Below are 72,089 nucleotides of genomic sequence, written 5' to 3'. Positions count from 1 at the left end.
CCGCTTTAACATCAAAACGCAAGGTTGCCCATAGAGGATGTCACACACCAAAGGATTCCGCACAAAACATCGCAGGCGGCTTCATGGGAGAGAATGCAGCACGCGATTCAGGGCCATACGCGTTTCGGGCTTCCTCGAGCCCTTGATCACTGGCAGGTAATGAGGCAAAAAAGCGGTACTTGAAGAACATAGCTTTATTGAATGTAGAGTCCCGCCCCAGTGGGCGTTACCTGGGGCATCATGGTCCTGGTAGTCCGTTATCCTGTCCCCAAAGACTCAATAGTTCTCTTAACCAAGTGGCATACTCGCTTATGTCTCTGTAAAGCTCATCAAAGTGAAGGGCATGCCAACACCCCTCTCATGTTGCCCAATCTTTCCTGCGACGAAGGCACCTTTGGTCCACACGAGCGTTTCAATTCAAAAGCGCCCCGGAACACCTGAGCAGCGTCGGGGCATCCTCGCGGCCGGACGAGCCGCTTTAACATCAAAACGCAAGGTTGCCCATAGAGGATGTCACACACCAAAGGATTCCGCACAAAACATCGCAGGCGGCTTCATGGGAGAGAATGCAGCACGCGATTCAGGGCCATACGCGTTTCGGGCTTCCTCGAGCCCTTGATCACTGGCAGGTAATGAGGCAAAAAAGCGGTACTTGAAGAACATAGCTTTATTGAATGTAGAGTCCCGCCCCAGTGGGCGTTACCTGGGGCATCATGGTCCTGGTAGTCCGTTATCCTGTCCCCAAAGACTCAATAGTTCTCTTAACCAAGTGGCATACTCGCTTATGTCTCTGTAAAGCTCATCAAAGTGAAGGGCATGCCAACACCCCTCTCATGTTGCCCAATCTTTCCTGCGACGAAGGCACCTTTGGTCCACACAAGCGTTTCAATTCAAAAGCGCCCCGGAACGCCTGAGCAGCGTCGGGGCATCCTCGCGGCCGGACGAGCCGCTTTAACATCAAAACGCAAGGTTGCCCATAGAGGATGTCACACACCAAAGGATTCCGCACAAAACATCGCAGGCGGCTTCATGGGAGAGAATGCAGCACGCGATTCAGGGCCATACGCGTTTCGGGCTTCCTCGAGCCCTTGATCACTGGCAGGTAATGAGGCAAAAAAGCGGTACTTGAAGAACATAGCTTTATTGAATGTAGAGTCCCGCCCCAGTGGGCGTTACCTGGGGCATCATGGTCCTGGTAGTCCGTTATCCTGTCCCCAAAGACTCAATAGTTCTCTTAACCAAGTGGCATACTCGCTTATGTCTCTGTAAAGCTCATCAAAGTGAAGGGCATGCCAACACCCCTCTCATGTTGCCCAATCTTTCCTGCGACGAAGGCACCTTTGGTCCACACGAGCGTTTCAATTCAAAAGCGCCCCGGAACGCCTGAGCAGCGTCGGGGCATCCTCGCGGCCGGACGAGCCGCTTTAACATCAAAACGCAAGGTTGCCCATAGAGGATGTCACACACCAAAGGATTCCGCACAAAACATCGCAGGCGGCTTCATGGGAGAGAATGCAGCACGCGATTCAGGGCCATACGCGTTTCGGGCTTCCTCGAGCCCTTGATCACTGGCAGGTAATGAGGCAAAAAAGCGGTACTTGAAGAACATAGATTTATTGAATGTAGAGTCCCGCCCCAGTGGGCGTTACCTGGGGCATCATGGTCCTGGTAGTCCGTTATCCTGTCCCCAAAGACTCAATAGTTCTCTTAACCAAGTAGCATACTCGCTTATGTCTCTGTAAAGCTCATCAAAGTGAAGGGCATGCCAACACCCCTCTCATGTTGCCCAATCTTTCCTGCGACGAAGGCACCTTTGGTCCACACGAGCGTTTCAATTCAAAAGCGCCCAGGAACGCCTGAGCAGCGTCGGGACATCCTCGCGGCCGGACGAGCCGCTTTAACATCAAAACGCAAGGTTGCCCATAGAGGATGTCACACACCACAGGATTCCGCACAAAACATCGCAGGCGGCTTCATGGGAGAGAATGCAGCACGCCATTCAGGGCCATACGCGTTTCGGGCTTCCTCGAGCCCTTGATCACTGGCAGGTAATGAGGCAAAAAAGCGGTACTTGAAGAACATAGCTTTATTGAATGTAGAGTCCCGCCCCAGTGGGCGTTACCTGGGGCATCATGGTCCTGGTAGTCCGTTATCCTGTCCCCAAAGACTCAATAGTTCTCTTAACCAAGTGGCATACTCGCTTATGTCTCTGTAAAGCTCATCAAAGTGAAGGGCATGCCAACACCCCTCTCATGTTGCCCAATCTTTCCTGCGACGAAGGCACCTTTGGTCCACACGAGCGTTTCAATTCAAAAGCGCCCCGGAACGCCTGAGCAGCGTGCGGAATCCTGTGGTGTGTGACATCCTCTATGGGCAACCTTGCGTTTTGATGTTAAAGCGGCTCGTCCGGCCGCGAGGATGTCCCGACGCCTGCGATGTTTTGTGCGGAATCCTGTGGTGTGTGACATCCTCTATGGGCAACCTTGCGTTTTGATATATATATATATATATATATATATATATATATATATATTAAGAAACAATATTTTTGAATGTTTTTAATATTAGTGTGAAAAGAAAATTCTTGTTATTTTTTAACTTACCATTATAAAAATAGGGAAACAACAGTTTTTGCCACAATATTTGTGTCACACAATATAGTTGTTTCGATATTGTGTCAGTGATCCCATTGTGGCATAGCTACCAGGGGTTGAGCTCAATATAATGTATCTCGGCCTTTATTCAATACCACGGAGAAGTATGCTTAGAACTCATTTTTTATGGGTGCACCTACAAATATGTATATATTCTACAGCTTTTAGTAAAATAATAGCATGATCTAGTCTGGTTTTCAGAATACCCGCAACAAATATGTATGAAGAATTTGTACAAATAATACATTTCAAAGTCGATTATTTGTTTATTTTAGTGTCATTCAGAAAATTTAACTGGGTTGTAGCATTTAGTGGGTGATCAGGGCTAACAGAAAAATTGGTCCAACAGGAATGTTGTGCGTCACAAGCCATGCCTATGTACAGCATATTAGAATTTATTTATAGCGCAGTCTGTAAATGGGTAACATGTTGACGTTCACAGCACTTGTCCTAAAATAGATTTTAGGTAAATAATAGGAAATTAATCAACTGCGGGCACGATTTGGCCTCCTACTTAAACCGCCCTTTGATGCAAAGCTAGGTGCGACCTTTGTGTGTGAATTATGAAATGCCTAGTAGCTGTGTTGATGCAAGAACTACATGGTGCAAGCTGATAAGGACCTCCTTAGCAGTGTACTCTGCCCTGTGCCCTGCCTACTCCTGCCATTCAAGCCCTACCTGCTATCCCACTTTACTCTGGCCTTGTCAATAATATTGTTCTTTTTTTAGTTTCTTCTGTCCCTTACTTTTTGTATACATCAAGGCCTCAGTACAAGTGCTGAGGAAATCCAGATTCCACCATTAATGCTGGATCCAAATGAAAGGAAATGTGGTAATTGTCATGACCTGGGATTTGCTGGTGGCATAAGAAGTGTTCTTGTCCCTTATGCAGTAGGGTCAGCATGTAATGATTATCTATGTCTCCAAATTTGGCAAACATTTAGGGACAAGAGCAGCGTAACACTTCCTCTTCTCATTGTCACTTTACCTTGTACGTTCCACCTACTCAGGATGGGTAGTATTCGGGTAGAGGATGAGGTATAAATTCATATAATTCCCACAATTGGTAATTAGGGTGCCTGGGGTAATCTTAGCACACTGGGTGCTCTAAGAGCCAGATGCACTCGCCACAAGGGAGAACATCAAGAGATCTCTCTTGCATCCTACCATGGAAGAAAGTTTGACTTACAGAACACAGTCTAGTGTTTGCTGCACGAGAAACACACTTTATTCTGCTTCCGCTTTTGTAACTTTTCCTCTGTTTCTTGTTGACAAGAGGAATTTGGAAGCTGATGAGCAGCCTGGTCCATGCCAGTCTCATGCCCAGGGCCTGGAGTGATTAAGGCTTGCTTTGAGAACTCTGCAGAGACCCTTGTTGCTGGCACTCAGTAGCCCACATTGTTAGGTTTCCCAGATGAAATCAGTGCGCAGAGGACTGATTCTTTAGACAAATGGGACGGGCGCAGGCTGAGGAGTTAGAATTTTCAAATCATTCCTTTGCTGCAATTAGATTATTTAATACCTGGTGTAAATAATAAGTGCAAAATTAATATAAAATATTTGCTATTGGGTGTGCTTTTCTGCCCACACTTGGAAAACAATGTGAAGTGATGTGTTTTTGTGACTTTTGTGCATGTATTAATACTTTGTTTTTAACTTTTTGTGCATACTGTTGCCACCAGAAAATATACTGATCGCAGCTTCATTTACAAGGGCACGTTTTGCTTCGCTTGTGAGAGGGAGCAAACATCTATCACTTTTGATCTAAATTACCCATCAGAAAGGCTAAGCATCTGCCAGGAACACTTCCATTTTTAATAGAAGCAATTGTTCATTTGATTCTGGGGCAAGTGTCTACATTTCTCTTATTGTACTATTGCCTTTGTCCTTTAACACAACTGTATTTGAATCTGTCTAGTATTACAGTTTCTTCTATCATGAATTTGCCTATTATCTACAAAGCTCTGAACTGCCAGGCACATATGGACTTATGTGGTCGTCATTATGGTTTTTTTGTTTTCCTTTCCAGGATGGACTAGACCAATCTTGGAGTGGCAAATAAAATAAATTAAATGTGCACAAAAGTGCATTTTGAAAAAGAGACATCAATCCTTAAGTTAAAAAAGGAAGAAACATATAATAAAGATAGCTCAACCAAAAAATGGGATAGGGTGGGGGAGTAGCAATTTACGAGCTTCGATATTGGGGGGTGAAAGGGTGGGAATGTTAAAGGGAAAGCAGCCCCTGGGAGAGAGAGTAACAAAGCAAATGCAATCCCATGGAATGCTATAGGCAAAATAAAAAAAGAGTCCCCTGAATGAGAGCTGGGAAGGATACAAGTCATCCAATCGAAAGTATGGTAAAGCAGCTATGCTAAAGGTGAGGGACAAATTTAAGAATAGGAATAAAACCCATTGAAGTAGAAGCATTAGGGTGAAAAGAAAACCAACCAGTGGGCAGCAACGAGCTGACCCAAAGCCCACTGTAAGTATTGGTTTGCTCCACAATAACTCATAGGCAAGACCTAAAACTACTACTGTGTGGATTCAAACACCAGGCTTTTCATTAGCTCTATATGAGAACTGCAGCGGAATTGGTTGTTTACCTTTGCAAACTCAAATCCGGCAAGTTGTTTCTTTCGAATGCATCCAAATGGTAAAGCCATATTGTCTAATGCATAGTCTGCAAAGATTGCTAAGGTGGGCAAAAATTTGAAAATGATTATTTTTCCCATATTTTTTCAAGTTATGAAAAGTGTGCAGATACCTGTAGTTTGAAAAATGAGCACTAACATCAGTCACCTTTGTGGCAGGAAAACTCTGTTCATGCGCCAATGAGCTACAGCGATATAAAGATCTTTGCCAAGGATCATACACTATTCCCTGAAATAGACATTGGGATTTCAGCACAAATTTTCTAGTCAAGTAATCTGTAATTCAGGCACAGGAAACACCTCTTACCTTTTGTTGCTTTATAGTAAAGAACAATACTTTGTGAATAGTTGTGCTCTGAGACCTAAGATAGTTGACTATTAAATATTTTCAGAACAGCTGATGTGCAATAAATACCAATGGAATCCTAAGTCTACCTGGCACTAAATTAAAAAATCATGGTTCACCAAATGTAATTCAAACACCAAAGATTATCTGTAAAATAGTATACAGCCCTCCTCATAACTACATGATTTAAATAATGCATATGTGTGGATCTCCATAATGTAAAGTTCTTTGTAAGGAATCAGAGCACTATATTCACATGATAATGTCATTAGCTTAGAATGCAAAACTAGAGGATCACACCATATTAAAGGCATTATAATAAATAAACAATACATTAGAAGGTCACAGAGGGGTATGGAGTTAGTAACGGATCATAGGCTGGAAATGCAATGTTAAACTAGTTGCAGGGTACTATGCGTATTTCAACAACATTATTCTGTACTTTAAATGGCTATTCAGCTGAGCATTTTGCTCATGACTGTTGCTTTGTGGCAGCATTTCTCATTTATTTTGGAGGATGAGATACTAAGATTGGCAGTATAGTCCTGGCTTGTCCTTAAATTGGCCTCAGAGCCGGGCCTGAGTCAGCTCTTTGGCTAGAGACAAATGAGAAGGCTTTGGTTCACCCAACTGTAGAATGAACCCCCGACACGGTCCTCACTTTGTGACCTTCCACGGCAAGTAGTGATAATTCCCCACTGTTAGACCTGTCCGCCCTAGGGTGATCTTTCCTGGTTTTTTTTCGCCCTTGCCTCATTTTTTCCACCCTCTTTTTGGTTGGCTCTAGGTCTCCGGGCACCTTACCATTGCTAGTCAATGCTAAGGTGCAGGTGCTCTCTACCACCAACATGGCTGCCACAGACCCCTGCTACTGCGGAGCGGTCTTTCAAGTAGCGCCCTAGTTGTCAGGAGCTGTCTAGAACCCTTAGGTATTGTGACATCACTAGCCTGGTTCCCCTGACCATCCCTAGAATGTAGAAGCCCCTGGAACCTTCCGGAATAGAGAGAGGTCACCTGACCTGGGGGTATAAATAGAAAGGGCGGGAAACTTTCTAGTCAGTTGTTGAGGTACCACTGACCTGGGGGGGACCCTGTGCTGGAGTTTAGGCGGAAGGGGGAGGGGGTACCTATACCACTAGGGGTGACTAGGTCTAGGCCTTGCCCGCTAAGCTGTGTGAGGAATCCTGACCAAACCCACTGACCTGGCCCAGTGTGAGGGAATCCCCAAGGGACCATCAGGAGAGGCCTCCAACTCAAAACCCCCCCTCCCCCGAACTGTCTAACCAACCCCTTGTCAGGAGGAAGGGCCGCGTACCTTCAGCGCCACAAGGGATCACCATCTGAGTGAAGAACTGCTGAAGACTCAGTCGAGTATCCTCCCCAGAGCCCCCACTGGTTCTGTCAGCACTAATCTGGTAGTGCGCTATCCTGGCCCTGAAGCGCTGTGGTGGTGAAGCGCTATTTGATCTTAAACACACCGCCGCTGCCCGAGTCCTGAAGCGCTGTGGTGGTGAAGCGCTATTTAATCTTAAACTCACCGCCGCTGCCCGAGTCCTGAAGCGCTGTGGTGGCGAAGCGCTATTTGAGCCCAAACTCACCGCCGCTGCCCGAGTCCAGAAGCGCTAGGCTAGAAGCGCTAGCAATTATCCCCAATCTCCACCGCTGCCTGAGTTCTTGTCAGCGCGATATTGGGGAGGCCTAATCTGTCTACCTTCCCCGCCACCACACCGAGTTCCTGTCAGCATAGTAGCGGAAAAGTAATGATTGGCCCCTAACTCACCGCCGCTGTCCAAAGACGCTGTAACTGACTGGGGAACCGGCCGGCCCTGACGCGACTCCCGCATCAGCTGAGGAGAGCCCTCTACGTGGAGGCCCCGGCGGTCACAGACGATTTCAGGAAACACCCCCCTCATCACGTGACGGGGGCGCCGGCCGTGTCATAGGCCTCGCCCCCGCCCTCGTCCATCCTCCTGAGCCCGTCGTCACGTCGCCACTCCTCGCGAGCTGTGCTGCTCCAGCTGGAGTAAGACGGCGTCGGAACTTCCCAGATATCGCCGAGACCGGCGCAAGGACCCCGGAGGGCCGAAGAGAACAGGTAACATCCCCGGGGAGGGGGGCGGAGATTCCATCAGCGCGGGAGGGCTGCCGAGAACTCTCCAGTCTCCCCGGAGGCAGCCCCGCATCTGTATCCGCCCCTCCCCGGGAAAAGACTGGGACTGGGCCGCATGTGCCTGAAGAGACGCCGGGAGGAGGGGGACAGTCCGAGCCTTATTACATCGAGCGTGTGAGGTGGGGGGGAGAACCCTAAGGCTAGTGCCAAAGCCCTGTAAGGAATCCCCTTTGATCGTAGGGGCTGGAAACCATACGAACTTGCTCTCACTACCAGGGGTAAAGATCCCTAGATCCCGTGACACCATTAGAGCGGGTGGGAGTACGGGTAGATTGAGGAGTACATGCTAAAATACTGCTTATGTTATACAGTTTAAGGAGTACATGCTATGATACTGCTGATGTCATACAGTCATTGATGAGTATATGCTTTTACACTGCTTATGTCATACAGTCATTGATGAGTATAGGCTTTTACACTGCTTATGTCATACAGTCATTGATGAGTATATGCTATTATGCTGCTTATGTCATACAGTCATTGATGAGTAGAAGCTCTTATACTGTGTAAGTCATACAGTCGTTGATGAATCTACGCTAAAGTACTGCCAAGATTATTCAGTTGTTAATGAATACATACTAATGCACTGCATATGTTATTCCCAGTTATTAATGAACACGACATAAAAAGTCCTGTTTTTAAACACACGTGGTGTGGCGTCATATTATTGTGTGCGTTACTCTGCTAAGTTGGATGCGTGTGCTGCACGGCTACTTTATACAGAATGCCTTTGGGAGCCTTCCTGCCACGAGCCAGGCTACCCTTGTGAATTGGCAACTCCAGTTCCAACATAATTTGGTGCTCAGCGGTGGGATCCGATCCTGTAGTTGTGCAGCACCCTTCAGTGAAGCAGAGTACGCCGCAATTGGACACCTGTTGTTTAAGCAAGCATAGCCAGGTGGCCCCTACTGTCTAACGGTGTACCCAGAGGATTGCCCTAAGTTGTTACCTACGTCCTGATATTCACTCATATTGTCTGGGTCCCCACCTGTCGAAATGGAGTTCCAGCTAGCCAACATAGAGGAATACTCGGTGGTCCAGCTGAGGAGTTTCTGTCAGGGGATGGGGGTGGCAGTGGGGAAGAGAGCCAAAGGAGAAGAGCTCCGTAAAGCCCTACAAGCCTGGATATTATCCCACCCAGAGAGGAAAGGGGACGAGGAACTGGAGGGGCCGGGGGCACTAGGGGAGGCGGGCACGTCCGGAGAACTAGACCTGCTGCACGTTGATGCCAGTGAAAACCTGTCGCCAGGGAGACGTTCTGGGGCAGGCAGTAGTGTATCTAGGAGGAGTGCCTCGCCGGAGGAGTATGAGGACAGGAGGGAGGAGAGGTTACTAAGGTGGGAGCTTGCAAAGTTGGAAAAAGAAAAGGAAGATAAGAGGCTAGCAATGGAAGAAAGGAAGCTTGCGCATGAGCTCCAGCTCAAAGAATTGGAGTTGAGAGCATTGCAGATCAGTGCGCAAGGGAATGTAAATGTTGGCAGCGTACCAGAGGTTCCACGGGAGCCTAAATTCTACCTCCCAAAAGATGTGATTGCTAGTTACGGGGTGGGGGATGACATCAACCGGTGGTTGGAGGCGTACGAAGTATCCCTGAAGGTCCATGGGGTGCCCACAAGCTACTGGGGGGGTGGCCTGTACCGATATATACCTCCTGTAGTGAGGGACACCCTCCTGTATTTAGAGAAGGTAGACCAAACCAACTATCCGGTGATGAAGGAGGCCCTGCTTAAAAAGTTTGGCCTCACCCCTGAGAGATACCGTCAGAGATTCCGTAGCAGTCACAAGTTAACCACGCAGAACTGGGTGGATTTCTATGATTATGCCCGGAAGGCTTTAGATGGATGGGTGCGTGGCAGCGAGGTGCAGGATTTTGAGGGTCTGTACAACCTATTTCTGAGAGAGCACCTCTTGGATAAGTGTTTTCCGGAGCTGCGCCAATACCTGGTGGACCGCAAGGTGACCGACCCCCGGACACTTGCGGAAGAGGCGGACACTTGGGTTAGCACCCGAGTGACCTTTAAGGGTCCCGGGGGAGATGGCCCGAAGGGTGGACAGAGCACCCCCCAGAAGAAAGAGGGGGGAGATAAGAAGAAGGAGCTCTTCCGAGGCCCACCAAACAGGCAGTTTGGGAAAGGTGTAGGGACTCCCTCTCAGTCCAGTTTCCCAAAGTCCCCTCACCCTGACAAGGGTCAACCGCCAAGAACAGTCAAGTGTTATGAATGTGGGGAGGTGGGACACTATAAAGGGGATGTCCAGTGTCGCAAAAGAACTCCAGCCCCCGCAGGAGGTAAGCCCCCCGGGGTGGCTAGTATAGCGCTTGGGGTGGAGTTGCCCCTAGATCGGGAGGGGGAGTGGACAGGCCTGACCCTCGTCTCACTGGGAGATAGGGAAGAGGTTCCAGTGATTTCCTTACCATCGAATACTGCCAAATACCGGCAGAGGGTGCAGGTGAATGGACAGGAGGTAGAAGCTCTGAGGGACACAGGAGCCAGTATGACCACCGTAGTAAGGCGGCTGGTGTCCCCCGAGCAGTTGATCCCTGACGTGTTCCATCCCGCCGTATTGGCCGATGGCAGCCTGAGTCATTACCCGGTGGCTCAGGTTCCATTTGAGTGGGAAGGAGTCAAAGGCCCCTTAAAAGTTGCCGTGAGCCCTGCCCTGCCAGTGGACTGTCTGCTCGGGAACGACTTGGAGACCAACATCTGGAAGGAAGTGGAGCTACGAGCCCACACAGAAATGCTGGGGTTACCAGGATGGGCCTGTGTGGTCACAAGGTCCATAGCTGCCCGGCAGAGAACTCACACCGGGTTGGAGCCGGAAGTAATAGCCCAACCCGAGGTTGGACAAAAAGAGGAGATGGATACCCCCCGTGTGATGGAAGGGGAGCCGGCGGTTGTGGCTCCAGAGTCCGTGGAGGTGGATGTTATTCCTGTGGGGGACCTACCTATACCGGCCGATTGGTGCGTGGAAGGAGGGCCTACCCGGGAGGAATTTCGCCGGGGCCAGAGAGAGTGCCCCACGCTTGAAGGCATGCGGCGACAGGCCACAGCCCAAGCGACCAATATGGAGACCGGTAATTACCACGTTTACTGGGAGGATGGCCTCCTTTATAGCGAGCCGAAGGTTCCGGTGCATGGATCTTCAAGGGCCTTAGTAGTACCCCAATGATACCGGACCTTTTTGCTGGAGTTAGCCCATGAGATACCTCTAGCTGGACACCTGGGCCAGGACAAGACTTTCGCGCGGTTAGTCCCGCATTTTTATTGGCCCAGGATGAGAGTTGCCTCTGACACCTATTGCAAGACCTGCAAGAGTTGCCAGGCAAGTGGCAAGACAGGAACCAAGGTGAAGGTCCCCTTGGAACCGCTTCCGGTGGTCGGGACCCCTTTTGAGCGGGTCGGGATCGACATTGTGGGACCATTGGACCCTCCGACCTCTTCGGGACACCGGTTCATCCTGGTGTTAGTGGACCACGCCACCCGGTACCCTGAGGCCATTCCTCTGAGGACCATCACTGCACCCGTGGTGGCGCGGGCCCTAATGGGGATTTTTACCCGAGTGGGATTCCCCAAGGTCGTGGTGTCGGATAGGGGCACGAATTTTATGTCAGCCTATATGCAGGCCATGTGGAAGGAGTGTGGGGTGACCTATCGGTTCTCCACTCCTTATCACCCCCAGACTAACGGGCTCGTAGAGCGCTTTAACAAGACCTTAAAGGGGATGATCCGGAGCCTGCCAGAGGACTTGAGGCGGAAATGGGACATCCTCCTCCCTTGCTTGCTATTTTCATACCGCAAGGTGCCGCAGAAGGGAGTCGGGTTCAGCCCCTTTGAGCTGCTCTACGGCCATCCCGTTAGGGGGCCCCTCAGCCTTGTCAAAGAGGGATGGGAGAAGACTTCGATGAAGCTTCCCCGGGATGTTGTCAGCTATATGCTGGCATTCCGCAGCCAGATGGCCAAGCTGTGGAAGGAGGCCTCAACCAATCTAGAGGCCAGTCAAGCCGTCATGAAGGAGTGGTATGACCGCAACGCTCGGACGGTGGAGTTGGATGCTGGACAGAAGGTGTGGGTCATGGAGCCTGGGGAGCTTAGCGCCCTCCAGGACCGGTGGACTGGTCCGTTCGAGATTGTGGAGTGACGAGGCCAGACCACCTACGTAGTAGACTTGAAGACCCCCCGGCAGCCCCATCGGGTGTTCCACGCCAACCGCCTGAAGCCGCACCATGAGAGATCGGGGATGACCCTCCTCATGGTGACGGATGGAAGCGAGGAGGAAGAGAGCGAACCTCTTTCTGACCTTCTGGCGGCCCACGAAAAGGATGGTACGGTAGAGGGAGTGGTCCTCTCCCCATCCTTGACCCCGGAACAACAGAGGGACTGCCGCCAGGTGCTGGAGCAGTTTGCCTCGTTGTTCTCCCTCACGCCTGGACTCACGCATCTGTGTACCCATGATGTGGACACAGGGGACAGCCCACCGGTTAAAGCCAAGTCCTATCGGCTGTCCGACAAAGTGAAGAATAGTATCCAGGGTGAGGTGACCAAGATGCTGGAGCTAGGAGTTATTGAGCCCTCCAGCAGCCCTTGGGCAAGTCCGGTAGTGTTGGTGCCGAAAGCGGCCCCACCGGGCACCACACCAGAACTTCGGTTCTGTGTGGATTATCGGGGTTTGAATTCCGTCACCAAGACGGACGCTCATCCGATCCCTCGGGCGGATGAGCTGATTGACCGGCTGGGAGCAGCCCGGTACCTTAGTACCATTGACTTGACGTCAGGGTACTGGCAGATTGCCATGGCAGACGGAGCACGGGAGAAAACGGCGTTCTCCACCCCCGAGGGCCACTTTCAATTTAAAGTGATGCCCTTTGGGCTCAAGAATGCTCCGGCCACGTTCCAGCGGTTGGTGAACCAGGTGCTATCTGGCATGGAGTCCTTCTCAGCGGCCTACCTGGACCACATAGCTGTCTTCAGTAGCGGCTGGGAGGACCATCTGCAGCATCTCCAGGAGGTGCTGCGGGCTCTGCAACGGGCTGGTCTAACCATTAAGGCCAGCAAGTGCCAGATCGGACAGGGATCTGTCGTTTACCTGGGACACCTGGTGGGCGGGGGTAAGGTGCAGCCCCTCCAGGCCAAGATTGAGGCCATATTGGCCTGGGAGCCCCCCAAGACTCAGACTGAGGTCCGAGCTTTACTCGGCCTCACTGGATATTACCGCCGGTTTGTCAGGGGGTATGGAACCATCGTTGCCCCCCTGACTGAATTGACATCTAAAAAGCAACCACGGAAAGTCAACTGGACAGCTGCTTGCCAGGAGGCATTTGACACCTTGAAGCATGCGATGTGCACCGCCCCGGTGCTTAGGACTCCTGATTATACCAAGGAATTCATCGTGCAGACAGACGCCTCTGAGCATGGCATAGGCGCTGTGCTCTCGCAACTGAACCAGGATGGCCAAGACCAACCGGTGGCCTTTATATCCAGAAGGCTCCTTCCCAGGGAACAACGGTGGAGCACCATTGAACGTGAAGCCTTTGCGGTGGTCTGGGCTCTGAAAAAGTTGAGACCATATCTCTTTGGTTCTCACTTCCTCATACAGACCGACCACCGCCCCCTTCGCTGGCTCATGCAAATGAGAGGCGAGAACCCAAAGTTACAAAGGTGGTCCATTTCCCTACAGGGGATGGACTTTCGGGTGGAACATCGGCCCAGGGTTGACCACGCCAACGCGGACGGTCTCTCCCGGTTTTTCCGCCTTAGCGAGGAGAGCTCCCTAGAGGTTGGGTAGGTCTCCCCACTTTCGGCTGGGGGAGACGCCTGTTAGACCTGTCCGCCCTAGGGTGATCTTTCCTGGTTTTTTTTCGCCCTTGCCTCATTTTTTCCACCCTCTTTTTGGTTGGCTCTAGGTCTCCGGGCACCTTACCATTGCTAGTCAATGCTAAGGTGCAGGTGCTCTCTACCACCAACATGGCTGCCACAGACCCCTGCTACTGCGGAGCGGTCTTTCAAGTAGCGCCCTAGTTGTCAGGAGCTGTCTAGAACCCTTAGGTATTGTGACATCACTAGCCTGGTTCCCCTGACCATCCCTAGAATGTAGAAGCCCCTGGAACCTTCCGGAATAGAGAGAGGTCACCTGACCTGGGGGTATAAATAGAAAGGGCGGGAAACTTTCTAGTCAGTTGTTGAGGTACCACTGACCTGGGGGGGACCCTGTGCTGGAGTTTAGGCGGAAGGGGGAGGGGGTACCTATACCACTAGGGGTGACTAGGTCTAGGCCTTGCCCGCTAAGCTGTGTGAGGAATCCTGACCAAACCCACTGACCTGGCCCAGTGTGAGGGAATCCCCAAGGGACCATCAGGAGAGGCCTCCAACTCAAAACCCCCCCTCCCCCGAACTGTCTAACCAACCCCTTGTCAGGAGGAAGGGCCGCGTACCTTCAGCGCCACAAGGGATCACCATCTGAGTGAAGAACTGCTGAAGACTCAGTCGAGTATCCTCCCCAGAGCCCCCACTGGTTCTGTCAGCACTAATCTGGTAGTGCGCTGTCCTGGCCCTGAAGCGCTGTGGTGGTGAAGCGCTATTTGATCTTAAACACACCGCCGCTGCCCGAGTCCTGAAGCGCTGTGGTGGTGAAGCGCTATTTAATCTTAAACTCACCGCCGCTGCCCGAGTCCTGAAGCGCTGTGGTGGCGAAGCGCTATTTGAGCCCAAACTCACCGCCGCTGCCCGAGTCCAGAAGCGCTAGGCTAGAAGCGCTAGCAATTATCCCCAATCTCCACCGCTGCCTGAGTTCTTGTCAGCGCGATATTGGGGAGGCCTAATCTGTCTACCTTCACCGCCACCACACCGAGTTCCTGTCAGCATAGTAGCGGAAAAGTAATGATTGGCCCCTAACTCACCGCCGCTGTCCAAAGACGCTGTAACTGACTGGGGAACCAACCGGCCCTGACGCGACTCCCGCATCAGCTGAGGAGAGCCCTCTACGTGGAGGCCCCGGCGGTCACAGCCGATTTCAGGAAACACCCCCCTCATTACGTGACGGGGGCGCCGGCCGTGTCATAGGCCTCGCCCCCGCCCTCGTCCATCCTCCTGAGCCCGTCGTCACGTCGCCGCTCCTCGCGAGCTGTGCTGCTCCAGCGGGAGTAAGACGGCGTCGGAACTTCCCAGATATCGCCGAGACCGGCGCAAGGGCCCCGGAGGGCCGAAGAGAACAGGTAACATCCCCGGGGAGGGGGGCGGAGATTCCATCAGCGCGGGAGGGCTGCCGAGAACTCTCCAGTCTCCCCGGAGGCAGCCCCGCATCTGTATCCGCCCCTCCCCGGGAAAAGACTGGGACTGGGCCGCATGTGCCTGAAGAGACGCCGGGAGGAGGGGGACAGTCCGAGCCTTATTACATCGAGCGTGTGAGGTGGGGGGGAAAACCCTAAGGCTAGTGCCAAAGCCCTGTAAGGAATCCCCTTTGATCGTAGGGGCTGGAAACCATACGAACTTGCTCTCACTACCAGGGGTAAAGATCCCTAGATCCCGTGACACCATTAGAGCGGGTGGGAGTACGGGTAGATTGAGGAGTACATGCTAAAATACTGCTTATGTTATACAGTTTAAGGAGTACATGCTATGATACTGCTGATGTCATACAGTCATTGATGAGTATATGCTTTTACACTGCTTATGTCATACAGTCCTTGATGAGTATAGGCTTTTACACTGCTTATGTCATACAGTCATTGATGAGTATATGCTATTATGCTGCTTATGTCATACAGTCATTGATGAGTATAAGCTCTTATACTGTGTAAGTCATACAGTCGTTGATGAATCTACGCTAAAGTACTGCCAAGATTATTCAGTTGTTAATGAATACATACTAATGCACTGCATATGTTATTCCCAGTTATTAATGAACACGACATAAAAAGTCCTGTTTTTAAACACACGTGGTGTGGCGTCATATTATTGTGTGCGTTACTCTGCTAAGTTGGATGCGTGTGCTGCACGGCTACTTTATACAGAATGCCTTTGGGAGCCTTCCTGCCACGAGCCAGGCTACCCTTGTGAATTGGCAACTCCAGTTCCAACACCCACCGACTAGCGGCAGGGTGCAGCCTTCTCAGCCATCATTTCATGTTTAATGATGTCGCAACATGGGCATCCTGGACCAATAAATGTGTTATGGCCTATGTTTCTGTAAGTGCTGTCCTCTGCATAGAATGTAATCATGGAATAAGTTTGGGTTCTCTATGGGTTGTCAGTCATGCTCTTGGGGTCCTGAGTAGCAGATGCTACATCAGATCTTTAGAAACAAAAACAGTCCATCTGTTCATTCGTGCTTTCGAGCTGCAAATTCTTTTCAAACTTGATGTGGGGACATAAAGGTTCTAATTTTTGACAGGGTCTCATAGTCATGTGAAATTGGAAGATGTCAGCCTATTGCCCGTTGGGCAATATGTTCCCATTTTGCCAGATTACAAGGATATAACATAATATAAACGGTGCACACTCTGGGCCTGATTATGAGTTTGGTGGATGGGTTACTCCATCACAAACGTGATGGATATCCAGTCCGCCATATCACGAGGTCCATCATTTTCCATTGGATATAATGGAACTCATAACCAAACTCGTAATCACGCCCTTTGTGTTATGAACTTGGTTTGAGGAATCCACCCGCCTTCATACCTGCCTCGATGTATATGGAGGAGTTAGAATAAAGGCCCCAGAAGGTTGGATTGCTGGGCATATGCCATCCATGCTTCAGCTTGAAATATGTATTTCTCACATACACGCACACAAGCTTCAGAACACACTTGTGAGAACAGCCCAAATAGTCAATGCAAGGAATGAAACTCGAAGGCATGGAGCACCACCTCACCCCTAACAACCAGTGCTCATAAGAATATCACCCCTTGTTAGACATAACAGAGCAGATTATTATACAGAACTTGTCAATACGTTTTTTAATTAATTATATTACACAACACTGGAATGTTTGGAGCTCCATTGAAGACAATTATGTGGCAGACAATTATGTGGCAGAGGGCCAGTAATGACTAGTACAGACAATTGGATCCAGCAATCCAGTGCTTAATTTGTAAAAAAGTAAACGCCAGGGCCCTCGTCTAGAGGCCACTGCAGCTTGCACCACCCACTCCCTGTGCCAGTTGTGCCAATGGTAGTACCTGTGTGTAAGTTTGAAAATTCAGACTGCTTGAGGCCCTCAAGCTATGAAAATGGCTTGAACTGCAGATATAAGTTGCTTTTATTGTATAAGAAAATAATAAATAACTGTTGTTCTGCTCATCTCTAAATAACACAAACAGCGCCCCCATGTGGCAGCTGTCACAAAAGCCGATATTGACAATTAAGTGCTAAGCACCGGAAACTACTGGCTCAAATTAAGCGCTGCAGCAATCCAGTGCTTCTCTTTCCGATGCTATCTGTTTAATTGAGGACACCCTACCCTCACTGGGTTGAATATTCTAATAGCATTTAAGCCATTCTGCCTCTGGCAGGCCACCTAAAATGCAATTCATGGCAGAAAGTTGTGGTGAGAAGGGAGATGTTTCTCTTAAGAAATACGATAGTGTTATTGACCCTCTGGGTGGAACAGGTTGCTAGTCCACAATTTTTAGAATTCATGTTTGAGTTTCTGTGTGGAAACTATCCAAGAGCACGCTTGAGTGATTTACAAACACGTGAAGCAGCAATCTTACACTCTGAAGGATACCAGAAAAGGTCACAACAATATAATAAGCATATTTACAATAAACCTGTGCATTGCAAGATGAAACATTAGTAAAGATAGACATTTCTCAAATATACAGTCACAATGAAATATTTGAAAATGAGAAGATGCTTAAGGGGTATTGAATTGAGTCAGGGACAAGTGAGGTATCCACTTTGAGGAAGGATGATGTCAGTAAGCCCTAACCTTGTAGTCTGGATCCAGCTAGAGCAATGTATTATTCCGTCTTTCTCCACCTTCACCAGCCGCCACTTACACAAGAACATGAGAGCCACTGGAAGAAATGAGAACAGGGACATGGAATAAGAAACATTACAAAGACACTGGACTACATCACTCTGACTTGTCACTTCTGTTGGGCACTCATGTCTGGAAGGCATGGGAGGTGTATAAAGGCAATAGCAGCTATTTTAGTAACCTCCCACTGAATTCCTACATCTAAACACAACAGTGAATGGCAATATCATGTGTAATCAATTCTGTGTCTTGATGTGGCACATGTTATTCCTGAAGCTAAACTCACAAGACATGTGTATCTTGAATATACAAAGCAAACACAAGAAGATGATGGACGGAGCACTGAAACTTTTTAGACATACACCCTCCAGTCACAGATCTGGGTTGAATCCATCATCGTTCTTTAGCTCACTTCGCCACCCCAGTTCAGGCCCAGCTAAATGCAAATCAGTCTTGACCGTGTGCCTCATGAGAACAGTCCAACCCAAACTGCCAGGCCAGGTCCAGACGTGGGTACCCTGCTCACTTTGCCACTGGATTCAAGCTAGCCTGGGTGATGAGGGGTGATACCCCCAAACCGGTTCCTGGATGCTTGTTTCCAGTCCAGGGAAGACCTGGCTTGGCAGTTCGGGCTGTATTGTTCCCATGAGGGGCAGGGTCAAGACTGATTTGCATATGGCTGGGTCTGAACTGGGGTGGCGAAGTGAGCTAAAGAATGATGGATTAAACCCAGATCTGTGACTGGGGGTCAGTGCCTGAAAAGGTTCAGCACTCCGTCCATCATCTCCTTGTGTTTGCTTTATAATGAATATACATTCATCGACAGCCCTCTCTATAAGCAAGATAAATCATAGATCTTCATGGAAAGGTCCCGGTTGTAGCAGCATTGTACCACAATTGCCTAGCAAGGATGCTGTGAAACACAAGAGAATGTATTAAACCTTAATCAAAGATAGTGTAATCATGTTGAGTTGGTGGGAACAATATTTATGGTTCTGAGGCTACTTCCCAAGCCTCCACACCAAGAGAGACATGTGACCATGAGCGGGGCAATGAACTTGGAAGCTTGTGCACTGTTTTTGGAGAAAAAGAGGGAAGGGATTGCGAGAGAGAAATAACCTGACAATTTCTCCCTGAGAACATAATTGTGTCTTAAGTAGATACATCTCGTCGGGGAAAGTTCACCGAGCATACACATTCCCTAAATTATACATTCAGCCTTAAGTAAAGGGCAGACAAGATGTAATAGTAAAGGTAAACAATCATGGCCTCTCATACAGAATGACCCCAGTCTGGGACCTACCAAGTCTCACCAGAGGAATTCTGGTATGGGTTTGGAATTCCTCCCATAGCTTGAAGACCCTGGAGACTGGAGGAGATGGCCCTTAGATGCTGAAGCTCATTGAGACGAGAGCGTGCTAGAACTGGACTGCACCAGAACAGGAGGGTGTCAAAGGAGGACAGAGGTAAGTTCAGAAGGCCATGTAGGATATCCAAGTCCAATCAGCGCAAAGCCCACAATGGAAACTAAAGAAAGGGAGGAAATGGAAGGAATGGGGGAAACAGTGCCACTGCAGGAAAGGGCGAATGGTGGTCCAACTACCATTGAGGAGCAATATTACCTAGAAGATGTGAGAAAACCGGAAACCTCCACTTCCTCTTCTTAAATTCCCCTGGAGGTGCAAGCCTTCCCAAGGGACCTTGATAGGATTGGTTCTGTTGTTAATCTGACCTGGATCTCTTGCCTAATGCCTCTGTGCCCCAACCGACCAGCCCTCCAGAGCCTCCATCCCATTTGTTTCCTTTACGGTTTTTTCTTGATGTGTCGTAAATCCTAGGAGATTATGTGATTGTTTTCAAGGGTCTATTCTTGACAGTTGGCTTCTGCTATCTGCAAAATATGTGAGTTCATAGCCTGCTGGGAAATGTAGTGCACCATTGAGACACCGCTGTGTAGTGTGTTTTCCATAAAAGCAAATCCTCACATCAAACAGTGTCACCTTGCTCTTGGAAGACAAATAAGGAATGACATCTAATTTTAAGGTAAATCTCATTCTACAACATTGACAGTTGGCTTCTGCTGTCTGCAAAATATGTGAGTTCATAGCCTGCTGGGAAATGTAGTGCATCATTGATATACCGCTGTGTAATGTGTTTTCCATAAAAGCAAATTTTCACGTCAAACAGTGCCATCCTGCTCTTAGCAGACAAATAAGGAATGACATCTAATTTTAAGGTAAATCTCATTCTACAACATTGACAGTTGGCTTCTGCTGTCTGCAAAATATGTGAGTTCATAGCCTGCTGGGAAATGTAGTGCATCATTGATATACCGCTGTGTAATGTGTTTTCCATAAAAGCAAATTTTCACGTCAAACAGTGCCATCCTGCTCTTAGCAGACAAATAAGGAATGACATCTAATTTTAAGGTAAATCTCATTCTACAACTTTCAAACATAACTAGAGAAGGACTGGGAAGCTGTAGCCGTTTTATTGCATCGTATTGAGTCAAGGAGGATCATTAGTGCTGTGAAGATCCCTGCAGTTTCCTGATAAGATAGGTGTTTGCAGCAGGTAGCAATGGGTGTTTAGCTTCAGTGCCTTACAAATGATGGCTGATGAGGTGAACATGCAGTGGCCATGAAGAGGCAGCCATTTCAGTTTAATAAGAACCGGTGTGATGTTCAGTGATTAGTCTTGCGGCAGTGTGAGGAAAGCTCAAAATGCAACCAGGCCTATATTAAGATGCGAATTAAAGAGACAATTAAAAACAAAGCTACCTACATGACTTTGATTTGCAACAAGAAATTTAATACTGGTGGATTATGAAAATAATTTAAAAATAAGCACCAACAAAAGATTTAAACTCATTACTGAAGGAGTACAGGACACAGCAAACATACAGCCTACCAGTTTGATCAACATTGTTTAATTTGTCTTTATCCAGTGAGCATATGCATGTTGAGTGCTTTACTTATTTGGTCACATTCACATTTGTATTTATTTTGAGCCCTTTGACTTTTTGAATCCTGCAAGAAACTTAAGACCTGTTTTTTTAGTAGTCCCACTAGGCCCTAGGAGGGCCTAGGCTCACACCTGCTCAGCACTAGGTTACCCTCCGGGGGGGTAATGTGCTCTACAAATCTACATAACATAAAATATATGAAAATCATAGTACCATACAGTCTAGTTTTCAGAGTACCTTCAATGAAAATGTATGGTTTACAGCTTTTTATTGTCACTGAATACGTTCAATGAATACCTATGAGGACAATGCACATATCCTGGATTTCAATGATGTTCATTTCCAAATTTTTGGGTTGTTCGGAAAATGTGACTCGATTTTAGTTTTTCCACTGGATGAATAAGTCCAGCCCTCAAATATTTAAGGCTCTCTTACTTGGGAAGTTAAAGGACCTTTCACTACCCTCTGCAGTGCAGAAAAGAGCAAAGGCATAAGAATAAAAAAATAGCTCCAAACATATCGGTATAGAGTTGGCAAAGGTCAAAAAACTGTTCGACGCGAATGTCGTGCATCACAAGCCATGCCTATTCCACAGCACCATAGGATTTATTTATAGCACAGTCTGTACATGCTTTAACCTAAAATAGATTTTAGATAAATAATATAAGATTAATCAACTGCTTGGCGTCACTGCGAGAAGCAAGGTGGGACCTTTGTGGGTGAATTATGAAATATCCAATAGATTACTTGATGCATAAACAACAACGTGACTGCTGATAAGGACCTCCTTTCCGGTGAACTCTGTCCTTTGCGCTGCCTACTCCTGCCATTCAAGCCCTACCTGCTATCCAACTTTACTCTGGCCTTATCAATACTATTGTTCTTTGTTCCAATTCCAGCTTATTTCATTTCATTTATTTGTTTATTTTTTCTAATGCAAAATGTATTTACAACCAGTATCTTCAGAATATACAGCAGCTCAAAGTATTGCCATATTATGATGGGAGAAATTTGAGCATTTCTGTCTTTAGCATCTAGAAGTGGATGATTGGGTTAACCTCTTGCCAATACGCCTTGATGGTAGACTTTGTGACTTTGCCAGGCGTGTCAGCCTTCTTGTTGACCCTTTTGATGAGCATCGTCTGCCTCGACCCGGACAGCAAAATATCCAAGAGGGGGGTACTGGGCAAGCTCTCCACACACATGGATTTGCCTGGAATCATCACAATGGTGGCATCTCCTGCTTTGAGTGCTTTCGGTGCATCTTCAAGCTTCTTGCCAGATCTTCTGTCAGTGTTCTCCTTTAGCTCAGTAAATTTGCAGTCAATGTGAGTGGTGTGGCAATCCAACACAGGAGCGTACCCCTGGCCAGTGTGGCCTGGGTTGTTCAGAATAATGAATGTGAAACTTCCAGCCTCCATCGGGGTATCGTTTTTGCTGTCACCAGCTACATTCCTATATTAATCAAAGATGCCTCGAATACTGCATACTGTAAGATGGTTTATTGAACAGAGGTAAAACCCACAATGCAGTCCTGCCAGGCACAACTGGTTGCCCAACTGCCAGATCACCCCATAGAATGATCCTATGTCATAATGGAATACAGAGGTGTCATAATTAACTGCAGCCCCAGCCTAGCTGAGACTGTCTAAGTACATTACAACAATTTCCTCTTCGGATATCATTCACAGGCGCGTTCTTCACCACCATGCCAGCCTTAATGATTCCGGTTCCCACACAGCCCACTGGGACTGTACCAATACCTCCTATCTTGTAGACATCCTGAAGGGGCTGTTGTGTGCAGTTTTAGATTCCATATATAGTTTCCCGATTCATGCCCTTATATAGGTACAATTCACATTTGCCTTATTTGGACATAGAAATCCGGCCCTTATTTACACATTGTCCGTTCAAACCAAATACAGGCATGGCCACCTCCATCCGTCCATTCACGTCACAACGAATTCTTGGAAAACCAGACCCTTAAGCCTTATTGATTTCTCCAAGAACTCATTAAGTATGCATGAACATCTATTCTTTAGGGGTTCATACATGACGTTCCTCTGCATTCCTAGACACCTTCATGTAAATATACCAGCACTTGCCCTGGCAAATTGCGGTTTCCAGAGGATTCGATCCAACCCAGACTACGTGGTTCGCCACGGCAAGTTCGGAAGGAGATCGAGTTCCAGCCTGATGCGCTGCCATCCTCCTTGCAGAGAATCCGGCTCCAGTGCTCTCTGACATCCCTTGTGGGGGGTTAGACTATCGAGTCCAGAAAAGAGATTCCAACCTCTCTCATTCTAAGGTATGGAGCTGATTAGAACTTAGAGAAACTTTTGGCAACTCTTGGCTAAACTAAAATATAGCTAGCTATACTTTAGAAACGGCACCTACTTCAAACCTCATACTGCACTTAGGTTAGGTACACTGGGGTAGAACAATTTAGAAGCATCAGATGAGTATCACATTTTAGCTTATGTTATTTATGTATGTATTTTGATTAATATATGTCATAGCTACAAACCATGCTATTGCAATATTATTTTATCTTACTGCTAACCTCATACATATTGTACTTCGCAGTCTGTCTTACGATTGTAGCAATTCATATCTCTTACATGAGAAATAAGACTGTTCAATAAACCCTTTTATTGAAATGCCCGTCTATTTCTGTGCAACTCTGTAGAAACGAAGCATGCACGATTGACTTAGTGAAACTGTTATCTATTGTTTCCACAATTCTGAGACTGTTCCGATTCTAAAGGGAAACAAAGTTGTCATGTTTATGCGGTTGTTAGAGACTAATCCCTTCTTGTATCTTCGAGAAGTTTCTAGTGACCTTTGAGTTAGCTGGCACACACAAGTAATTAAGTTTAATATACTCGATAGAGACATACTGACCTTAGTCCTATGTCAAATCTATAGTGTATGTTATTCCAATGTGCAGAGCCTATCAGGGATATAGGAATTACACTACATGACGCCCAACTGTTTGGTAAGGCACTAATTTATTGCTAGATACTGAAGTAACTCAGTCGTGCTTTTCTCAGAGACCCCGACTCATAAAACTCCATAAGACGTCTGGAGTGGGTAGGGATAATATCCGCCATAGCTGAGTAGGACAAAAGTCCTATGTATTAGCTGTTTGGTTTTGTCCAACGTTGAAGGATACAGTGTTCCAAAATATTGTGCACCATATCTTTCTTTCCTTGAAACTTGCTCTGCAATTTTTCATTAAACAATGTCCGACCACGGAGATGTTGTCGTCGACAATGGTACAGCTACGGCTGACCTTACAGGTCTCAATGAAGACGAGGCGGGTGTTATACACATGCCACCAAATTTAAGGAGAGCCATCACTCTAAAACTTATAAAACATGGTCTGACACCAAGAGGTGGTAGAACAGTTTTTGAGATAGAGGCACATGAATCTCACCAGACAGAGGTATTCTATTCATGGATAGTATTCCCAGAATCAAATCCGGTTCCACTACAAATTTATCCTGCCACCTGCACGGTTCACCGGCAGCAGTGATCAATCCAATATTTGGCCAACTTTCAAATGGGAGTTACATTATGTTGAACGATCACAGCTGCTGTGGCATGCTGCCAGGTATCCCATATCTAGTAACGGTTACATCCAGGGTCACTTGCTGTATGCAAGTCTTGTTTCCCCAAATAGACATAGTCAGGGAGTCACCTTTATGGCCTTCACTGAATATCTCTTCTATACGAATTGACACTCTAAGCAGAATGAAAGCCGTTCTTTTACAAAAAACTGTGCCTTTGACCTCTGCCAAAGAAACCTATGATCTCCAAGTCGCAAGGACTTCTGCAGAGATACATACCCTTTTGTGTACAAACTGCCCTGCGCATTTCTCAGAAATGTTAGGTCGTATCTTAAACATGTCTGATACGAGCCGAGCGGTATTATACATGTATTTAAGAATGTTTGTGCAGGACTGTTAGCACCTTTTCAAGCAGTCCTCGGAATTTTTCCAAACTTTGTGCACTCTATGTTTGGCGGACTGCTGCTCCTTTTTGCACTCGTTGCAGGGACACTATTTTTGCTCCTATTGCTACGATATGGCAAGCCAAATCACCAGCGACAACCAGTTCACCATGGAAAGAACTCTATTGGAGATGAAGTGTCGTGAGCACATCGTCCAAATTCTGGGTTCACCTTGTCTACGAGAATTAAACACCACTTGGTTTCTGTCATTCAGACCAATTTGGCAAGATTGCATCTTACCTGTTCTATGCTGCCTGCTATGCGGTGAAGAATGCGTGCTGGACATTTGTCTGACACTCCCATCAGTCATGCCTACGGATATCGATACTCTGCTGGACCCGATAACGGCCCATGCTATGACTTGTCCCCAGCAGCTACCAATCCTGATGGCGGCATTCATTGAGATCTCACAGATGCAACATGCCACTTCTGAGGTACGAGAGGATACACCAGGCGCGCAGGTAACATCCAATCCGGACATTGCTGATGCTTCCCATGCTGAAGGCGATAGTTCGCATCTATGTGCTGTTGATCTTCTGCACAAGGTATTCCAACTCTCACCCACAACGGTAGACGACTTGTTGTCTACAGGATTGGAAAATGTTATGTTTTCTCCATCCCCACACACTGACCGTTGATTCAAGCACACAGTGTTCCGGAGAGACTCTGAATTTGGCCTTCATTCTTTTTTCAAACGTGATAATGATTTTGGAACTTCTTCTATGATTTTTTCTCTTTCCCCGTCCCAAAATTTTATTTTTCATTTTTTGGCACAGTAATCTGCTTATAGTAGAACTATTCATAGAGAACAGAATTCTTTGATAACACTTCCAGGGACAGTATGCCTCCTTGTCATGAATAACAATTTGACTTGTGTAACCTGATATAAAATGGTTTCGGCCCTTTTTCTTCTGTATTTACGAGCCATTTCATCACATGTATATATTTTGGTTAATTCATTTAGCATTTCAATGTGATCATATGCTTAGAATGTAACATTGCCTTTAATATGTAAACTACTTTATGCATAGCAATGGTTTTGTAATGTATTGTTAGAACATATGTTTTAGATATGTTTTTAGCTTATTTTAGCAAACCCATGCGATACTCTGTTTTCAGATATGTTTAGAACGTTTAGGATTTAGTAATGTCGTTCATACAAAACTGGAGTGGGTGCTGTGTGCAGTTTTAGATTCCTTATATAGGTTTCCCGATTTATGCCCTTATATAGGTACAATTCACATTGCCCTTATTTGGACATAGAAATCCGGCCCTTATTTAGACATTGTCCGTACAAACCAAATACAGGCATGGCGACCTACATCCGTCCATTCATGTCACAACGAATTCTTGGAAAACCAGACCCTTAAGCCTTTAGGAATTTCCCTCAGCTTGAATATTGATTTCTCCAAGAACTCATTAAGAATGCATGAACATCTATTCCTTAGGGGTTCATACATGATGTTCCTCTGCCCGACTTTTACGTCAATACTGGCATTCCTAAACACCTTCAAGGTATCAATATACCAGCACTTGCCCAGGCAAATTGCGGTTCCCGGAGGATTCGATCGAACCCAGACTACACGGTTCACCACGGCAAGTTCGGAAGGAGATCAAGTTCCAGCCTGATGCACTGACCTGGCCCTGCCATCCTCCTTGCAGAGAATGCAGCTCCAGTGCTCTCTGACTTCCCTTGTGGGGGGTTAGACTATCTAATCAAGAAAATAGATTCCAACCTCTCTCATTCTAAGGTATGGAGATGACTAGAACTTAGAGAAACTTTTGGCAACTCTTGGCTAAACTAAAATATAGCTAGCTATACTTTAGAAACGGCACCTACTTCAAACCTCGTACTGCACTTAGGTTAGGTATACAGGGGTAGAACAATTTAGAAGCATCAGATGAGTATCACATTTTAGCTTATGTCATTTATGTATGTATTTTGATTAATATATGTCATAGCTACAAACCATGCTATTGCAGTATTATTTTATCTTACTGCTAACCTCGTGCATACTGTACTTCACAGCCTGTCTTACGATTGTAGCAATTCATATCTCTTGCATGAGAAATAAGACTGTTCAATAAACCCTTTTATTGAAACGCACGTCTCTCTATTTCTGTGCAACTCTGTAGAAACGAAGCATGCACGATTGACTGAGTGAAACTGTTATCTATTGTTTCCACGATTCTGAGACTGTTCCGATTCTAAAGGGAAACAAAGTTGTCATGTTTATGCGGTTGTCAGAGACTAATCCCTAAGTAATTAAGTTTAATATATTCGATAGAGACATACTGACCTTAGTCCTATGTCAAATCTATAGTGTATGTTATTCCAATGCGCAGAGTCTATCAGGGATATAGGAACTACACTACAGGGCAGACGCAGGGGCTTGTTGGTGGGGCAGCCCGTTGTGATGATGGAGTCCAAAGCTTTGAGCCGAGTAACCCTACTGGCTTTTCCCTCCTTACGATCAACTTTCCAGCCCTTAAACCAGGCCATGTTGCTGTTGGGGTCCAGCATGTTGTCCCCATGCCAGCTGGAGATTGACACAAATGTCGCTGTGCCTCAGTACAACTGCTGATGTAATTCCAGTGTGGCTGATAACTTGAGTTACCTGCTGAATTGGGATTAAAAGAAATGCTGAAATTCTTTTTCTCTAAAATTACCCTGGACATATTTCTCCCAGTAAAACATGGCAGGAAATCTCAGAAGGAAATTGGTCAGAGTGTTAGGAAAGAATACATAAATCAGTCATTTCCTTAGTAATTCCCCATTCCTAAGGGTCTAACTCGTAATGCTGTGGCAATTAATTAAAATACTACATCCAATGGTATCTGGATTTCTATGCTCAGTAATATCCCATTGATGTCCCAGCAATATATGTACCCATGTAATGAGGGCCTTCCTTTTTAATCTAAGTCACTTATGATGAGAGAGTACTTGTTACACCACTGGCCTGTATGTGAAGGTTGTAATTGTAATTAGATTCATATAGTGCTTACTACCCATGACGAGGTGTTGAAGTGCTTTACAGGAAGTAGCACGCTACTCCGGAACCCAAGGTTAGTGGTTATCCTTGTGGTTATTGTGGGTTATTGGAATTAGTTATGTGCCTTACAGAAATATAATTCCTTGCATTTTTTCCAGTTACTTTCTCATTATACAATACTAGTTAGGTGTGTTCATTAGCGGGGATTATGTGGTTTCAGGTGAAGGTTGGTGAGATCCATAGGCAGGTGGAGATTAGTTAATTTTATATTACAAGAATAGGTTGTGATCAATGAAATGAGGTATCAGCCATTTGCAGAATTACAATAAAAAGAAATGACACAGACATGACAGATGAGTTTGAGAGGAGCCTGTACTCTAAAAAAGAAGGCATGTAGAGGATAAAAGGTAAGGAGAGGGTCACGCTCAAGAAAGAAACTCAAGCAGGAGCAAGTCAAGGTCAATTTTTCATGCAAGGTTTTAGGAGTATTCTGGGAGAAGGCTTTTTGAGTCAGCAAGCAATCGGAGAATGTAAGCTGTAGAAAGAAACAACATCATACATAGTACTATACATCCAGGGACGAAAGGTTAAGCGTGCGATTCTGAGTGTACACATCATTTAAACATTAAAAGCCCTAGCCTGTTGATTTAGCAAGCGTAGGACAACCCTTTTAAACATAGTTTGGAGTATCCCAACCTTGGTATAGGTTCTTTATGCTGCACTTGGGGAGTTGGCACTGAAAAAAAGGTCTCATTTACGATTTTCTGTAACTTAAAGGTTTTTCACTCATTCTCTAAACAATGAGTTATTTGGCAATGGCTGAGAGTGTCTCTCCAATGCACGGAGGAAACTGACAACCTCCACTTCCTCTTCTTAAGTTCCCCTGGAGGTGCAAGCCTTCCCAAGGGACCTTGATAGGATTGGTCCTGTTGTTAATCTGACCTGGATCTCTTGCCTAATGCCTCTGTGCCCGAACTGACCAGCCCTCCGGAGCCTCCATTCCATTTGTTTCCTATACTGTTCTTCCTTGATGTGTCGTGAATCTTTGGAGATCATTTGATTTTTGACAGTTGGCTTCTGCTGTTTGCGCCCTATGTGAGAGTTCATAGCCTGCTGGGAAATGTAGTTTGTCATAGAGAGACCGTTGTGTATTGTGTTCTCCGCAAAAGCAAACCCTCACACCAAACAGCGCCATCCTGCTGTTGACAGACAAATGAGGGATTACATCTAATTTTAGGGTAAACCTTGTTCCACACCTTTCGAGAGAAGAAGCGGGAAGGTGTAACAGTCTTATTGCATCGTATTGTGTCAAGGAGGATCATTAGTGCAGCCAAGAGGCCTGCAGTCTCCTGATGAGATAAGTGTTTTCAGTTGGTAGCAATGGGTGTGTAGCATCAGTGCCTTAAAAATTGTGGATGATGAAGTGAACATACAGTGGCCTTGAAGAGGCAGCCATTACAAGTTAATAAGGATCGATGTGATGTGTCACGGGTCAGTCTTGCAGCAGAGTTAGGAAATCTCAACATGCCCTGAGGCCTTTAATCAGATGCGAATTTAAGAGACAATTAAAAACCAAGCTACCTACATGACTTTGATCTGGAATAGAAAAGTTAATACTGTTGGATTATGAAAATAAATTAAAAATAAGCAACAACAAAATATGTAAACTCATTACTTAAGCTGTACAGGAAACAGCAAACACACAGTCTACCAGCTTGATCAACACTGTTTAATTTGTCTTTATCCAGTGAGCATATGCATGTTGAGTGCTTTACTTATGTGGTTACAGTCACATATGTGTTTATTTTGTGGCATACACACAGGAGCCCCCTCACATGTTGAATTCTGCAAGAAGCTAAAGACATGGCTTCTTGAGTAGTCCCAGTAGGCCCTTGTTGTGCCTAGGCTCACACCTACTCCGGGCTAGGATAAGGATACTGTTGGACTCGGCCCTTTTTAGCTGAAGTTCCCGAAACTTTTTGTCTTCCCCTTAGACCTTTTGTCTGACATGGTGTTGCCAACTTAGATGCTTTGGGCACTTTGCCACTGCTGATCAGTGTCAAAGTGCAAGTGCTCCCTGTGTAAAGTGTAATGATAATTGGTTGCACATGATTGGTATGTTTGTCTTACTAGTAAAGTGCACTATATGTGCCAGGGCTGGTAATGCAAATGCTACTAGTGGGCCTACAGCACTAATTGTGCCACCCACCCAAGTAGCCCTAAAGAGAGAACTCAGGCCTGCCACTGTAGTGCCTGTGCACAGTTTGTTAAACTGCCTTGTTGTCCTGACAAGTGCACCCACTTGCCAATCCTTACCTTACCCTTTCTATGCACATCAGACACCTCTATGGTAGGCCCAAGGTGCCCCCTGAGCAGGGTGTAGTGTCTGTGAAAGGTAGGACATGTACTGAGGTGTGTACCATGTCCCAACAGTGAAATACTATCTTCCTATAGGCTTTAAGATGGAGAGGTGAGGTTTAGTGTGTCTGAACTCACAATTTAATAACACATCTTTTTGTGAAGGTGGTTTTGCATTGTGTGTTTAAAAACCACTGTTTTAGAAGTGGCTTTGTTCTAACATTTGTGTGTGTCTCTGCCTGGTTGTGGATTGACTGTCTGGATCTGAAAGTGATAGGCTCTGGGGAATGTCTTGACCAAGGGGAGGAGGTGAGACAGCAACAGGCTGACCGGCATCTGGAGTGTAGAGGGGAGGAGTAGCCCCTGAAGGTGAAGAGGCCTGGGCTGCTGCCATAAAACATTGTCTCCATCTCTTGCTGAGTGATTAAGGATCCAGAACCCCACTATCAAAGGAAGAAGGTGTCACTGGCAGGGAGATACCCAGAATTGGTTTGGACAGGGGTCAGTGCCCCTGTAATAATGAAGATATCAAATATAGCAGAGAATGTAAAGGATATTTATTTTAAGTTTCAATACACGTAGACCTCATCCACAGGACCACTCCACGAAGCAGCTGCTGAGATCGCAGTCTTCAGTCCAGTCTGCCTCAACCACCCCAATCTCCTAGGAATACAGAACAACCTCCAAGAAATGGTTCTATAACCTAGGATACCACATCACCTCCTTACTTATAATAAACAAACAACAAAATTAAAAGGAAAACAAAAATACTAAACATAATCTTTAAAGCAAATAGGTTTACATTTTTCACGTTTAGGTCTGACCAGCACTCTATCAGACACACATTTTTTAGTCTTCAAAGTAACAGGACTGGAAGCTGGTCTAATATTGGAAAACGAAGGAACAGTTTTAGGCTCATAAGAACATTTAGAAATTCTGTTCAAATTCCAAATTCTATTGTCATCAGTCTTGACAGCATTTTTAAATAATCTCTTAACCTGAAAAGGCGTGCTAAATTTTGAACACTTTACACCTTTTCTTGGAGATTTGATTCTCACCCAATCTCCTATTTCAACCTTAGTTTCTTTAACAGCATTTCTCATATCATACACTATCTTGGACTTCAAATTTTCTCTTCCTCTTTGGCTTCCCAACCTGTAGGAACACAAATTTCTTTATCAATTTTTAACCTTTTCCCAATGAGCCAACCAGGACTTACCTCGCAACAAGGTAACCTCCCCTTAAACAAACAGAAAGGTGAGATCCCTGTGCTAGAATGAGGAGTCAACCTGTATTCTCTCACTTTCTTTCTCAATCTTTCCACCCAGTTAGATTCACAAACTAAAGACAACTGAAGACTTTCCTTTAAAACCTTAATAAAGCGTTCAACAACACCAGTAGACGCCGGATGATAGAGTGAAGCCCTTTTGTGCTTTACACCTCTCTCCTTAAGAAACTCTTCAAATTGCCTAGATGTAAATTGCACCCCATTAACTGTAAGGAGACTGGACGGAAAACCTTCTCTCTCAAACAATTCTTCTAAAAATGTTATCACATCACTAGACTCAATTGAATTCACGACTTTTATTTCTGGCCACCGTGAAAACATGTCCAAACAAACAATCACATATCTGTCCTCTGAACTGACTCTTACAGGACCCAGAATATCCATTGAAATGTCAACCCACGGACCAGCCGCCCTCTCTCTAACAACCATAGGTTGCATTCTACACTTTAACACCTTGTCACTTTTAGCACAATCCAAACACTCTCTAACCTCTCTTTCACTCATTAAATCCATCGAAGGCCACCAGAAATGTTCCCTGACCCTTTCTTTGGTTTTAGAAATGCCCATATGACTGGAATGAGCCTTCTTTACCAAAAGTAATCTCAGATCTTCTGGAGGAACAAGTTTACTCCCTCTCATGAGTAAAACATCAACAATAGAGAGTTCATTCTGAACTTCCCAAAAACTCATTAAAACAGCCTCACACTTATTTTTTACCGTCCAACCCTCTAAGACCATTTTCATGACCTTCTGCAAACAAGCATCCTTCTCCAAGGAAACTTTCCACTCTTTCTCCTGTATTTTCTCTTCAGTAACAAAACACACCTTAAAATCTTCTTCAAACTCTTCGCCAGCAAAACTTTCCTCCAAGGAGTCTATGTCACATACGGATTCATCAACCAATCTTGAAAGCCAATCTGCCTGTAAATTACTAGCACCAGGAATATAGTTTATCTGAAAATCAAACTCTTGCAAAGCAATAACCCACCTACGTATGCGACCTGATATCTGATCCACACCCTTCTTTGAAAAGACCTTCTTAAGTGGCTTATGATCCGTTTTTATTTCAAAACTGCGCCCCCCAAAGACATTTTTTTAGTTTTCTTACCGCCCAAAAATCAGCTAAGGCTTCTTTTTCGATTAGTGAATAACTAATTTCAGCACCACGCAAACTTCTAGAAATAAAAGCAATCGTTCTATACACACCACCTGATCTTTGCAACAATACACCACCTAAACCTCTAGAACTAGCATCAGTCATCTCAATCACATCATCACAAACATCAAAACTCCCAAGGTCAGACGCATTCTTCAAACTGGATTTGATATCCAAGAATTCTTTTTCACATGAATTTGACCAGACAAATTCTGTGTTCTTCTTTAACAAAGATTTTAAAGATAACGACCTCTCAGCAAACTTGGGAATACATTTGTTGTAAAATTCAGCAATTCCCAAGAATTTAACCAATTCCTCTCTATTCTTCGGAGAAGGTAAATTCTCTATTGTGTCAACCAACAATTTTTTAGGTTGGATTCCTTTGCTTGTGACAAGATGTCCCAAGTACTCAATCTCTTGAACTCCAAACTTGCACTTAGCCCTTTTTAGAGTCAAACCAGATTTCAATAAGATATCTAAAACCTCACAAAGTCTTGTGATGTGTTCTAATTCAGTTGAACCAAAGACCAAGATATCATCCTGATAGATTTTCACCCCACCACACCCTTTAATATTCTTTCCATGGCTCGCTGAAAAACTGAAGCTGCCGAAATGAGCCCAAATGGCATCCTTAAAAATTTAAATGTACCAAAGGGTGTGGTGAAAGTCGTCAATTCTTGGGATTTTGCAGTAAGTTTAATTTGGTGGTAGGCTGAACTGAGATCAAGGGAAGAAAAATATTTGGCACCATTTAACATGCTCAGCATCTCACTAATATTGGGCAAGGGATAGTGGTCAACAACCACTGCTTTATTTAGCTCCCTCAAATCTATACAAAGACGAGCCTCCCCATTGGCCTTACGGGCCATCACGACTGGGGAGACCCATAGAGAAGCCTCAACTTCTTCGATTATCCCACTGGCAACAAGCTTGTCTAATTCTATTTTCATGCTATCTCTAACAGCCATGGGGATATTTCTTACTTTGGCAGCTTCGGGAATGGCATGTTCTTTCAACCTAATTTCATGAACATAATCCTTTAAGCACCCAAGCTCATTCTTAAAGACTTCAGAAAACTTGTCTAGTAGGTTGTTACAATCAATTCCAACTGAATTGACATAGGGTCTATCTCTTAAACAGACCATAGGTTTAGCATTAGGATCCAGAAAAACAAAAAGGTCTCGTTGATGTGACCTGCTTATCAACAAGTCTCCTTTGATTGAAACATAATTTTTCCCACAGATGATCCTGTCCTTAAATTCTATAGAACCCCAAAAATATCCAGCTAGTTTTATTGGTTCACCACCATACCCTCTAGGTTTTATATCTGGTTTTAGTAACTTTACACAATTCTTAAGTTCTTTTTCATAAAATGTAAATGGTATCAAAGTAATATTTGCCCCAGAGTCAAAAAGAATAAGAACTTCTTTGTCATTCACTAATACTTTTTCGAGTGGACCATCAAGTTTCTCAACACAGTTTTGTAGAATAATAATTTCTTCCACATAATCTTCATCATCACATTCAACTTCTCTAACCTTGCTCTTGCTTGATGAACTCAATCTACAACATTTAGAAGCATGTCCTTTCCTCCCACAAACCTTACACATAGCTTTCCATCCAGGACATAATTTGTTATTGGCCAAGTGTCCCGCACCTCCACACCGAAAACACTTTCCTACAAAGTATTTATTTGCAGACTTGTTTTGTGAACTATACTTTGTGTTGGATGAATTAGGTTTCTGAAACTTGTCCTTGTCCTTTTCTACTACCAATGTTACACTTGCATCAGCATCTTTATTTGTGGCTAAGGCATCTTTCTTTATCACTTCTACACAAGCCTTTGAATGTTCAGAAGTTTTTGCCACAGTTAACACCTCATGTAAAGATGGATCATTCTTCTCCCACATAGATTCTTTGGCTTTTTCCAAGTTACACCCTAACATGAATTGATCTCGAAGACGTTCTTCACAGGAGGCTCCAAAATTGCATGTAGAAGCCAATTTACGAAGAATAGTAATATATTGTTCAACAGTCTCACCTTCATGTTGCATCCTTCTTCCAAAGTTATATCTTTCCAAAACCATGCTTAATTTGGGCAGATAATGAATATCAAGTTTTTTTTATAGCAATTTCATATTCATTTAAATCAGCCACAATATCTTCTGTGAGTTCTGGGAGATGCGCATACACCTCTTGACCCTCAGAACCAAGGCAATGTAGCAAAAGTAATGTTTTTCTCTCCGCACTTAAATTGGCACCACACAATTTTGCATAATGAGCGAACACCTTCTTCCATTTAGACCATTTTAAGGGTGGATCCCCCGGTGAACTTAGGAAAAATGAAGGTGTAGGAACATTTTGCATAGCCATAGTGATAATAGAAATGAGAAAACACAAAATTAATAAAGGAATAAAACTCTTAAAATGGTGTGCACATCACCGTGCCATAAACAGAGAGTATTTAAATGGTGTGTGAGACCACAGAGAAATAAAGGTGGTGCATGCTAGATAAAAACAAACTTCAAAGAGAATGATTGTCACTTTGTTTGCATCACAGCCTTAAATTTGTGCATACTAAATATTAAACAGGTGTGCGTGTCACCGAAAACTGGAAAGTGTATGACCTTTATTTGGTGTGCGCGTCACCGCGCTGTTACCTTTGTCATATAAAAGTGGAAAGACGTGTGATAACAAAGGTTTAAATGGTGTGGACATCACCGCGTTTAAAAAAAAATTAATTTGTAGTTAACTGCCCTTTTGTTATTTCGGTGTGCGCGTCACCGCGCTGGCGCTCTCCTTCAATTTATTTGTTTGTCACTGCTCTCTCTTTGGTGTGCGCATCATCGCATGCCCATTGTAGATTTCACCTTTTTTTTTTAATCCGAGAAGATTTCCTTTACTAAGATGGCCGCCAACGTGGTCACGCAACGTGAAACATTGCGTTTCATAGACCACAAACAAGAAACCAATCCAGTGAGGCAAACGGGACTAAGACGTCATAGAGGAATAGGTGGAGTCGGAGTAGCTGTGCGCGAGGAACCGGAGCGCGACTCTGACATGAGCAAGGGGAGCGCGAGCTTAGGAGAAAGTGAGTAAGAGTTTAACTCACAGAGAGATTAATACTTTCAAATAAAACAAAGTACTTGCTGTGAGAGTGACTGCGGTATCCGTGTTGAGGTCTGGTGTCCTTTTGTTGTTGAAGCTCTCCGTCTTGATCCTCTTTTCACATATAATATCCAATCACCGGTAAGGCGCCAGTGTAATAATGAAGATATCAAATATAGCAGAGAATGTAAAGGATATTTATTTTAAGTTTCAATACACGTAGACCTCATCCACAGGACCACTCCACGAAGCAGCTGCTGAGATCGCAGTCTTCAGTCCAGTCTGCCTCAACTGTCCCAATCTCCTAGGTTACAGAACCACCTCCAAGACATGGTTCTATAACCTAGGATACCACAGCCACCCTGAACACAAAGACTTCAAAGACATTTAGGGGTATTACTACGAGAGCTGAAACCCCTGAACGTTGGAATGGAACTGTTCAAGACTGTAAAGGATTGAAACTACTTTGTGGTCAAGAGAAACCTCTGCCAAGGAACAAACAGCTGAAGAGACTGAAGGAAATGACTCTGCCCTTGCTGTGTGTTCTGGGGCTGGCCTGCAGTTTGCTCATTTAACCAAGGAGAGGCTAAAGGGACTTTGCTGTGTGCTGTGTCCCCCTGCTTGAAAGGACTTTGCTGTGTGCTGTGTCCTGAAGTAACTTATCCCCAAGGGCCCGAGGATAGCTGGCTCCCTGTTCTGGAAACTCAGGAACACAAACGTTTCCAGGTGTGCTTCAGCGACGCTGTGTGTGTGTGCTTTTTGCAGCCTGAGACCCTTGTAAGAATTGCCCTGTGATCGTGGTCACCTGGAGTCCAAATGAGTCTCAGCGATGCTGTGTGTATGTGCTTTGTGCAGCCTGAGACCTTTGTGAGGATTGTCCTGTCATCGTGTGCACCCGGAGTCCAAGTGAGTCTCAGCGATGCTGTGTGCGTGTGCTTTGTGCAGCCTGAGACCTTCGTGAGGATTGTCCTGTGATCGTGTGCACCCGGAGTCCAAGTGAGTCTCAGCAACGCTGTATGCGTGTGCTTTGTGCAGCCTGAGACCTTCGTGAAATTTGCCCAGTGATCATGCGCACCCGGAGTCCAAGTGAGTCTCAGTGATGCTGTGTGCATGTGCTTCGTGCAGCCTGAGACCTTCGCGAGGATTGTCCTGTGATCGTGTGCATCCGGAGTCCAAGTGGGTCTCAGCAAAGCTGTATGCGTGCGCTTTGTGCAGCCTGAGACCTTCGTGAGGATTGCCCTGTGACCGTGCACACCCGGAGCTCAAGTGAGTCTCAGCGACGCTGTGTGCGTGTGCCCTATTGCAGCCTGAGACCTTTGTCATTGCCATCGGACCGGACCGGCATCAGCAGAGGAGCTGTGCCGCCAGCCCGAGCCTGCTGTTGCCAAGGAGGAACCTCAAACTATCTCCGTTGGTTGGGGCCCGAGTTCCACTGCCCAAATCAACAAAGTTTTATCGGAGGCCCAAGTCGCGAGGACAGGAGAGGAGAGTGAGGTCACACCCCCAGGTAATGCTTAGAGGACGTGCGTGTGTCGCCACCTGGGGCGGGGTGCGAGCTCAGAGAGAAACGCTCTCGGCCTTTCCCATTCTCGTAGCGCGAGCCTCCGCTTAAGATCGTATCGCGGCCCGTACTTGCCGAGGAGTGGTAGTACCCTGGCTGGAGTGTGGAGCTGCACTTTGTTTTCTACCATACCCGTGTTGGGGGCACATTTTGGCAATAGCTGACCGCGAAACAGTAAGAGTGGCATAGAGACCGTCTAGAGCACCATGATCGGCGCCGAAGTACAATATTGTTGGCATTACAAACTGCCTGATTGTTGCATTACGCATTGCATTATTTGTGCGTTACGAACTACCTGATTGTTGCATACACATTGCATTATTTTTGCATTACGAAATGCCTGATTGTTGCATTACGCATTGTATTATTTTTGCATTATGAACTGCCTGATTGTTGCATTACGCATTGCATTATTTTTGCATAACAAACTGCCTGATTGTTGCATAACGAACTGCATTATTTTTACATTACAAAGTGCCTGATTCTTGCATTACAAACTGCATAGCATTGCATTAGGTCTGCATTGGATCATCTAGAATTGCTCATTAATACTGCAAGAACCTACAAGGGCTTGCTGGCCTAATAACCGACCAGGTGAAATATTACGAATACCATATGTTGGATGTTTGTCTTGTGGTCTCATCGTATATCTTTTTTATAAACATATACTTGTTTTTTATGAACCTTGAGTGCAGTCCATTTGTGGTGTCATCATTGGGTTACTGAGAGCGTGGTTGCAAATACTTTACACAATTGCCTTAGAGATAAGCCTGGCTGCTCGTGCCAAGCTACCGAGGGGGTGAGCAGGGGCTATCTGAGAAGGTGTCCTTCCTTTCCCTGACTTAGAAGCAAGGGTCCCTATTTGGACCAAGGTACTTACCTCAGCCAACTAGAGACCCCCAGTTCTAACAGATACCCTTCGGGTGATAATGTGCTCTACAAATCTACATGACATAAAATAAAATATGTGAAAATATAGTCTGGTTTTCAGAATACCTTCCATGAATATGTAAGATTTACAGCCTTTTATTGTTACTGAATACCCTCAATGAATACCTATGAGGACAATGCACATATCCTGGATTTTGATGGCGATTAATTTCCACATTTTTGGGTTGTTCAGAAAATGTGACTATATTTTATTTGTTCCGCTGGATTAACATGCCGAGGGCTCTAATATTTGAAACTCTCTTGATTGGGAAGTTGAAGAACCTTTCACTGTCCTCTGACGCATAGAAAAGAACAAAGGTATAAAAATAAAAATATCACTCCAAACATATTGGTATAGAGTTGGCAAATGTAATAAAATGGTTCAACATGAGTGTTGTACGTCACAAGACATGCGTATGCCACAGCGTATTAGGATTTATTTATAGCGCAGTCTGTAAATGCTTTACATGATGCTGTTCACATAATTTAACCTAAAATAGATCTTAGATAAATAATATGAAATTAAGCAACTGCGGGCACGATTTGACGTCACCGCGGAAGGTGGGACCATTGTGTGTGAATTCTGAAATATCCAATAGATATCTTAATGCATAAACAACAATGTGCCTGCTGATAAGGACCTCCTGTACGGTGTACTCTGCCCTTTGCGCTGCCTAATCCTTCCTTTCAAGCCCTACCCAGTATTCAATTCTGCCCGGGCCTTGTCAATAATATCGTTCTTTGTTCCCATTCCAGCCTAATGATTTTTTATTTATTTAAGTTTTTTGTGGCTTCAGAATATACAGCAGCTCAAAGTATTACCATATTATGATGGAAGAGATTTGAGCATTTCTGCCTTTAGGATCTAGAAGTGGATGATCGGGTTTACTTTTTGCCAGACGCCTTGCTGGCAGACTTTGTGACTTAAATCAATCAGAGAAGCACTCCTCTTTTTTTGTACTCAAACTTAATAATTTTTTCCTATTTAGAAACAGCGTGCTACAGTAGGTGGCACGTGTTGTCTATACTGTGCCTGAACTTAGACCGACATACCATGAGTCACTGAGACTCAACCTCTGTGCACTGTTGCTGTGGTGAAATTACCATCTTCAAGATATTTTCAACACTTACTTATTAATTTGTGACCAATCCTATAACTCACCATGTTGTTCTGTTTTCGCTTTAATTAAACATTTTGCTATTGAACATCACGTTGAAAACACTTTTGTGCTTATCATCTATTTTGATTTCTATAGAATTTCAGGAACTGGTAATTGGATCATGTGATCCCCAAGTTTGGAGGTTATCTCTCATTTTATTAATTTTAATTAGTATTTCTCATATTTTAAAATATAAACACAAATGAAAATATCCACATGGTCACCTAGAAATGTGGTTTTGCTTAAGCATACAGCAATGTACATATCGCCTGCATATTCTGGGTGTTCTGCTCAGAGTGTAGAATCAGGATTAAGTGGTCTTCCTGGTACTCTGCTCTCTTCTTTTTCTTCCCGCTTTAGGTACATCAGGCCATTCCATAGTAGTTAGACTCTTCCAGTCCAAAGAAGTTCAAGGCAACACTAAGAACTTTCCAATATCATGTACTTCATTGTACTCTGCAAGACTACAGACTTTTTAAGGTGTTAGTGGGAGAATGTGGATCATTAGTTGGGGTGTTTGGGAGATCTCACCAAGTAATAATGTCACTATTCGGTATCAAGTCAAGTTGGATTTCTTTGAATGAAACTTTAGCTCAGTCCTGGGTAGCTGTGGCACAGATCACTCAGGCTCAACTCAAAGGAAAACAGATGTAAAGCATTTAATAATAGCAGAACAGTCACTAAGTAAGTAAAATTCAACAAGACAAATACACTCCAGTTAAAAACAAGCATTTGCAATGCAATCGGTCTCGCCTTTAGGACCTTATATGGATTTAGCTATGCAGCACAGCACTGTAGCACGCTATTTTCCTATTTAGAAACAGCGTGCTACAGTAGGTGGCACGTGTTGTCTATACTGTGCCTGAACTTAGACCGACATACCATGAGTCACTGAGACTCAACCTCTGTGCACTGTTGCTGTGGTGAAATTACCATCTTCAAGATATTTTCAACACTTACTTATTAATTTGTGACCAATCCTATAACTCACCATGTTGTTCTGTTTTCGCTTTAATTAAACATTTTGCTATTGAACATCACGTTGAAAACACTTTTGTGCTTAAACAAAACATTTATCAAATAAAGCAATTCAATACATTCCATAAACAAAGACTATTTTTGTACAATGAAATCCAGGGTTTCATTCCAATCAATTTCAAAGTGCCCAATGCATTTCGGGCCTGAATTGACACTTCTTCAGGGGCTTTGATTCTATAAAGATAAACAGAAATTTTTATGAATGTTACTATACATAGAAATTCCAAATTAAATGAGAAAGCATCATATTATACAGAGAAAGACATAAAACTCTCTTGTTCTACAACATCATAATGATCATAATGGCTTTCCGTGACACATGGTTAGCAAAAACCTGGAAAAGGTAAGTTCAAACGTGATGAAGAAGGTACCCTCCACCTTCGTGAGAACTACTCGCTCATATACTCACAATAGTCCTTCGTATTCTTGTATCTGCAATCAGATAACAACATAATACCTTGAACGTTCTGCTATAAAGCAAACTTAACGTGCTAACGAAAATAATCAATGCTTCATACCTATCAAGAGTCCAATTGTATTGAATCACCAATATACGAAACTCGTGTCGCCTACAAAAAAAAAACACCTGTAAATGATATGACACGCCATGAATGACAACCGACCATGTTCACCCACAAGTTGCTCGCGTTCTCACCTGTGTTATGTGGACTTCACTATGAGAAAAACTCTCAAATGCGGCTACCACACGCTTAACTAACTTCTCCGATAGCCTGCGTTTAACGACATTAAGACAGGAAACATCCGGAAACGGGAACCGCGCATAGCGTGAACAAAATCAACAACGGACTACATACTTCCTCAAAAAATACTACCGCCATCTTGGGAGTATATCGAAATTCTGGTAATGTAGTGCTTGGATAAACCAGTCTAAAGAACCGAAATAACAAGATACCCTAAGCTAACCCAATGACGGCGAAGTCAGCTTCGCCGTCATTGGGTTAGCTTAAGGTATCTTGTTATTTCGGTTTTTTAGACCAGGAATAGGTTGTGTTACATAAAATGAGGTATCAGCCAATTGCAGAATTACAATAAGGAGAAATGATACAGACATGCATGACTTTGAGAGCAGCTTGTACTCTGAAATAGAAGACATGCAGAGGATGAAAGGTAAGGAGAGGGTCACGCTGAAGAAAGAAATTGTAGGACTCATGCAGTCTGTCTGAGACAGCAAGCAATCCGAGAATGTAAGCTGTAGAAAGAAACAACATTATACATAGTGCTCCATATCCAGGGCAGATAGACTAAAAATGTTAATGTACACATCTTTAAACATTAAAAGCCCTATCCTTGTGGTGTACCAAGTGTAGGACAGCCCTTTTAAACATAGTCTGGAGTATCCCAACCTTGGTACAGGGTCTACTCGCTGCACGAGGAGAGGTGGCACATAAAATACAAAAGGTCTCATTTAACAATCTTCTGTAACTTAAAGGTTTTCCACTCACTCTCTAAAAAAAAGATTTATTTGGCACTGGCTGAGAGTGTCTCTCCAGTGCAGAGTCAGATTTATACCCTGTTTGTCACCTAGTCCAATCCAAGTGTACATTGTGTGTGTGTGTTTGTGTGTGTAGATATTGTAGTATATGCACTGTGGGGCAGATTTCCAAGCCCCTTGCGACACTTTTGCGCCGTCGACAGTGCGTCACTTTATGTGACGCAGCGACGGCATAAACAATGCGCCACGTTGCGGACAATTTACAACATGACGCATCTAGGGAGATGCGCCATCTTGTAAAGCCCTGCGTCACATCATACCTGTGTCAGGTACAATGTGTGTAGGGTGGGCGTTCCCACTCAGGAAAGCCTCGTAGAAGTGATGCAGGTAAATCTACAAGATTTAATTGTGCCATCTCAAGGACACCACTGTTTCAAAGCCCTACACCTGCTTGGAGCAGGCTTGAGAAGTGACGCAGTGTATTGGACATAGGCCACTCCCTGCATTGCTGGAGTTGCATTGTGCTTGCGACATGACTCCAGCAATGCCTGACTTTTGCGCCAACAGATACGTCAGAATTTCTGACACATCTGTCAATCCATGGTGTACCATATTGTAAAGACAGCGTATCCATGGTGGCGCAAGGGTTTCTCATGGAGGCACGGGGAGACTGATGCATCTGTACAGCTGAGTCAGATTCTTGTAAATCTACCCCTGTATGTTTAAGTGAAGCAGAGTGATGAAGGCCTGTGGGTTCCATTTTGAAAATTCAAAGCCTGTTTCTGCGCATAAGCTGGGGGTGATGTTGTTTTCCCCGACAGTGAAAGTGTATCGGTATGCACGAGGGAATAGACCTAGACAGTGAAAGTGAGGACAACGGAAACAGGGCTCCTGTTGAAATTCAATTAGATCCTTCCTGTGATATATGATGGAAGTGAAAGGGCTGTAGTCTGTTGTTCACAGTAAGAAGGGTATTTTAGGGGAAAAACACCCTTTTGTCTCTTTCTTGAACAATGTCTTTGAGGTTGTTCATAGCCAGGTGCAGATAATTCAAACCGCTTTGTGCCACTATTGTAGGTTCTCCAGACTGGATACTACCCTGCTCTGAGGGGCATCACCCCACACTAAGGCTGTCTAGAACGTGGAGGAAAAGTGGTGGTGACCATTACTTGGTCTCCAAGTGCTGAAAGAAATGCAGCCTCAGGTGGGGGCCCAAAAGGGACACCCTAAAGTCTATTTGTAAAAAAAGAAATGTTGTTGTCTTTGCTGACCCTGAGACAGACCTAAATACAAACCATAAAGGCAGACCTAAATACAAACCATAAAGTGGACACCAAATGCAGTGTTTGTGATCTCTCAGTACCAATAAGTACTAACATCTATAAGCACAATGTAATTAAATAGCACATATGCAAGTCAAACAAAACTACATTCATAGTCATCTCTTTCATAGGTGATAAGGGTGATATTGCAAGCGAACTCATTTGTAATATCCTTTATGGCATTTGTAATTGCACCTGTCACATTAAGGGTGAGGTCATGAGCACTGCTTTTGGTATTTATTCCTCATGAGTCATACAAATGACCAAGCAGCTCTCCAGATAATAGCAAGTAAGAATCTCAACATGCTCTCACCAGATGGGCTTTTTCTCAGGCAGCAGCCCTCTGGTTTTTAGTTCTAAGCTTCTGTAATATGCATCATCTATTTTGATTTCTATAGAATTTCAGGAACTGGTAATTGGATCATGTGATCCCCAAGTTTGGAGGTTATCTCTCATTTTATTAATTTTAATTAGTATTTTTCATATTTTAAAATATAACCACAAATGAAAATATCCACATGGTCACCTAGAAATTTGGTTTTGCTTAAGAATACAGCAATGTAAATATCACCTGCATATTCTGGGTGTTCTGCTCAGAGTGTAGAATCAGGATTAAGTGGTCTTCCTGGTATTCTGCTCTCTTCTTTTTCTTCCCGCTTTAGGTACATCAGGCCATTCCACAGTAGTAAGACTCTTCCAGTCCAAAGAAGTTCAAGGCAACACTAAGAACTTTCCAATATCATGTACTTCATTGTACTCTGCAAGACTACAGACTTTTTAAGGTGTTAGTGGGAGAATGTGAATCATTAGTTGGGGTGTTTGGGAGATCTCACCAAGTAATAATGTCACTATTCGGTATCAAGTCAAGTTGGATTTCTTTGAATGAAACTTTAGCTCAGTCCTGGGTAGCTGTGGCACAGATCACTCAGGCTCAACTCAAAGGAAAACAGATGTAAAGCATTCAATAATACCAGAACAGTCAATAAGTAAGTAAAATTCAACAAGACAAATCCACTCCAGTTAAAAACAAGCATTTGCAATGCAATCGGTCTCGCCTTTGGGACCTTATATGTATTTAGCTATGCAGCACATTAGCCTGGGTCCTAAAACATCTTCTTTTGTGTACGTTTACAAGTTTGCAATTCTGCACTATCCACAAAATCATTTACGCGAAGCATCTTTACCAGTGCGGTCTCTCCGCACATAAAAATACCTATCTTTTTATGTGGCGAGACTCTTCATTCATAAAGATATGACTGAGAAATCCCTTTGTGGATAGCAAACAATCATTAACTTACACAAAAGTTTGTGACCTTTCTGTCATTTGGGATAGGGTTCACAGTGGGAGGTATTTTATCTCCCTGGGTAACCCCTTGCTGAACAGAACATGCTGGCATGACCCAATCATGCGGGGGTGGGCTGGTTTGAACATTTTGGTTTCCATTCCGGCCCAGGGCACTCATGCTGGGCTCCTGGAATCCTTGAAGACGTAGCTGTTTTCTAAAATGCATGACTGAAAATGATATTTCTTGGCTTTTTTTGCCTTTTCATGTGCCGTGAAGACAGCAGTCACCAAGATTTTGCTAGGCGCTAAGTGACAACATTTACACACTGATTCACAATTCTCTGAAAATGTGAGACTTTCTCCAGTGTATTCGAGGGCTGAGGTAGAATAGTGGATTAGCCTTCCGGACTATTTAATCAATTTTTCTCATTGCAGTCCCTACAAGATGGTGACTAGTATTAGTGTTAGGGCACCTGTGTAGTTCTTCAGGCAGGACCTTGACAAGGGGGCGAGTGTTATTAGGCACCAGGCTCTTCTCTATCCTGAACCCACAGATGCCACCTAGAGTTAGTGCCCTGAAACGTTAACTTCTGAAATTCATCACAGCTGTCGGTGACCTGCTGCTTCAAATGTACTGTATGAAGACGGTGACACTAGGATTGTTAAGTAAAGTGCAAATCCAAAAATATCATATAAGCTTTCAAACCAAACAAGCACAATTATAAATTATAATTGTGCTTGTTTAGTTTGAAAGCTTATATGATATGAATGCATTTTTAACGTATTATAATTTATAATACGTTAAATATGCGTTAATATTAAATAACAATTTTATTGGAGCAATTTTCAAAATTATCTGTTAGACAAGATAAAGAATTGTTTCGGTTATCAAATGTTGCTCTCCATCATTGTAGGTATTTGCTATAGTCCACAAGCCTCATAGAAACCCAGCGTCATGCGACTGCTGTGAGTCAAAGGAGTTGCAACAGTGTAGTGGTCTGCAAACTTTCAATCTGTTATGCTTCACATCAGGGACTGGATGAACCACAATCACCTTAAACTCAACCCCGACAAAACCGAGTTGGTGTTGACGGGTGGTTCATCCAGCCCCTGGTCCCCTCTTTTCTGGCCCCCTTCTCTTGGCCCCCCTCCTACCCCCGCTTCCTCAGTCAAAACACTTGGTATAAAACTTAATTCTCAACTCACTCTTCACTCCCAGGTTAGCTCTGTGGTGTCTTCTTCTTTTCTTTCACTGCGCACTATACGCAGGGTGTCCCGTTTCTTCACTTTCTCTGCTCTAAAGCTCATCATCTTGGCCATGGTGGTATCCCGCCTGGATTATGGCAACGCCCTGTATGCCGGCATCCCCGCCTACAGTTTGCGTCGCCTACAACAGATCCAAAACCAGGCGGCCCGCCTGGTTTTCAAACTCCCCAAATTTCACCACTCTACCCCGCTCCTAAAATCACTTCACTGGCTCCCTGTGCGAGCCAGAATTCAATTCAAGCTTGCTTCCATCACTTTCCGGGCCCGACACGGACTCGCACCTGCGTTCATCTCCTCCGAGATTGTTTCCTATGTTCCCACCAGGGAACTTCGTTCATCCTCCCAGTCCCTCCTCACCATCCCACGCTTCCGGAGAAAGAAGTGGGGAGGCTCCAAATTTGCTATTCTCGCCCCTATCCTCTGGAACTCCCTTCCCCTCGAACTCCGTACCATTGCTCTCTACCCACAATTCCGTAACCAACTTAAAACCTACCTGTTCACAAAATATTTCGAATAATAACTTTCCTGTCCCCCCAGCTTTTTAATTTAGGATCCGGTTAGTAACAGCGCCAAGAAACCGCAGGTATACGTGCGCTTTATAAGAAATTTTAAATTCAAATTCAAAGAGACAACTGGTCTCCTCAGACCACCACAAACACAAAGTGAGCGATCAAAAGCACGTCTTGCTGCGTTTACATTGAAAACGGCCATAAATAAAAGCTGTGGTTAATGATTGTTATCATAAAATAAAACCGAACTATTGTCACCTCGAAGGTTACATGGCGTATACTATATTTATTGTATTGATAGTGTTTTTATCAAACAGTCTATACCGGGAAGAAGCGACTTCGAAGCGCCGAGTATACAACGTGTGTGTCCAATCATATATTACTTGAAATGAAATGAAATGAAATGAAATGAAAAAAGTATTTGATTAAGCGCACTGCGGCCAAGCGGCTTCCTGGCGCTGGTAGCAAGAGCAGCAGTCACAGAGGCAGCCCGAAGGGATTAGCAGGAGTACGCCTGAGAGAAAAGAAAAGTTTTCAAAGCTTTACGAAAATGGGAATAAATGGGAATGGATCGCATGGAAAGGGGAAGACTATTCCAGAAACGGGGGGCCAAAACAGAAAAGCGTGTGCCTCCAGTTCTGGATTTGCGGAAGCGGGGGACATTAAGAAGGGCCAAAGAAGAAGACCGGAGAGTGCGAGCAGGGGTGTGAGAAGAGATAAGGGAACATATGAATACAGGGGCAGATCGGGCAAGAGCCAAGAAAACCAGACAACCCATTTTGAAAAGAGATCGCTGAAGAACAGGGAGCCAATGAAGAGACCTGAGGACGGGAGTGATATGATGAGTTTTGGGAAGGTGGAAAATGAGACGGGCGGCCTGGTTCTGAATAGCTTGCAAGCGGCGAGATTCGTAAGCTGGAATGCCCACATACAAGCTGTTCCCGTAATCAAGACGGGAGGTAATCAGAGCCGTAATGATGATTTTGAGTGCATCTGAAGAAAAGAAGCGGGAGATCTTTCGAATAAGCCGAAGGGATAGAAAACAAGAGGAAACAACCGAACTAATTTGTGCATGCATGGAGAGATCATGGCTGACCTGAATACCCAGGGTTCTGACTGAAGAAACAGGAGTGGGGAGAGGGCCGAAAGAGGGGGGCCAAAAAGCAGAAGACCAAGGACTGGATGAGCCGCCCGTCAAGACCAACTCGGTCTTTTCCGGGTTAAGCTTGAGATGGTTAGAGCTCATCCAATCCGAGATAAAGACCAAAGTAGAGCGAAATTTAGAGAAAGACAGAGGTGAAGAAGAAAGATCAAAGACAAGCTGGAGGTCGTCGGCGTAGTTGTACACGGAGACCCCCTGAGCAAGAAGAGCAGAGATAAGAGGGTAAATGTAAAGATTAAATAGCAGAGGAGAAAGAGAGGAGCCTTGGGGAACACCACAGGAAACCAAGCGGGTGGGAGCAGAGAAACCAGACAAGTGAACAGCCTGAGAGCGGCCAGAAAGAAAGGAGGCAAGCCAAGAGAGAGCAAGGCCCCGAATGCCCGCCGCGCTGACACGGTCAAGAAGGATGGAATGGTCGACCGTGTCAAACGCAGCGGATAAATCAAGGAGAACCAGGGCTTGAGGAAGAGAAGAATCAACCTTAGATTTCAGCTCGTCGAGGACAGCCAAAACCACTGATTCAGTGGAGTGGCCTCGACGGAAGCCTGCCTGATGAGAGGCCAGGACTTGGTTCTCCTCAATGTGAGCAGAGAGGCAAGAGGTGACATAGCTCTCTAAGACCTTGCCAAGATAGGGAAGAAGGGAAATAGGCCTGAAATTAGAGGGAAGTGAAGGGTCAAGGCCAGATTTTTTTAAAATGGGCAGAACAATAGCGGATTTAAAGAAAGAAGGGACTGAGCCCAAGGCAAGAGAAGCATTGAGAAAAGAAAGAGGGGGAGAAGGACAATTAGTAAATAGAGCTCTTAAAATCCGGGCCGGTGCACAGTCGGCTGGAGAGCCAGACTTGATCTTAGCGAGCAAAGTAAGAAATGTGTCTAAAGAAATAGGGGGAAAAGAATCAAAAGAAGAAGAAAGAACCGAAAAAGAGGAAGTGGGGGTAGGGGGAGGGAGCAGGGGGATGTTAGCTTTCATCTTGATAATCTTCTCGATGAAGAAATCATTGAGCGAAGAGCAGAGGTCTTGAGAAGGGATAAGAGTGGAATTGGTACGATTCGAGAACGCCAGATCTTTGACCAAGGAGAAAATCTCCTTGGAGTTATTGGCAGAGAGGGCCACTTTCTCAGAAAAGTAATTTGTTTTGGCCAGGAGGACGGCACGCTTGTATTGCAGGAGGAGATGTTTATATTGGGCCCGAAGAGCGGGGCAGTAATTTCGTCTCCAATGACGCTCAGAGCGTCTCAGATCTAATTTCAACGCTTTGAGCTTGGTATTAAACCACTTATGAGCGTCATAGGGACGAACGGCCTTGGTTTTCCTAAGCGGAGCGACCTGGTCGCAAGAGGAAGACAGCCAGGTGTTAAGCGCTTCAGCTTGAGAGTCCAGAGGGAGTGCAGAAAGATCAGGAGTGGAAGAAGCAAGAGAGAGAGAAAGAGAGTCTAAGTCAACCCGATTCCAATTTCGAGCAACAAGGTTTTTGGGTAGGGAGAGCCTATCAGGAGCACCAAGAGTGATGGAAAAGGAAATAAGAGAGTGATCAGACCAGGTGCAGGGAGAAATGCTAGGGGGAGAAAGCGTACAACTTAAAGACCAAATCTGGTCAAGTGTATGACCCTGGACATGGGTGGGGCCAGTGACATGGGCATGAAAATTAAGGCACTGAAGAGTAGCCGAAAAATCCTTGGAGGACAAATCCTCCTTTGCGTCACCTGGCCAGAAATTAAAATCCCCCAACAGGAGAACCGAAGAATTGTTAACCACAAGTGTTGCGAGGAGTTCCTGAAGGGTGGCAACGAACAAGGGCATGTGCTGGGGAGGGCGGTACATAAGGACAACCGTGAGAGGGACAGGGAGATTGAGTGAACGGGCAACCAGAAAGTCCACATTGGATATAGGTGAGTGAGGGAGAAGCTGAAACTGTAAGCTGGAACGAGCTATCATGGCCACGCCGCCACCCATCTTGCCGTCAGGGCGATCCGACCGGAGGGCGTAATAGGTGGAGGGAAGGATGGCCAGGACGTCAGGAAGAGAGTCAGACGAAAACCAAGTTTCAGTGAGAAACAGAAAATCAGGAGACTCAGTGTGCAAAAGGTTAAATAATTCCAGTTGATGTTTCACAGCAGACCGAGTGTTAAATAAGAAAGCAGAAGCGGAATTGGGAGTAATAGAAACAGGCGAAACAGAAGGATCACGCAAGGGGGGAGGGTCTGAAACTAGGATGCCAAGCGTGTCCAAGTGTAGCAGTAGTGAGGGTGCAAGAGGCTGAGCACGTTTGTAGGAGTGCAGTTGAGCGGAGGTGTACACCTGCAAAGAGGCAGAGTCCATGGCCCATGGTCCCGGCCCGTCGCGGACGGGCGCAGACGGGCTTCAAGGGTGATTCATATTACCAAACTTTTATTCCAAATGGGGATAAGAAAATGCTTACGTGTAAGTGAGTAGCATTTTTTTTAAGTTGTTTAGAGCCTTCGTTGGGCTTTAACAATTCAATGCCTCACCTACATAGCATTTACAAATAACATTTAAGCTGCTTTTTATAAAAACCTTAGATTGTCTCGTATAAATCTACTGAGATGAAAAGAGCAGGTTACCATGAACAAGAACCCGGTATTGTCTTTCGTGCGGTGCAGTGAAGAATCCCCATTCTATTTGGCTGCTGTCAAAGCCACTCTAACAGCTGGAGTCAAACTGCACTATTGCAAGAGCCTGTCGAGTTAACCATAAGTATTCGAACCATACACTATTCAAATGGCACTCTGCCACACAAACCACTGATTTGATGAATACCCTGCCTCGATGACTAAGGCAAGGATAAAATGTTCATTTTCCAAGAGGTTTTATATTTAGACGTTTAAGTAGGGTTGCTTTGAAGAACTATTAACCATATATTTCTTACTGGCACGCGCTCTACTATCACCGCGCTACAATGGTAGCGCACCATAAAATCAAAGCGTACATCGTTTGTAAGCCTTTCCACTCTGATAAATGTTTGATACGAATTCACTTCGAAGTGAAGCTAGATTTGTTGAATCTCTTTCTGCCACCGCGCACGTTTCAAAGATTGCATTGGACGAATCCATTCTGCGATCTTTTCTTTGCAACATCTGCTGAAACTCTAAAACGTTTTACTGTGTGCTGTTTATGCATTGCAACAAGTGGAAATTAAAACTAACAAGCATTTGCCTACTACAGAAGTACGGTAATGCAACAGGGGAACGAGCCGAACGGTACCTCCATGGAGGATTCCCTTTCGCCCAACTAGTGGGGCCCACTATGCCCAGAAATCACATAACAAGGCAGCTGCCTGCGATCGCGAGGTTCAGCTGCGAGTAATACCAAGGAACATGTCGGAAACCTCTCCCGATCTTGTGTGGTTGACTGGGGCGGGCGGGTACCTTGATCCCCCCTGCTCCATGCAGAGCCTCCGGCGCTGCTTGCAAATGCCGCGGTGCTGACTGGGATGCAGGTGGGTCTGCCCGTGTCTCGCTCGGGACATACCCGCTGGCAAAGTCAGCGGACCTCACCACGATGCCCAACAGCTGTAGCAGCTCCAATCTGGCTTCCATGTTCTCCAGTAATCAGGCAGGGCCACATTTCTTTGCTGAAGGTTGCTAGACAACTTTTCAGATGCCGAGGCCGCATTGGGAGACGCCAATGCGACTCTTGCCTCCCCCCGGTTTCCCCCAGCTGGTGCAGGTACAGTCTATGTACCGCACAAAACGCCCATAACAAGCGCTCGCCATGACGTTTTTTTCCCCCTTTTTCTGCCGTCCCAGGCCTCGCCTGCTAAAAGGTTTCTTATCTTTATGGAGCCATGTGTTTGGCCCCATAAAGATAAGAAACCTTTTACGCCAGCAGTAAGTCAGGGCAGTCCGTCCAAGTGAGATGGCAGAAAGAGAGAAAAGAGTACGTCACACAGAGCTCTTTCCCAATGGCTGGCTACCGTTTAGCATAAACGGTGACGCCAGCCAATGGAAAAGAGGGGCGGGGCTTAATGCCCTTTACTAAAAAATCCCCATATCATTAAATCTCGCCAGCGAGACTGTGCATGCGCGCAGCCTACGCCAGGCGAGACCGAAACATAGGATATATTTTTATCTTTAAATAGACACCAAAACAATAAAAATCTGAGGAACTGGAGTTATGATTTTTAAGAGGTTTGCATAAATCACTGCAATTCACTCAAAAAGGTTTTTTATAAATTACTGCTTTTCACTTGTAATGGTAGTCTATTAGCTTCGAAAGCGAGGGTATGGGCCAAAGTCAAAATTTCAGGCCTACCTCAATGGAGAGAGGGTCATAAAAAGGCACCTTTTTGGTCTCTGTCAAACTTTTACCTTTGCACTTAGAAACTTTTCTGGTTCTTTTTCTAGTTGACGGGCTCATAGGCAGGGTCCTCCGCATCTTGAGTCTACCATTGGACTCAACGTCGGCAGAGAAGGGAAATCCAGTGGTCCAGTGGTAGCCTTTGTTTTCTATGGTGGTCAAGGCTACCTACGAACCTGCATGTAGCAGTAGTGTACATGCATTGGAGTAGGTGCCAAAAGCATTATCTTTTAGCTTTAAACTTGCAAGTTGCAGTTCTTTAGGGGAGAACTAGTACACTCTAGCACCAGTCAAGGGCCCAGGACCTAGGGGGCACCTCTTTGAGGCTAGAAATCAATCTAACGGGCCACACCAGAGAAGTCTAGGGTAAATTCAGTGATAACAGAACAGCTGGACACTAAACAGTTGAAGGGTTTCTTCAACTTCTGTGTCCCTGAAACTTAACAGGAGGGAGACCAACCAACTGTTAGACCTGTCATCCTTAGGGTGGTCTTTACCCAGACGTTTTTTCTTGTACCTCCTGTTTTTTGCAGATTCATTTTGTTGGCCCTAGGACTCTGCACACTTTACCACTGCTAGCCAGTGCTAAAGTTCATGTGTTTCCCCCCTACCCATGGTGACATTGGTGTACACCGGATTGGCATATTTGATTTACTGATAAGATCCTTGTAAAGTGTACCATATACCCAGGGCCTGTACTTCAAACGCTACTAGTTGACCGTCGCAATGATTGTGCCACCCTCAGTACTAGCCTTCCAAACCGGTCGCAGGCCTGCCATTGCAGTGTCTGTGTGTGCAGCTTACTGCCACTTCTACTTTTTGTTTAAAACTACTTGCCAAGCCTTAAACTCCCCTTTTATTACATATAAGTCACCCCTAAGCAGGGTGCTATGTAAGTTAAAGGTAGGATATGTACCTCTATGTTTTACATGTCCTGGTAGTGATAGACAGACTATTTCATTTTTCACTACTGTGAGGCCTACTCCTCTCATAGGCTACCATTAGGAATTCCTTAATACACTTTTAAGCTGAAATTCCTGATCAGAGAGGAGTAGCTTTTTTATGTTTCATATGTTTAGAATGGTAATGATCAATTCTCCTTACTGGTGAAGTTGGAGTTAACATTTCTATTTTAGAAATACCACTTTTAGAAAGTGGACATTTCTCTGCACTTACAGCTCTGTGCGCCTGACAGCCTGTCTCCAATACACGTCTTGGTTGGGTGAGAGCTACACTATGTGCATTCCCTCTAGACAGCCAGCACACAGGATGTATAGGTGTGTCTGAGTACCCCTCTACATACATCTGCATTCTGATGGCCTGTCCTGGGCAGGATGGAAGGGAGGAACTAACACTTTACTTGAGGGGGAGAGGATGTGGCACAGTAGCCAGAGTTGCCAACTCATGAGCTGGGGCTCCAATTTCTCGTCTCAGCATCGGTCCAATATCTTGTGATTCTGGGCAAATCCCCTAAACTCCCCCGTGCACATGAACAGTGCCTGGATATCCTCACGGGTGATAAACATGTTGGTATATGCAGTGGGGGCTTAGGGGCAGTTACCCCTCCTTCATACCCCCAGGTCACAACCATTTGTAATCCTGTCATGGGGAACCAAGAATAAAGGTATTATAGCGGTATCTCCTTAGACAGTTTTACTCCTCTTTTTTCTTACACTAGAGAGCCCTTGTCTGGGGAACACTCTTCCCTCTCACAATCCTTTTTTTTTCCTTTCTTACCTCACCTTAAAAAATACAGCGCTCCGTCCAGTGTGTCGGTCTGCACCTGGATGTCTGCAGCGACCCTATAATGAAGCATGCCACTACATAGTGGGTGAGGGCAGTGTTACAAAATCCTTTGATTTTCCTCTTTTCTTGTTTTCCCCTAGTTCTTTTTCCAGTCCTTCTCATTTTTGTGAGTTTAGATATTTGAAGGGGCGTTAGAGAAGACTCATTCCCTATTCTCTCTTTTGTGGTTTTGGACATACCTCAGTGAACCAGGAATCCCATTTCTAACACCAACTAGCCCATGAAGTCCACTCACTGGTCCTTGGCACAAGTGGGACCATGTCCAGCACTTGGGTTCTCTCGCCACAGGTTCAAAATTAGAAGCAGCCCTGTCTTTCTGAAGTCATGGCATGGTTCAGCAGTGCAGTTTTTCTAGTGCAGCCTTTCGTTCTGAGGTCCACAGTTTAAGCTGGGGTAGTCCTTCTTTTTTTCATTCTGAGTCAAGCAGTGTTCTGAAGCTGGTAGCCAGGGGTGCCATTTTTATGCCAATTTTGAGTTTGTGGGTGGGGAAGACTCCCTGTCGACTAGAGGCAAGATTCCCACAAGCAACCCTACCCACTCTTCTATAACTTCATACGGGTTGGTAGTAATAGCACCACAGTGCATCTCTGTGCCCAAATCCAAGATGTCAGAACATTTCTTTCCTGGGTCAGAACTATAGGTGTGCCCCTTAGGTGTATCCAGGATAATGAACAACTCTTCCTGGGAAACCGGTTCAGCTTATGTGGGGGAAAATGCCAGCCTGTCTACCTTGTCAAAGAAAAGGGCAGGCTACAGTATGATTAACATTTGCCTTTCAGAGGAGGCTGCGTCCTTGAAGGTGGGTCATCTGGGGCCGCAGCACTGTGGCCTTCCTCTCAGGAGGAGGTCACACCTCCTCCCACCAACAGACATTTTGTTCCCCATTCCTGGGAGAACTTTACAGGTCCTATTAAGAGGGCAGCAGACTGTTGCAGGTGCCAAATACTGTAGTTAATCAAAAATGGCTACTAGAATTTAGGGTTCAAGAAGCCAGTGACTTCCTATAGTCACCTTCACAGTAAAAGGTACTTTAAATCTGACTTCAGCAATAAGTTGAGTTTAATATAACAATGAACTTGATACCTTGAAGTACTATATTTAATGGTTCTATAAGTAAGTTAGCACTTAGTGGTTGGGCTAGTGTAATGCTTTGACCACTGGGGCTACCAGCTTTGCTACAGTGAAAATTACAATGGTGAATTTACACTTTCAGGACATGTAAAGAATAAAAGAAACATATACTTCTTTTTAATATCCAGCACCCTACGTTATGGGCTTCTAAGCCCTGCCTTACGGGTAATTTACAAATATTAAAACAGAAGGTTTTAGACTCTGCAAAAGGGTTAATTTTGGCATGTTGGGTTGGCAGTTACAATGCTGCCGACTAGACTGAAGTGGCAGAGGTAGAGCCATGTTTTCACTTTGCAACTGTAGTGGTGGCAGAATTAAGTGCGGCAGTCCACTAGTGACTTTAAACTTACCAGCCCTGGGTACACTTCATACCATGTACTAGGTCTTATGTTAAAAATGCAAATCAGATATTTGCCCAGTGATCATGCACATTGAGGGGTCAGACCACGATTTACTGTACTGAGGCCTACTTAGGTATTTCTGAGCCTTGGTCTGGTCTGGCATTTGTAGGATAGTTTAGTTGTCTCAACTTTGTGCAACAAAGTCAGAGACCATATATCACTTATTTTCAACTTTCTATCTCTGTAGGAACTGTTACATGATCTCATTGTGCCTAGGTTGTCTTATCAAGTCTTGTCACTAGTTAATACCTTGCATGCAGTATTGGAGGCATTTATAAAGTTCTGAATTCATCGCATATGTGTCAAACTGGCCGGCTGTCGGACTGTTGAAATTCGATAATGTGAAATTGCTGTTTTATCACAAATCAGATTCATTTAGTTTTCAGGGGATGTTAACTTCTTCAATACGTTTGATTAGGGAAAATTCTATGATTAGGTATTTGGTTTTTTTATTGATGTACAGCATTCCACATGTATTATTTGTGTCTTATTAAACCAACAGTCCGTTGTTAAAAAAGAAAAAGTCATATTTAGATCTGCACCTTAAATCCTTATGGTTCCACCTAGACTCCATCTGTTCTTTTCTGCCGTGCATGCAAGATAGGCCTGCTTTGTCCATCTGCCACAACAAGCAAAAATCAAATCCCTAAACACAAATATTGTTTAGAAAATAGATACAGTCTTCTTCCATACTGCTCTTCTAGCAATCCTGTAGGTGGTACTGTCCTATCTGTTGTGAAATCTCCCAGATGTGTGTGTGGTGATGTAATTTACTCCAATGAATCTTCAAACATTATCCCCATCCAGACCAAATCTATCTACATGATTTTCATGAAACCCAGGTGGGGTGGAAGAAATCTTCAATATCAAACTTCAGAACATACAACTCGCGGATGCCACTAGAGGGCGCCCTCAGTAACACTCACCCAAAGGTCTACTCTGTTTTCATCTTGGTGGATTCAGAGTGGATCAGGCTAAAACCAATACAAGTCATCAACAAGCATTGGCATAGCCAATAGGTCTCGCCTTTGGGACCTTATAAGTGTTTAGCCATGCAACAGTTGCATAACTAAATACTTATAAGGTCCCAAAAGCGAGACCTATTAGCTATGCCAAGCGGCCGCGAAAGTGATCGCGATTAAACATCAGTGAAAGTAATCGCGGCCAAGCGCGGCGCGCGCGCCCGCGCACATGCACTGTAGCTCTAGGCTGGCCTGGTAGCACTTTTTGGAGCCCTCTCAATAAGTCTCGCCAGACCAGCGCATGCGCTGGGTCAGGCGAGACCTAAAAACTGGTGCATTAAGATTTACATAAAGAGAAAGTGAAAGCGGTCATTATCAGGCAGTTACAGGGCTTTTATCAACAATAGAAACATGCTCTACCTCATTTTGCTCAAAACATGTATACACTAGGTACAAAGGAAGCCACAATGCTGCACCTGGTGGATTGCCCTACCTTCTCCAATGCCATCCATGTCTTGAAGAAACTGCACTTTTTTTAGGCTAGAAGTCTCTAAAGCTCACTTTTGTCACCTGAGCCCTCTCAGTCCTAATGACCCAAGAATAGCCAAGGCAAATTGCACTTCCGTTTTGCAGCTTTACCTCTTTAGAAGATATTGTTTTAATTTTTCCCGAAATAAACGTGGTTTAACCACGCCCAGGGTTGCAGACTAAGGTCATTCACGCTTGCTGGTTTGAACATTAACTATTGCCCTCTTTTTACAGATTTCTTGAATTTTGGAATGGTTCAAAGACCAGATAACTGGACAATAGCCTGCAAACTGGAATAAAAGTCTTAGGCTTCACTTCTCAAAAAGAATGTTTGGTTTCAAACAATATACAATGTACTAGTTTGAATCTTTTTCACAGGCAGCCAATGTAGGTGAGCTGTGGATGAAGCGTCTGGCTTCCATTTTTAGGCCAATGAATTTGGTTAGCTGGAAAATGTTGGGAGTCTAATGTTGACAATTCTACATGCACTCTGTGGGCGAGATCAAGCAGGAAATGATCTCATCTGCCAGCTTAAAAGGGTGAACAACAGCTGTTAGAGCTTTTGAAACTTGATTTTCAAGGGTCAACCACTAGCCAATGGTTGTATAAAAATATCGAAGTGAGAACTATCCTGGGACCTAAATATTGAGTACTAAATAATTGTATCCAGAAATATCATCCCATTGGGTGCAGATTTTCTATAATTAACTCCAAAGGGGAGATGTTTGTATAACCAATATTTTGGACACAGTATAGATACCAGACAATATTCTTCCTAAGATATTCTGACCACACCCTCTACAAAGGCTGAGGCAGAGGAGAAGTGATGGAACATCACCCAAGTTCTTCCAGCCAGACCACGAAGCTATTTTCAAAGTGGAAAAAAAACTATACAAAAAAAAATCAAAGTGCGGCACTTTGTATCAACATTTTCTTACTATCTTGTCGAGGCTATAGTGGCCCATCCAGAGCCCAAGGGTTTTCAAACTGATAACAACTTTATTAAATTGATATTAATGTGATGTTTTGAGATTAAAGGTTAGCTGGGTCTTATCAGCATATTTATACATGTACTTGTACCTCTTGTGGCTACTTTGTGCCCCTATGCCACAGTTCTCCTAGGCCATATAGGGTCAGGAAACCTACGAATAACCTTGCTAACCCCAGCATTGGCAAAAAATAGAGATAGAGTGGTCTCCTTTTAAATGTTCGCTCCCTTATTAAACAAAGGTTGGAGTTTGCTATTTTTCTAGCTGAACTGGAACCTGACTGGGTCTTCGTCACTGAAACTTAGGCTAACACTGCCTCGGGGCCCGATCTAGTTGATGCTATCCTGGCTAATCACTCTCTTCAGAGGGTAGACAGGGTGGGGCATATGGGTGGGTGCCTGGTGATTGTTTTTCAATCTCAGTTCAAATGTTTGATAGAATCAGGCTTCAACCTACAAACCTGTGAAGTCCTTCATTTTAAACTTGTTACTTCAGCCACCTACTTAGGTCTTAGAACGCCATTTCTTAGGGAACTTAAACTCCTTTTAGAACCTTTCCTAGCAGGGAGATGGTTGACCATTCTGGGTGATTTTAATTTTCACCTTGAAGAGATGGACAGCCAAGACTCTAGTGCCCTCTTAGAGGCGCTGGTTAATCTTGGTTTGTTCCAACTAGTATCTGCTCCCACTCATAAGGCGGGCCACTCTGGTTGGGATTTTTACCAATGATATTAAAGTTACTTATCAAAAAAACTATCTACATTTGGTGGTCCGACCGTAGCGCCTTTGATTTCCAACCCCCTTCAGTAGCTAGTGATAATAGAACTCCTCACCCTCTAGATAAATCTATAAATGTGAAAGGGTCTCGGCTAAAACACTAGCCAGAACTTTAAATAGTATACCCTGTGTAATCCAAGAGGATTCTGATAGTGGGGCAGAGGCCTTTGCGGCATGGCTGGAAACTGCAGCAAATAAACAGGCCTCTTTGAATGCAAATATTCGTAAAAAGCGCGTTACATCTGCTCCCTGGTTCCATTAGACTTGGGATGCTTAAAGGAGCTTGCCGCCGTCTTGAGCAGGCTTGGAGGAAAACTCTAGATGATCAAGAAAGAATTCTAGATAACATGAGTATTAGGGAATACAAGCTCACATTAATGGAAGAAAAGTATAAATATTGCACCCCATAAATTGAAAATTCAACCTTCGCTAAGGAGTTTTTCAGGATAGTACAACTACTTTCAGCATCTCAACCCAGAGCAAAGCCAGAGATTTCACAAGCCTTCTGCAACCAGTTAGCAACCTTCTTCCACTCTAAAATCTTGGACATTCATACAGCTTTAGACCCTAACCTCATGGTGCCCACCCACTCAGTTGCCTCCAGTTGGCCCTCTACAACGGCACAAGGGATGCCATCTGGCTCAAGCCTAGATACCAATGGTATGTCTGTCTTCTCTACTCTTTTGCCCAAGCTGGCTGTACAATATCTCATGAAAACCTATGCAGGATCACCGCTAGAAGCCTGCCCTCCAGCAGTTTTTCATATGGCGGCCAACATTATAGCCAAACCACTTTGTAAACTAATGAATAATGTACTCCTATCCGGATGCTATCCTTGAAGTTGGAAGCAAGCTATCATTAGGCCTCTCCTAAAAAAGCAGGATCTAGACCTCACGGATTATAAGAACTATCGCTCTATCTCCTTGCTCCGTGTTCTAGCAAAGATATTGGAGATGCACCTTAACATCCAGCTGATGGGAACTGCGGACAGCAACTTTGGCTTAATGACTCCCAATTTGGTTTTAGGGAACACCAAGGGACAGAAACTGCCTTAATATCAGCCACGGACTATATTAGGCGCACAGTGGATGAAGGAAAAGGGGTGGTGCTGATACTCTTGGATCTGTCAGCAGCATTTGATACCATCTTGCCTACGCTGCTGCTGGATAGATTCCAAGGTCTTGGCATCTCTCATCAAGCATTATCCCTCTTGTCCTCTTTCCTTAGGGAAAGATCCCAAAGGGTGAAATTACAGCACTTCCACTCAGAGGCCTTTTTCATTTTCAGCTATAATCCTCTTCCCATGCATTACCTTGTGTGCCCTCTGCCTCACGTCTCTTCCCATGAAGCACCCAATGTGCCCCTCTGCCTCAATCCTCTTCACATGCAGCACCAAATGTGCTCCTCTGCCTCAATCCTCTTCCCATGAAGCACCCAATATGACCCCCTCTGCTTCATTCTCTCTCATGCATCCCCCAGTGTGTGCCCCTCTGCCTCAATCTTCTTCCCAGGCAGTACCCAGTGTGTGCACCTCTGCCTCAATCTCTTTCTCATGAAGCACCCAGTGTGCCCCTCTGCCTCAATCCTCTTCCCATGCAGCACCCAGTCAGCCCCTCTAGCTCAATCCCCTTCCCATAAAGCACCCAGTATGACCCCCTCAGCCTCATTCTCTCTCACGTATCACCCAGTGTTTGCCCCTCTGCCTCAATCCTCTTCCCAAGTAGTACCAAGAGTGTGTGCCTCTGACCCAATTTTTTGCCCATGAAGCACCCAGTGTGACCCTCTCTGCCTCAGTTATATCTACTGTAAGGTTCTCAGTGTGTTTCTCATTTGTCTCAATCCACTTCCCCAGACATCTTCCAGTCTCTGTCTGTCTGCATCAGTCTCCTCTCAGAGGCAGTGCAGCAGTGCACTCCTCTGCTGCATTCCTCTCTCCAAGGCAGCACTTACTGGATGCACCGATGTCTCTCTCTCTCTCTCTTTGGCAGTGTCCACATTGTACACCTTTGACGCAATCATCTCAGCTTTTCAGTACTCATGGTGCATCCTGTTGCCTCAGTGCTTTTTCCTCTGCAGCTCATTTCTGCACTGCTCCGTATACCCCTGACTCACTCCTTTCTCTTCTGTAGTGGCCAGTGTCTCCCTCTGGGTTATTCCTTGTTCATCATCATGCTCCATGTGCCCGGTTGTCTCGTTTCTTCCTCCACTCCAGTGCTGGACCAAGCTTCTTGCCTCAATCGTTTCTCCTCTGCAGTGCTGAGTGCGCAGAACTGTAGCTCAATCCCCTCTAATGCTAGTATACATTTTGGACACCTCTCTTTCTAGTCCCACTGTTTTCTAAAATACTTTTTCCCCATGTCTCAGTCCTCTCTCCTGGTTGCAGTGAGTGTGTGTAGCTCTTCCTCAGTCCACCACTGAGCTGTTCTTCCTGCAGGCCCCCTTGTCTCAACACTTTCCATTATCAGTACCCACTGGCAAGGATGGTCTGGAAGCCAAATCCAACTCTCAGAATTTTTTTTCACCCAGCCTCACACTGCAGAGGGTCATGAACATCATGGAGCTATATGGCATGGTTGGGTAATGGCAGTCTATGCAGCTGTGAATGCAGGCCCCTAGCATACAGTCCTCTGAGAAAATGATAGACTAGCATGGCTACCCGTCTGGCTTCAGATCACGCTGCAGCACAGAGGCTGCTACCTTGCACGCCGTAGGTGATGCCCTCTACCACAGAAAAGGATGGCCCTGCCTCCTGATCTTGCTGCACCTCTCAGCTTCCTTCGATGCAGCTGAATATCTGACCCTCACACACACACTGGAGTCTCTAATGGGATTTTCCAGCAATGTCCTTCACTGGTTCTCTCTTACTACCTTTCCAACTGAAACCAGTTTGGTCACAAGGTCACCTCTAGGTCACAAAAGATCCCTATGACCTGTAGAGACCCAGGGTTTGGTACTGCCTCCAGTCATCCTCAACCTTTTCATGGAACTGCTTGGTGCTCTATTCACAATAACAGCAGCAAGATTCACCAATATGCTGATGATACACGGCTCTCCCTGAAAGTCTCCTCTGCTTCAGACATCTAATGCCTCAAACAATGTTTGCACATCATCCACACATTTATGCACAACACCTTCCTGAACCACAACCTATCCATGTCAGAATGTCTGTTATTTGCCAAGGACAACAAACAATACAGTACATACCTGGCTCAGTAGCAAGAACGCTGTTGGTTTTGAGTCCCATCTGTCACCAAAAGCCATGTCTCTGTGACACCCTGATTCACCCAGGACACTGACCTTACCCTCAAGGAACACATTGTCAAAACACAAACATGGCCTGTTAACAGCTCTTTCGTCAAAAGAAAGTCATCATTTTTCTTCCAGAAAGCACCTCAGAACTGCTGTGCAACCCCTTGTACTCTCCAGCTGCACCTTTTACAAAGTCATCACGACCTTCATCCCCTCTTATCTTGTAAACAATCTCTGGTGGTTCTTGGCACACCCACAGCCAAAACACTCTCATACTGCAGAATAAGAAGTGCAAAAAAGAAAACAAGACAGCAGGCCTTTTCCATCTACGCACTCAGGATCTGGAACAGCATCTCGATACCAGGCCCGCCCCAATACTGCTACATGTAGGAACTAGATGAAGATGCACCTCTTTAGAAAACATTACATCTCAATGTAGTAACCATTAGGCCTGGGTGGAGTTCACAGCGTTCTGCTACGCAGAGCTCCACGAAGTGCCGAAAAAAATGCCACGCTTCCCGGAGTTCCGCGAGCGGTGGAGTGCAGTAAGTCACGCTGCTCATGCTGGTTTTTAGAGCTGGGAGTTTGTCCCACACTGTAAAATCAGCACAAACGGCACCACGCACAGTCGCTTGAGTAGATGTTCTACTCAAGTGGCAGCTTTCTCAGTGCAATTAGAAGGCTTCTCAAAGCGAGCAGCAGCAAACCGCTGCGATCGTCCGCATTGAGAAATCTCGCCTGGAGGTGGTCTAGCATATGATTTTTCTCACTCGCTCTCGCCATCTTAACGTTGGTGAGCCGCAGGTGAGGGAAAACTCCACTCCGTGCTGCTTTGCTGATTTTTTCGTAACTCCAAGCGGAGTGGGCAAAACTCTGCAAACTCCGCTGCGGGAAGCAGAATTCATTGCCCACCCCTAATAAAAATCTCAACCCGGATTCCTCTCTTATTACTCACTTTATGCTTTGTCTTCGATCATGTGCAGTGCTCCACTGTCTTTTATCTAGGTTTACGCTATAGAAATACCATATACATACACACATACTAGCACCCTGGCCAGTCCAGTCCTGGTGCCCACTGTGTGTTCCTCATTCTGTCTGCAAGAATATGTGTGCGGGTGCACTTTTTTGCCGGTCCCCTCTCCTCTGCAGTGCTCATCATGCTCCCTCTGACTCACTTCCCTTGTCAACATTGTATGTGTGTCCCTACAATGGAACAGATACTAATAGAGCAGCAGGTGCAGTGGTACCTGGGCCCATGAGCATCAGGCGAACGACTTGCGCTGGAGGGACCTGGACTTAGGAATAGTATGATTTACTATTCCAACTCCAGCCTACATAACAGTAGGGAAGGTGTTGGAATAGTAAATCATACTATTCCTTAGTTCAGAGCGCCATCCAGCGCAAGTTGTTGTAACGACTTGCGTTGTAATGCCCGCGATGTAAACATACCGCGGTGTAACAACTGAGTTCTAAAGGTCGTTCTCCGCATCAGGCACCTTCTGAAACCCAGTTAATGCTGCATTTTACTCAGCGGCGGCCGGCACACGTAAGCCTGGTGAGGCGGGGTGTGGTGGGAGGGTGGGGGCGCTGAAGTTGACAGACGATGGAATAGGTATAATTAAGTAAATAAATAATATCTATTCCATCATGTGTCTACTCCTCCCCCCCACCCCCACGCTGCGCCCACCCTGCCCAACACCCCATCATGCTTACCTGTGCCCGCAGCCGCTGGTTTTACTCCTAAACTGTGGTAAGGGCCGCCATTTTCCTTGCTTGCATGCTTCCTGGCTCCTCCAGTGTCTCCCCTCTCCTGCAATCCATTCTCCTGTCCTTCTGCCTGTTTGTGCCTCTGTCCTTTGCAGTGAGGTGACTGGCTTGCTGGAATCCATTCGATCAAGAAATAAATATTTGCTCCCAGTCGGTTTCTGAGGCAATTGATCTGGCTCTGTTTGAAGGCTTATCTGGGCTGTTTGACTTTCACTTCCCTCAAGTGTCTGAATCCTGTTCTCGAGCAGTCCCTGGCTGTGCCAGCGCTCTTGTCAATAGAGGGAGACTGCGGGCCAGGCTCCCAAGGACTGGACGAAGTCAAGAGCATCTCCAAACCGTACATTTTGGCCAAAAAGCAATCTTTGCCTTCCCCCTTCCTAAAAGGTCTGTGAGAAGCACGTGAAATGGGGCTTGGGGAGTAGGAAAGTAAAAAAGAGAACGATTGTAAAGGTATCAGAGAGAACGAAGGAGAGGGGAAAGTGTCATAATAATGGAGGAGAAAGTGAGAAAGAGAGCGGGAAAGAGAGCGAGCCGGGATGGGCGTGTAGGAGACGGACCAGTGCAGGGCTGCAGATGTGAGGATGGGAATCTGTGCGGGAGGGAGGGCTGAGCGCGATGAAAGGTGAGAGAAGGAAGGGGCGCAAGAAAAAGAAAGAGAGCAAATAGTAAAGGCTTCGGAGCTGATGGGCAGGGAAAAACACGCCCCACTGCTCCCTGACACACAACACTAGGACCCTGCGCCTGTGGAGACATTATACTAAGCCACGTTCATTACGTAACACCGCACAACATTCACAGCTAGACATGGTTGCACCATGGGTTGGGACATTGGAGGCCATATTTGGAACGCTTGACGTTAATCTAGAGTCTTAGAATGCAAAGAGCTATTGTATTGTAACTATTTTTTGCCTGTTTTATACCCCTAATGAGGCACTGAAGTGCATTAGTGGACGGCTAGCAAGCTACACCATGTGGAGTGAGGTGGAAGGATGGATGGTGAACTACAGTGTGCCGTACTTGAGAAGTGTTTTTGCAAATTAGTTTGGGGGAGCAAAGTGGCTTTTCCTTGTACGCCTTATATGCGATGCAGATCCCCTTGAAAGCTAGCGTCTCTCTACAGGGAGCCAGCAACAATGGCGTAACATAGGCCCCCCGCAGACCCCACGATGCTGTGGGGTCCCCAAGCTCCAGGGGGCCCCTTTAGCACAGTACCCTGGCTGGAGAGCTCCTGATTGAGTCTGGAGTGGGCCCCTCCACGTACCTTGCAGGGGGGGGCCTCACGTTTCGTTATGCCATTGGCCAGGGACACACTGCGTCGATGTGTTCCCAAGGGCGGAGGTGTAGGAGCGGGCCTGCGGATGCATTTTGGATTATTCGCCATGTTTAGAGTAGGAAGAGTGATGCCCCTGGATAACGACCATCTGTGCTGTCTAGTAGGGACACAACAAGGGTATAGCGGGTGCAGCTGCCGAGGATAGCCCAGAAGAAGGAGGCTGCATTGATTAATTTGTATCTGGTAGGAGGGGCGTCGTGTGGCTTGGCTCCCTGGAGGGATTAAGGAGAGGTCCGACCCTATGATCACTCCAAGACTACTCACTTCATTTTATGTCGATGATGGTCGATTATATTTTTGTTTGGGTTGGAGGAACAGGTGTTCAAATATATTCTCCCCCAACATGCTGTAACAGGTACTACCAGCTACGCTCTCCTGTATTTCTGTACCTTCCACTACAGCCTGCACTTCTATGATTTTCTTAGAGGGTGAAAAAACACATATTTGATGGCAGAATAATGTAATATTCTAATTCCAATCCTGGATAATTCGAGGATAGTGTTGCTTCAAGTATGTTGAGTGTAGTGTCAGCAAGGAGGAAAAGTAAACATGTCGCCTTATTAATTCACATATGTAGTTTGTGACTGCCTGCTTTGGAGATGTGGAAGGGCATTGAAAGATGGATAGCTGTAAAATACGGACTACCACAAGTGCCCGCTCCAGGTTGTCGCAATCTAATGTGCCATGTTACAGTGTCACACCTGGCAATTTAATGCGCACAGCAGTCCTTGAAAGAAAATCATGTCTCTCACATTGCCTAATGGCAGGCACAGTAAGAGAGAATGAGATAGTTGTCATTAATGGAGCTCCCTGGGAAAAACCAAATTTGGCACCCTCTTCCACTTGCCCTCCTAATTTGTTTATGTATTGATAATTTGGGAGGAGCAGGAGGAAGAGGAGGGGACAAGATTAAGGAGCATCATGAAAAGAAAAACTAACAAAAAGCAGGCAATGGATTACATGATTTCATTCCTGGGGACCGCTCCCAGCCCGTTCGGCTGGCACCCTTTAATTCAGCCAGGGTCAATACCACCTGCGGCGTACCTCAAGGATCGTCCCTCTCCCCCCCACCTGTTCAACCTTTATATTTGCCCCCTGATCCAGTCCCTTCAAAGCAGGAGGGTAAAGGTATATAATTACGCAGACGATATGCAGCTGATATTCCCAATAGACGAGACGGAGGACTCTAAGGCCTTCTTCCGAAATACCATGCTATTTATTAAAGACTGGATGAGTCACAACCATCTCAAACTAAACTCTGACAAAACAGAGATAGTCATTTCAAATAACAGACTCCACCACTGGACGCCAGGACACTGGCTAGCTGCATTGGGTACTCCACCTATCCCTAAGAATTCTGTCAAGAGTCTGGGCATCAAAATTGACGCCAACTTACCTATGCATGAACAGATCAGCCTGGTCACATCTTCGTGTATCTATCAGCTAAGGACTTTCAAGGAAATCAGGAGATTATTTTACTAGGGAGGCAAGTATGGTGATCCTGCTGGCCATGTTTATGTCCAGGCTGAATTATGCCAATGCTATCTATTTGGGTCTCCCGGCCAATCAAACCCACAGACTGCAGCTGATTCAGAACCAAGCGGCCAGATTAATTTTCCAGCAACTGAGACACTGCCATACTAAGCCACTGATGAAGCAGCCTCATTGGCTTCCCGTGAATCAGCTGTCTATGTTCAAGACAGGCTGCATGATTTTGCGCAAGAGAACAGGTGGCTCACGTTTCTCTATACTCTGCCCCAAGCTCTGGAGTTCCCTACCAAATGATATCAGACTAACGTCGGACTACATTGGTTTCAGGAAAAAACAGAAAACTTGGCGGTTCACCCAACCCTACTGTTAGAGTATACCCGGGACGGCTTCCAATCGCCAGTAGCGCCAAGAGACCTTTCGGTGAACGTGTGCTTAATAGATCCCCCAAACATAAACATAAACAATGGTGCCAGAAGGATTTATAAAAAGTATTTAAGCACACTATTCTAATTAGTAAGTGTTAGGGAGACCACTGCAGGGAGCTCCAGTGACACTCTGGAGGCTGGCCCCATGGGCAGGGACCCATCCCACTCACGCTAAAGGCCGGCCCTCGCAGTGGAGGCATGCAGGCTGGGGTGTGTCAGGGGAGAATTGCAATCTCCCTCATGCTCTGGGATCAGGGCAGGGCAGAAGCCAAGCTGTGCTTGTGTATGCAGCCCCACCTGGAGGTGCACTAGGTATGTTTCCATTGGGTAAAACCGGCCTAGTGTTTATGCACCCGAAAGAGGGAAGTTCTGCCAGAGTAGTATCCGCTTTGGGAATGCCACATAGTCTGACTCGTAATTGGACCCTTCGTTGTTTACTATATCCAAGGTTCTAAGTGGGATAAAAAAGTGGGGGGCTACCTAAAAGGGGTGTGGCCTTTGTAATTATAGACCCGACTTAAAACGTAAACTACATTTCTGTGATTTTCCACAGTGTGCCACCCGAATGCTATATTGGTGTTTCTCTGAGCTTCTGTTACTGCACCCAAATTTATAACACAATAACTGCCATACACCTAAAACCATGTAGGACTACTGGCTTTGTCAGTTGTTGTCTCCGTGCGCTCTGCAGCGAGGTCAAGGATAGGATGAGCATGTATTGTGAACTCCTTTTTACCCACTGACAGGCCCTGTGAGGAACTCGCTCTGCCTTCAGCCTCAACTCCAAAGCTCTCAATTGTGGCCCGTTATAAACACCTTGAGGCTACTCAGTTCAATGAGTGCACTATACAGAACTAATATGCTATATGAAAAAAATAGAAAAGCACAATATTCTGGAAATAGCTAGCACTCTTATGGAGTGCAAATATTTTTTTTTACTTTAATTGTTCAGAAATCGTGGGTGCTTTTACCAGTAAAGTTAAGGGCATGAATATAGGGCCCAATAGGGACCCTTTTCAATGTCCGTTCTGAAATACTACCGGGTCTGACACTCTGAGGGACCCGGCCCACTTAAGGCCCTGATTACATCTTTTTTAAGTGCCTAGTGAGTAGGGCTCTTCTAGATTAAGCAATTACCCGCAAGAACTTTAAAAACGGTGTAACTGGGGAGGGGAAGGAGATAACAAGACTTGTCACACTGCGTTCTGGTGCAAGGAATTCACTTTTCAAGCAGCCTCTCTCCATCTCTGTTCCCTTCAGGAAAAGCCCGGTCTTTTCCTGATGGGATTTCCTGGACTGGAAATTGAGAAGTTAGTGCAGTGTAGCTGACACATCGCTGCAGTCTGATGTCCCGTCCTGTTGGATAGGACAGCATGCTGCAGGCAGCGTCGGATTGGTAACGCGGGCACTCGGGCAATGCCCGAGGGGCCGGTAAACTGGTTCCAGCTGTGGGCTGCTTTTTTGAGCAGTCTGGGGGGCCGATTTGGGTGGTTTATGCTTTGTTTGGATACCGCCAGTGGCCCAGTGGGTGCCTGAGTGGCCTTTCTGGAGGCAGACCTCCCATTTAGGAACGGGCAGTGGTGTCACTCCCTTTCTCTCGTTGGGCCGGCCCATTCATGTAGGCATATTGAGCGGAGGCAGCGGGCCTTAGCAGGTGTGTTTCACCAGTGTAAACTAATCCATGCATTTTTTATTAAGACCCCCCGCCAAGCTTTTTTTAAATAAAATTTCGCCGAAGCAGTGTTTTGAGGAAAGGCAATATGCAAAGGTGGGCCACTTTTTATTAGCGTGCCCGGGCCGATTTGTAATCCCAATCCAACCCTGGCTGCAGGAAATTGATGGATTTTAACTAAAGGTGGCCAATCTCAGGGAAACTGCACGTTAAACAAAGCGGTAAATTCGTTGAATTAACCACCTACACGAGCGTGATTATAATTTTGAATATCCTACTTGTGAGTCGCATGTGTTTTCCCCGTCCCTCTCCCCCTCTGTCCCCATATGTCCCCTCCAGCAACACCCATTACTAAATGTATTGAGCATTAAATGTATAAAATTAATATATGTACCATCTTCGCTATTTTCTTTGCTTATCTATAAAAATACCCTCAGCCTTACAGCTGTATACAATCTGCAATCAATCTTGTGTGTATGTTTTCTTTGTCTATTTTGCACAACAACCCCTGTACAAATGCTATTACTTCTCAATAAATGGAAACATAGGGAAATTTAAACAAGTACATTTACTCAAAGGTAAATGTACTCCTGCATCTAGATGTAAATCTGCAATTCTGTGCTATTCACCATTTCCAAATGTAGATTTACACCTAAGTATAGACTAACATGCCTTCACTCCCTCAGCTCAGGGGGTGGAGTCTTATAAGACTAAATTTCAGTGTGCAAAGTTCTAGTACTGTGGCAACAGAGCTCTCCTCACAGGAGAGTATTGGGAAAATTAATAAAGAATATAATTTTTTAAAATAAATATTTTAATGAAAAACATATAAGTAAAATAATTTAAAATAATTACTTTTAATCTAGACAGAATAAAATACCACAGCACATTAACTATTCAAAATAAATGTTTATTAAATAATTAAATATTCTATATTTTATATATTTTTAATTATTTTAACATTATTTCCTGTGGCTAGGAAGTGTTATTTTAATCCCATTATGTTCTAACAGGGTGCGTTGCAGTTGCAGTACTTGTGAGTGGCCATGCGTGGTGCTAGATGTATTTCAAGGCTGAGGTGGAGTACATTTACAACTGTTTTGGGACCGTTAGGGCGCCTGTAAGTTTAAAACCGTATGTTGGGAATACCAATGGTCTTACTTTTTTGTGGGTGTATGTTTGCATTAGCATGCCCCTCCCTAAACCTCTCCTTACATTGCCCAAAGTCTCTTCCATTTAGAGTTGATATTGTTAATTTTCCTACAATTCCCACTGGTCTCTCACACATTTAGACCTAAGTAGTATACTTATGTGTGTCGAGCTCTCTGCCACGTTGCAGAGATCTCTGCATAGAAAAGACAGGCCATGTGATAGACTGAGAGATATGCCCCCTCCCTAAGTTTACTAAATAAGATTTTGTGGTATGTGAGTAGTACCACAGTAGTATACAATGCAGCTGTAAATAAGGCTCTTAAAGTGCAAATGGAAACGCAATACCCATGGAAAATCTTACCATTGACTGTTTTTTCACCCTTTTGACCCTCAACTCAGAAATGGGTTTGTTTAACTAGTAATCTTCATAACCAACAGTGAAACCTTAAAAACAGCAATCTTTTGTTTGGTTTTATATTTTGTTCATGTCTTTATTGCCCTCTATTCCCTACCTAGCAAATAGAAGCAAACAAAGCTGTTGTTTTCTTTCTTTTGTGAGCTCAAGGCAGGATAAATCCAGGGTTGGTGAGCTCTAAGGCTATGAACAACAGTCTATCCCTTCAGCCTGGGCAGATGGGAACAGACTAAACAGGAAGGATTTCATCACTATATAAAATTTTATGTGGCCAAGTCCGTAATACAGGGAGTGTCTCTGAGTTTATGGTTCTTTAGCATGCAATGACAGCTTGAAGGCGAATTCTGAGAAAAGCCTGTCTGTACAACCCCATACCAACGAAGGGTGTGAGACAGTTCAACCTTATTGCATGATATGCAGGTTTCTGGGTATTGGTGGGGAAATTGGAGCACCCACCTCACCGCCATTTTCTGGAGTCCACTTGGGCCCAATGGTGGATGGGAAGGGTAAGGAAATAATAGTTCTTCTTGGGAAGCTTGTGCAGGATTCTCCACCTTGTTGAATGTGGGAGGAGAGTGCACTTCACTACCAAAAGTGCAGAACCAACAGAGAGGTGGACTAGTGGGAGCCAGCCAAAGGAGCAGGCAGACACCTGAAAGGGAATATTGCATATGACTTGGTACTCACCTTTGCAAAAAATAAAAACAGAATGATCCATGTATTTATCTGCATTGGTGGCAGCAATGATTTATTTCAGAGACAGAGCCAATGGTGTGCTGGAACTCTCAATAAAGTTGAGATATGCTTGGGCTGCCCTTGAGGTCAAACTGTGATAAAATAGCGGCACTCGTGAGAAGTAATCTGCCAGGTTTTCATCTTTCCCCGTTTTGTGCTCGATCTCATAATCTTACTCTTGCAGTCTTAAGCCCCACTTCTCAATGCAAGGGGGCATCTTAGCCTTTGGGTTTTCAAAAAATGTAATCAATGCCTGTTGAGCCGTGATAACGGTGAATCGATTTTGGTAGAGGCACCACAGCCGTCCTCTCCTTCTCCGGCTGAGAGTAGTCATGTTCTGTTTCGACAGGCTTCGACTGGCATAGGCCACAATGAGTCTCTGAACATTGGGATGGCCATTGTGCTGAGCAAGGATTGCCCCTAGCCCTACCAGGCTCGCATCAACCATTATTTCTTGGAGTCAAAGTAGGCCATTTCAGTTGCATTCTCAATTGCATGTTTAATATCTTTGAAACTCTGGTCGCATTCCGGAGACCACTGAAGAGGTACATTTAGCTTTGTCAAGTCTCTCAACTGGGGACTCACTGTAGCAAAGTTGCAAATTTATCCTAAGCAATAACTGTCCATGCCTAAAAAGAATCGCAACATGGTAACATCTTGGTGGGGGAGGGGCAAGGGAATGACAGTTCTTGCACTGTGTCTGTGTCTGGAGTCATTCCTCCATCAGAAGAATATGTGCCCAAAAAACTTGAGTTTGGTTTGTGGAACTCACACTTTGCGGCATTCAGGGTGAGACCTGCATTAGCGAGTAGCCGACTCACTTGGTTAAGGGCTTTGTCGTGTTCTTCTTGTGTTCTCCCAAAAACCACTATGTCATCACTGTAATTGAAAGCATATGTACCAGGTTGGATTACTCGGCGGATAACACCCAAAATATTTCAGCAGCCGAACATACTTCAAATCGCAGGGGCTTATTTAGATCTTGAAGAACAGGTTACTCTGTCACACCATTGACAGACATTTCGTCTGCCAAAATATAATTCCCATTATACCCTGTGGGATTTATATTTCGGTGGATGGGATATCCATCACTGTTGTAACGGAGTAACCCATCCGCCAAGATCTAAATCAGGCCCTCAGTCTCTAATTCTGAACAAACCAACATGAGTCGAAAAAGTAGTAATGTACCTGCAGTTCTCCAGATCGAGTTCATGGTATCCTTTATTCAGGTCAAGACGGGAAAACACTTTGGCTCCGTTAAATTGCATGATCATGTCCACTATGTGTGGACCAGGGTGTCTCTCCCTCTCAATGGGTGTTTGCCTGGCGCATATAAATGCAAATGCTCACAGCTCCGTTACTGTCCTTTTTGTTACTACTATTATGGGTGAAACCATGGCGTGGAGCCTGTGGAGTGTTCGATGATGTCATGTTTTAAGAGTGCTGCCAACTCTTTCTCTACAGCTTCTTGTAGATGAAAAGCAACTGTACTGTGTCACCGAGCAACAGGGCGAATGTCTTCATTGATACAAAGCTGTACTTTCATTTTCTTGAGTTTTCCCAGGCCATG

The sequence above is a fragment of the Triturus cristatus genome, chromosome 12, assembly GCF_964204655.1.
Source record: "Triturus cristatus chromosome 12, aTriCri1.1, whole genome shotgun sequence".
Taxonomy (NCBI): Eukaryota; Metazoa; Chordata; class Amphibia; order Caudata; family Salamandridae; genus Triturus; species Triturus cristatus.
The sequence above is the reverse complement of the archived record's forward strand: the minus strand, read 5'-3'. Positions refer to the sequence as shown.